The sequence below is a fragment of the Dromiciops gliroides genome, chromosome 3 (genome assembly GCF_019393635.1).
Source record: "Dromiciops gliroides isolate mDroGli1 chromosome 3, mDroGli1.pri, whole genome shotgun sequence".
Taxonomy (NCBI): domain Eukaryota; kingdom Metazoa; phylum Chordata; class Mammalia; order Microbiotheria; family Microbiotheriidae; genus Dromiciops; species Dromiciops gliroides.
Window position 1 is genome coordinate 220,835,979 of NC_057863.1, and position 72,089 is coordinate 220,908,067.

Here is a 72,089-nt window from a genome sequence, read left to right on the forward strand (position 1 = left end):
TTACCCTACCAAAAAAAATAGTATAGGGAAACATTCATGCTTTTTAAATAGTATGGGGAAACATTCAGATTTTTTTCAATAGTATGGGGAAACATTGAGATTTTTTTCTATAGTATGGGGAAACATTCAGAAATGGAAGCATCTTGGTCTCAAGTCACAGGTCATACCTTACTCTGCCACAACACGGACCCTGACTGTGATCTTTACCTATGGGGATAGTGTCAGAGAGCACGGATTCTTTAGGAAAAAGAATATTGGATGCCGGCCAGATTGAGCACCATGTGAAGCAGCAGCAGAAGATACCTTATTTGCCCTATAGTAGTTGGGTACTGCAGAGAACTTCAGAGAATGAAGGGAGACCCATGATGGTAGAAAAGACCTCCATGATAGGGAGAATCAAACCAGTGGCATCTGATAAAAGCTACAAAGAACAAGAACAGTGAGCTTTGGATCTCCATTCCATACTGTTTGTCTGCTTTTTTAAAGGATAAAATAAAATAAATTCTATACATTGCTTGTCTGTGCTTCCATCTGAACTTCCTTCTGTTCTCTTCTGTGCATTTTTTAAAGTGTTTTAATGGATCTCTTTTATTTATCATCCCTATTGCTAATCCCCTTCACCTGAAATGAAGCAGGACTGACACAGGTAGAGAAATGCTGCACTGTCAGAAGGGTCATCTTGGGGAAAGAAGACTAACTAGAGGGTGATTCTACATTCCCTATTGGATCCCTGCTATTGTAAACTGGTTACATTACATATTTTTCCCCAGAAGAATGAGCATATAGATAGAATCTCCTAAAATTATGTCTTTATTAATTGGATCTAGTGAAATCTATTAAGGGTGACAGATCTCAAACCCATTTGTGAGTAAAAGGGATGTCTAATCCAAGCATGTGAAGACTTCCCCTAGCGAAATGAGTGGATGACAATAATTTGTTCCAATGGACATGAAGGCAGCTGAAGCACGCACTGTGGAACCCTTACAGCTTGGTCAGATGTGGAAGACACCACTGCATCCTGGACTATCATCAGTCATCCTTACATCAGTCGTCCTTACTTTTGTCTTTCCACTGGATTTTGAAGACTCTCAAAGGGAGAGTGAGACTGATGCCTTTGTGCAACTCTGCCTCACTTGAATCCAATTCACGTGGAAATCTAGACATCACTCCATGATGTCACTGGCCCTCTTTGAAAATGAAGGATGGGGGCAGCTAGGTGGCGCAGTGGATAAAGCACTGGCCTTTATTTAGAAGGACCTGAGTTCAAATCCATCCTCAGACACCTGACACTTACTAGCTGTATGATCCTGGGCAAGTCACTTAACTCTCATTGCCCTGCAAAAAAGGAAAGAAAGAAAGAAAGAAAGAAAGAAAGAAAGAAAGAAAGAAAGAAAGAAAGAAAGAAAGAAAGAAAGAAAGAAAGAAAGAAAGAAAGAAAGAAAGAAAATGAAGGATAAAGATCAATAATATTCATACTTATGTAACCATAGTCATGATTGGCATATTCAGAAGTGGCCTTTATTTGTTTAACTTTAGGTTGTTCCTTTTGTAAAAGACTCCAGCTGAGTCATTAAGAATCAACCTACATCCCACCCCCCCCCAAAAAAAAAAATAAACCAACAATGCCTCTTAAAACTGAATTGCTCCTTACTGGATTGTGGTAGTAAAATCTTATACTCTCAGGATGGCAAAGGGAGCTGGAACCTTCAAACCATCTTCAAATACACCAGCTGCGAGTAGGGTAGATAAGACTTCTCTTTCAGAACCAGAAACACTACTGAGACCCTACTGGCAATGAGGTGATCAGCATACATGCTACCCTGATATCTTTTGTACCCTAGATCAGTTTGTATGTTAACAATAAACTCTACAGTTAGATCATCTGAGTTTGAGGTACTAACTGACTTTAAATCCTGGATTGGACTGACAGACCACCCAGAGGCAGGCCTCAAGTCTCGATGATGATGATGGCAATAATTAATACATAGAACTTTGGGGTTCTCAAAATATTTATACCTAATATCTCATTTGAGCAGTATCATCCTATAAAGGAAGCACTATGGGTTATTATCCCCATTATTATGAATGCAGGGACTCAAGCTCAGAGAAGGTAATGGATTTGATTTTTATTCTTCCATCTGCAAATAATTCTATTCAATACTTGAGCCTTGTGAACTATATTCTTCCAAGGGGGTGTTGATGGCAACACATTGAGTGATGTTGTAAAGGAAACTCTCAGTCTGGATGAGGGCAATAAACCATAAAAATGAGGAATTCCTCAGGGTATATGCAAACCCTTCAGATTCAGAAAAAGCTTCAGATACAAGGATTATAAATGTAACCTTAAACATTATATATATATACACCCACAGAAGTCAATTTCCAAGTTGACTAGATCCTTTGATTTAACTTAAAAGCCATGTCTTTTGAAAGAAATTTTTTTTCACTATTTGACAGTGTTGCACAAATTACAAGCCAACCAGATGTCTTCCTTTCTATATCTCATACCATATTGAACAATTATGAGATAAAATATTTGTTATGTGGGTATTTTGGTTAGTGATACAAATTGATTATATTTCAATTAAAGCCCCTCAAATACATCATTGCATTGACTACAAAATCTCAAAGGGACATTCAGGGTTCTCTTTTGAGTATGGTCCAGAGATCTGATATTTTGACCTCCTTCATTCTTCTTTGCCAATAGAATTCAGATGGACTCAAAGTAAAGCACTGGGATTTGTAACCAGTGGAAATGGGTTCAAATCTCTAGCTTTAAAAAGCCACATGTTACAGGGTATGACATTGAACTATTTTCTTAAGCTCCCTGACCCTCAGTTTCCTCATTCCTAAAATGATGAAGTTGATCTAAGATCCTTTCCATCCCTTGATCTAAGATCCCGTGATAAAATGCCAAATAATTAGAAGGGAATGAGAGCTTGGTCTGTGGGATACTGTGAAAGGAGTTTCCTTTCTCCCCGACTAAGATTCTCAGTTTGTACAGAAACAAACAAACAAAAACAAGCCCTTGGCTCATTTTCTCGATGGTATTTGCAAGTCATAAGGTAACATGCCAGTTGTTGCAGTAATTACTCTTTTGGGCTCCAACAGAGCACAATTCCTCTGGAGAAACAGACGTCACTCCTGGGCTGCTCATAAATGAAAATTCTTTGGGGGAGAGGGAAGAAGAAAAACCTTTGGTCTGACCTTCTCTTCCTTTGAACTTGGAGTTCAAAAATCAAGCAAGGGAAATACTAGGTAACATATCAAAATCCCCCCAAAACCATGAGGCTGTGTCTGGGGTTGGGGAATGGAAGAAGTTAGCAGGGAAGGAATAGAAGGGGAGAGGAGCAGGATAATAATCAGTCCTTCGATTTAAGAAGCAGTGGAAAATGTGGCCTGAAGACCCTTAAATGAGTTCTACTGAAAAAAGTAATTTGATATCCATTTGAAAATTTCTCATAGCTTTTAAAGCTAGCATTAAAAAAGAGAAAGAAAATAGGAATGAAATAGCATCTCATCTTGGTTTCTTTACATTTGAATTACCTAAATGGCCATTTGAGAGCTGCCTTTTAATGGAAACAATATGGGGGGGGGCGGACAACTCACTGAATCTGAAGACAGAGAAGCTACCTTCAAATCCTGGTTCTGCTACTACTTGCATTACCTTGGGCAAGTCACTTAATCCACCTAAGCCTCAATTTCCTATGAAATGAGGACATTGGGCAAGATTGCTTCCAGGTCTAGATATATGATCCTGAGATGGGTAAGAAAAGTTGGTGGTGGTGGTGATGGTGGTAATGTGTCATGTCTAACTCTTTGTGACCCCACGGTTTTCTTTGCAAAAATACTGGAGTGATTTGCCATTTCCTTTTCCAGCTCATTTTACAGGTGAGGAAACTGAGCCAAACAGGGTTAAGTGACTTACCCAGGGTAACACAGCTAGTAATTGTCTGAGGCAATATTTGAACTTAGGAAGATGAGTTTTCCTGACTCCAAGTCTGGTGATCTATCCCCTACACTACCTGGCTGCCCCTAAAGAAAACTTATATTTGTTTCATAATTTATGGCCTACCAATCATGTTACATATTTTATTTCATTTGATAATTGCAAACACCCTGTGAGATAAGTAATAATGATAGCCAGCATATGTAAGTATACATATGTCCATATATGTGTGTATATGTATATACATATACACACATTTGGTAGTGGTGTTACTGTTTAGTCACATCCAACTCTTCGTGTCATGACCCCATGGACCATACCATGCCAATACTATCCATGGGATTTTCTTGGCAAAGATGCCAAAGGGGCTTGCCATTCTCTTCTTCAGTAGATTATGGTAAACAGAAATTAAGTGACTTCCCCAGGGTCACATAGATAATGTCTTAGGTGAGATTTGAATTAAAGTCTTTTTTTGTTTGTTTGTTTTTTGTTTGTTTTTTTAGTGAGGCAATTGGGGTTAAGTGACTTGCCCAGGGTCACACAGCTAGTAAGTGTTAAGTGTCTGAGGCCAGATTTGAACTCAGGTACTCCTGACTCCAGGGCCGGTGCTCTATCCACTGCACCATCTAGCTGCCCCTGAATTAAAGTCTTTTTGATTCCAGACCTCTATCCACTGATCCACCTAGCTGCTTCTATAGACATACATCCATATGTGTGTGTGTGTGTGTGTATATATATATATATATATATATATATATATATATATGTGTGTGTGTGTGTGTGTGTGTGTGTGTGTTTGTTCATGTATGTGTGCATATTAGTTCTTTTAGTTTTACAAAGGAATTTACAATTTTTTTTTCTCATTTTTATCCTTACAATAACCCTGGAAGATAGGTGTTATTATCTCCATTTCACAGATCAGGGAAACTGAGGCAAGCATAGGTTAAGTGACTTGCCCAGTATCACAAAGTTAGTAAATGTCTGAGGCTGGATTTGGATTTAGGCCTTCCTGACTAGGTCTAGCACTCTATCCACAGTATCACCTAACTACTTCATAAATGCCAAAGTATAATACAAATATGCATACTTATCAAATATTTATGGGTCCTCATTTTATAGATAAGACAACTGAGGTTTTTAAATGGAAAGCAGATAGGGACAAATATTACTGGTTCCTTACTAGGGTAATTGGATGAGATCTAGAAAAAGCAGGCAGCATACAAAAGTCCTGAAGGTATTTGTTGTCTATCTATGAATGTTATTAGGAGCTAGGTGGCACAGTGGATAAGTGCTGGACTTGAAGTCAGGAAAACATCTTTCTCAGTTCAAATCTGGACTCAGACACAACAGCTGTGAGATCCTGAGCAAGACACTTAACTCTGTTTGCTTCATTTTTCTCATCTGTAAAATGATGTGAAGGAAATGAAAAACCATACCAGTAATAGGGTCACAAAGAGTCAGACATGACTGAAATGACTGAACAACAAAATGAATGTTTTTTTAATTTTTTTTAAATGAGGCAATTGGGGTTAAGTGACTTGCCCAGGATCACACAGCTAGTAAGTGTTAAGTGTCTGAGGCTGGATTTGAACTCAGGTCCTCCTGACTCCAGGGCCGGTGCTCTATCCACTGCACCACCTAGCTGCCCCAAAATGAATGTTATTATAGCCTTAGTTATGTGGTGGATGTTAGAGTTCGGTACACAAGAAGTTAAATGACCATAGCATGGTGTAGTAGAAGAAAATAAAATGTTCTGGCTTGAGTGTCAAAGACATGGGTTCAAATCCCTGTTCAGTCATTTATCCCTGTGTGATCTTGGGCAAGTCACCTGCTTTGGGCTATATATAGTTCCTTCAACTATAAAAATAATGAGGTTAGACTAGATAACCTCTAAGGTTCCTAGTGTTCCCTGAACACAGACCCATCATCACACATCTCCTCTCTTGGAGCCCATTTATAGCCCCCTTCTCTCACCCCAAGCACTGAAATCCCAGCGGGCTTATACATGAGAAAACCTGACACTTTTGAAAGACACCTTGGCATTCCTCTCATAATGCAGTCTCAAAGAACAGAATTCAGAAAACCTTCAAAATATGGGTGATTTAAATGATTTCCCCCTAAAAATAGCTACTTACACATGCCAAGTGAAAACTAAATGTACCTGTTTTTCCAACTAGGATATATATTGCATGTAAACATTTAAAGATGCACACCCTACATTAATTAAAGTTCCCGTGAAAATACCTACCAGCTGGAGATACTAAGTATTTTATAGAGTTGCTGGCATTATGATGAGAAAATAAAAATGTTCCTAAGTCAGCATGAGGCTATAGTGGTTATCCTAAGAAGGAAACAGAAATTTGAAAGCAGCAGGAATATGCAGGTGTGGAGACTGCATGCATACATCAACTTATGGGGATGCAAGTGAAATTGGTTAAATGTAGTTTTCTTGGCAGGGGGTAGAAGGGGGCAGGGTGGGAAGGGCTCCAAAATAAATCAATAAAAATTCTAGAAGAAAGATATTGTGTTCTAAAATTCCATTTGAAATGGACATTGTTATCTTCACTTGTACTAATGGCTAAAGGACACATGTATTTATGTCTATTGTCTATATAAGCATTATGCAAGGCAGCTAGGTGGTGCAGTGGATAAAACAATGGCCCTGGATTCAGGAGGACTTGAGTTCTAACTCGGCCTCAAACACTTGGTACTTACTAGCTGTGTGACCCTGGGCAAGGCATTTAACCCTCATTGCCCTGCAAAAATAAATAAATAAAAATAAAAATAAGCATTACACAATATAGAACATTTTTGGCAAAGGTGCATTTTCTAATGGCATCTATTAGAACACTGTGTAAAATGCAGATAGGAAATGAAAATTATATTAAAAGTCTAAATAGAACTCCCCTTCCCCTTAAGAAGAGGTGACTTTTTAACAGGATCCTAGAACTGGTTAATATTTCAGTAAAAGTCCTATATTCTGCCTTACTTATAGCTCCCATTTCATAGCTTCCATGATACTGCATTGAGGTGGTTCTCTTCTTAGCTCTCTGACCTCTCCTTTAAGTCTCCTTTGCTGCCTCTTCACTCTCTTCCTTCCCTCCCACCCTCACCAAGTATGGCTATCCAACATATTTTTATTTCAGTCATCTCTCCTCTAACCTCCCTTCCCTTCCCTTCCCTCTCTCTCCCCTCTCCTATGTGGCCCTGGACAAATCACTTTCTGTCTGCCTCAGTTTCCTTAACTGAAAAATCAAAATAATTTTAGCACCCACAATTGCTGTGAGGATAAGAGGAGATAATCATTGTAAAGCCATTAGCATTGTACCTGGCACACAGTAGGTACCACATAAATTCAGCTATTATTATTTGGAGTTGGAGAACTTGGGTTTAGACTATGGATCTGCCACTACTGTGTGATGTTGGGTGAGTAATTTAACCTCTCTAGACCTCAGTTCTCACCTATACAATAAAAGAATTAAGCTAGATGACCTCTGATGTCTTTCTCTGTCTCTACATCTATGATCTTATGATCAATATGAACAATACTTTACGACTATGTTGTAAGACACTGATACTCTTTGGAGCAAGGAGGTACAAAGTGCCATTTTCCTATACACTAAATATCCCCAAGCTACTATAATTTTGAAGTCTCATATTTGGTGTTCATGAGTTTTCCTTCTTCTCCCTCTCTGTTAGGTTGTCCATATCATCACTTTTTTGCTCCTGACAATGTGTTTGCCTGGAGCAGTGCTGCGATGCCTCTCTCCTTCTTTCCATTTTCTCACCTTTCACTTAATTTATTTCTGTGAGCTGAGAAAGTAGATAACCAAGCTTGTTAGATTTGATTCTAGAATAAAGAGCATATATAGGCTCTGAAAGGCTCTCCTATCAGATCGACTCGGTTCTATCTATTTTGGTAGCTCGGATCCTTTTTCAGGTTACTTATTTGTTCTTTGTGTTCCCCAAAGGGATAGCCAGTGGATCATCCATTCTCACTATGGGTAATTTTCTGATATTGAGGGAAAAATAAGTGAGTCTCCTAGAACATTGGGCAGCTGGGTGAAGCAGTGGACAAAACACTGGGCCTAGAGTGAAAGACTCATCTTCCTGAGTTCAAATCTGGCCTCATACGCTTACTAGCTGTGTGATCCTGGGTAAGTCACTTAACCCTGTCTGTCTCAGTTTCTTCATCTGTAAAATGAGTTGGAGAAGGAAATGGTAAACCACTCCAGTATCTTTGCCAAGAAAATCCCAAATAGGGTCATGAAGAGTCAGACAAAACTGAAACTACTCAACAACAATAACAACCTAGCACAAGGGTGTGTTAGGGCCAATATACTTTAAAAATCAGCAGACACGAAAAACCAGGACTTAATTTGTTTTGTTTTGTTTTTTGGTGTGTGTGTGTGTGTGTGTGTGTGTGTGTGTGTATGTTAATTTTTCAGATTTGAGAAAGTGATGGGAAATATCTAATAATGCAGAAGAAACATTAAAATGTGCCATGTATTCTCCTCCTCCTTCTTCTTTTTCTTCATCAGAAAACTGTTTGTTAAACATTTACCAACATACCCCTGGGTGGATCCCTATGGCAAACTTGTGGGAAAATACAGATAAGAGAGAAACAAAAAAGACAGGCATAGAGACTTTGCAAACTGCATCATTGCAACAAACATTCGAGTCAATGAATTCATTGATCCATTTGAATAGTTGAGTCTTTGTTCTTGGACATGTTCCAAATAGATGAAGTGATTGGAGAAGCAATACTATGATAAATGAGGGGTCTCTGTACTCTGTTTAGGCCTTATTCAGAGCAAATCATTTCTCATTTTCTTCTGCCAATAATATATCTTTTTAAAACAACAAATAATAAAATATGTCACATAACCAACCAGTGCCCAAAATGAGGAGGAATATTGTCATACCTTTTCAAGTGGCCAGAAATCATTCTACTACTTTTTAGCAATAAAGGCATATTCTATGGATAAGTTACCTGACTTCCTTATTTCTCCAATTGAAATGACATAAAAAACATTTAGTTTCTTTTTCCTCTTGCTTTAAGCACCAACCATGTGACCTCTTTTCTACCTTGTGCTAGAAAGGAAAAGAAATGGGTACCAAGGAACATATAAATCTGTTTGCAAATAATAGAAGCAATTCTTGTGCATAAGATCTACAAGTAATAATATGGCTAGCATATAGCATATGAAAGTGATTTGGCCTGATGTCAGTGATAGGTCCTGTCCCAGATGGCAGCAAACAGATATTAAAAAACCTTGCAGAGTGTTATTTCCATGTAACACCAATATCTAATCAGCTTCACAGACAATGTTAGGGAAAAGATAAATATGCCTGAGTGTTTGCCCCTATTATTTGTTCCTATCAATCTGGCTAACTGTAATTTCTTCTCGATTATTAGTTTGGCTATATCCTCTTTGGAAAAATACAGACTCACTCAAATTAATGCAGTTATTTGTTCTTGTACAACCTGACCATGAAAAATTTCCAGGAACAATATACACTAAAGAACGATGTACAAGCAGTATTTTTCTCTTCTCTCACTCCTTCACCCCAAATAAGGGTTTTATCTTTTGGCTTTTCTCTAGGCCAGGGGTGAACAACCCACAGGCTAAATCTGGCCATCACTTGTTTTGTTTTTACTGCCTGCAAGCTAAGAATGTCCTTTACATTTTAAAATACAACCAAATTTTATTTTAAAACGTAAAAACCAGTATTAGTTCACAAAGTTCCAGAAACAGGAAACAGGTAAACTGGATTTGACTCACAGGCTGTAGATTAAGGGTTCCTAATCTAGGCTTTACCCCAGGTCTTGTTAACTTGAGGTCTGTGAACACACACATCACACACATTCACACATGTATGTGCTTATGCGTATGTGTATGTGGCTTTGTATGAGTACATACATATATATCCATGTGTATTTATATATACATATATACTATACATTATATAGTATGAATTTATGAATTTAGATAATGAGATCACAGATTATATATATATATGTGTGTGTCTGTGTGTCTGTGTGTACATATAAATATGCGAATGAGTAAATTGATTTCCTTTAAAATCCAATGTATTTTATTGTATGGGCAGCTAGGTGGCACAGTGGATGGAGTGCTGCACCTGGAGTCAGGAGGACCTGAGTCATATCAGGCCTCCCACACTTACTGGATGTGTGAACCTGGGCAAGTCACTTAACTGTTTGCCTCATTTTCCTCACCTGTAAAAGGAGCTGGAGAAGTGGCAAACCACTTCAGCATCTTTGCCAAGAAAACCCCAAAAGAGGTCATGAAAAATTGGACACAACTAAACAACAATATTTTATTTCATGCATTTAAAAACATTATTCTGAGAAGGGGACCATAGGCTTCATCAGTCCACTAGAAGGATCCAGGACAAAAAAACACACAACACATTAATATCTCTGATTATACCTTTTCCAGATGTTCTAAGCAGACCTCATATTTTCTGAGAGCTTTAATACCTAAAGCAAGAACATGGCTTGGGCTCTTTAAGCCTGCTTCAACTTTAATTGGCATAGGCCATTTGGCCAGGACAGAATAGGTATTCCAAAAGGTCTTTTGACTAGCTAAAGTGGCCTATAGATCATAAATAATGTGAAAGTAATTCTTCTATTTGTTTTCTGGACTGAGCCTGTGGTTTCATTAATGTAGGTAACTTCCAGTGAAGAAACTCCTTCCACCAATTCAGCACCTGCTCTATAACTTTTGGTCTTAGAGAGTATCTGGGGACCCTGAAAGGTTAAATTACTTACTCAGAATGACACAGCCAGTTTCTCTCAGAAACAAGACTGGTATCCAGGTCTTTCTGACTCTGAGCTGCCTCTCCATGCTGCCTCCCTTTCTATGCTGCTGCTGTCCCTGCAAACTCCAAAATAACCTCGGTATAATAGCTACCTAACATTTATATAGAGCTTACTCTGTGCCAGGTACTGCGCTAAGCACTTTATTAATATTATCTCATTTGACCCTCACAACTACCCTGTGAGGTAGGTACTATTATTATCCCCATTTCTTTCTTCCTTCCTTCCTTCCTTCCTTCCTTCCTTCCTTCCTTCCTTCCTTCCTTCCTTCCTTCCTTCCTTCCTTCCTTCCTTCCTTCCTTCCTTCCTTCCTTCCTTCCTTCTTTCTTTCTTTCTTTCTTTCTTTCTTTCTTCTTTCTTTCTTTCTTTCTTTCTTTCTTTCTTTCTTTCTTTGCAGGTCAATGAGGGTTAAGTGACTTGCCCAGGGTCACACAGCTAGGAAGTATCAACTGTCTGAGGTTGGATTTGAACTCAGGTCCTCCTGAATCCAGGGCCAGTGCTTTTATCCACTGCACCATATAGCTGCCCCTATCCCCATTTTTCAGATGAAGAAACTGAGGCAAACAGAGATTTAGTGATTTACCTAAAGCCACATAGCTAATAAGTATCTGAGCACAGATCTGAATTCAGGTCTTCCTAACTCTAGTCATCGAACATCATCATTGTCATTGTTATCAACAACACCATCACCATCACCACCATGTTTAAATAACACTTTCAGTGGTCATTCCCTCTTTTTTTTTATTTTTTGCAGGGCAATGGGGGTTAAGTGACTTGCCCAGGGTCACACAGCTAGTAAATGTCAAGTGTCTGAGGCCAGATTTGAACTCAGGTCCTCCTGAATTCAGGGCTGGTGCTTTATCCACTGCGCCACCTAGCTGCCCCTGGTCATTCCCTCTTGATGGAGAATCTTCCATAAAAGATCTCCTGGATCATAGCAAAGCTCTTCTAATTCCCTATCTTTCCATGGGTCCATGAACTTGTCCACATGGGCATTCATTCCATGAGTGCATATTGCAAACTTCCCGTCCCTTCCACAAATCCACCACAGAAAATCTAGCTAACATGCCAGAGGCTTGTTTCTGAATCACTTAACATTTCATAAATACCAGGACAACACCCATGTTTGAACCATGGTCTTACTATATGTAGTTATCCATCTGGCACCGTCTTTCATGAAGTTTCTCTTACATGGTTCATCAATGATCATTTGTTGCACTTCTACTCACAACAATAATTATAAGAACCACAACAATAAAAACATTCATATAGCACTTTAAGATTTTCAAAGTGCTTTTAAAATGTTTTCTGGTTTGATCTTTATTATTATCCTCATTTTACAGATGAGGAAACTGAGGCAGGCAGAGGCTAAGTGACTTTCCCAGGTTCACATAGCTGAAATTGTGTGAGGCAGGACTTGAACTTACGTTTTCCCAACTCTGGTTCTAATGGACCATATGTCTTTCCCTTGCCTTTTTGGCGATCATAGTGCTCCATGATTCACAGATGTGAATGACTAGAAGAATATTAGAATTCACAGCCATCTGGGCAGTTTGTTGAATAGAATGCTGGGCCTAGAGTCAGGAAGACTCATTTTCCTGAGTTCAAATATGTCCTCAGACATTTACTAACTATATGACCTTAGGCCAGTCACTAAATCCTGTTTGCTTCAGTTTCCGTATCTGTAAAATGAGCTGGAAAAGAAATAGCAAACCACTACAGTATCTCTGTCAAGAAAACCCCAAAAGGGGTTACAAAGAATTGGACATGACTGAAAAACAACTGAACAAGAACAAAATTAGAATTCATTAGGTAGACCTAGGTAGCAAAGTGGATTGAGCCTTGAACTCACACCTGGGAAACCTGGAGTTCAAATTCTGCCTCAGAGTTACTAGCTGGAGTGATGGTAGACAAGTCAGCCTGGTAGATAGTACACAGTGGGTAGAACATAGGAGTCAAGAAGACCTGAGTTCAAATCTGGACCAGAGGGCAAATCACTTTTCATTTGTTTCAGTTTCCTCAACTTTTTAAAATGAGTATAATAATAGTACCCACTTTACAAGATTGTTATGAGGTGCAAATTGCTTAACACAATGCCTGGAACATAGTAGGTGCTTAGTGAATGCTTTTTCTTTTTCCCCTCTCTCAGCCTCAGTTTCTTCATCTGAAAAATAATTACATTGGGCTTGATTACTTTTAAGTTTTCTTCACTAAGTATGTGATTATTAAAAGTGCTAAATAAATTCTAAAATGTAATCCAACCACTTCTCCTTTTAAATTCTGGGTTGGCTATCAACAATGTCTATTTAAGTTATATACCACTACTTGGTCTGTTTCCAAAGATAATTAGAGGAAAAAGAAAAGAACTTACATATTTTAAAATGTTTATAGCATCTATCTTTGTGGTGGCAAAGAACTGGAATTTGCAGGGTTGCCCATCAATTGGGGAATGGCTGAACAAATTGTGATATATAATTTTGATGGAATACTACTCTGCTATAAGAAATGATGAGCCCAATGATTTTAGAAAAACATGGAAAGACTTGCAAGAAATAATGAAGAACTAAATGAGCAAAACCAAGGGAACATTATATACAATAGCAGCAATATTGTTTTAAGAATAACTTTGGGGGGCAGCTAGGTGGCACAGTGGATAAAGCACTGGCCCTGGATTCAGGAGGACCTGAGTTCAAATACGACCTCAGACACTTGACACTTACTAGCTGTGTGACCCTGGGCAAGTCACTTAAACCTCATTGCCCTGCAAAAAAAAAAAAAAAAAGAATAACTTTGAGTGGATGTCATTTTGACTATTATGAATACCCAAATTAACTATAAAATTCATATGAAAGAAAGATGCTATCTGTATCCAGAGAAAGAACTGAGAAATAGATGTATAGATTATTTTACATTTATATGTATGTGTATTTATATATTATCTGTATCTACATCTGCATCTGCACCTGCACCTGAATTTAAAACTACATCTATATCTATATCTATCTATCTATTTGATACCTATTTGTGTCTATCTAATGGTAACCATTTCTAGGGCAGGGATGAGGGGGAAAAAAAGAAATTTACATGAAAAGTTTGTTGTACATTTGAAAGGAATAGCAAGTTGTACATAGTAGATTTACAGCTTCATATGCAATTATCTTTTTTACTGTACTATGCTATGTGTAACGATTGGAGTGACGCCACCTGCTGGAGAGTTACTGTAGGAAAGCTCCGCCATAAGGAGAAGGCATCTGAGGGCAAGCCATGTGGTCAGTTCCTTGGCGTCAGGAAGTGAAGTTTGCTCGTGGGTACTATCTATCAAAGTTGCTAACCAATTAGCTTAGAGCTGTGTGTGCATGTGGACAGGATGTTCCCAGTTTCACAGGAGGCTTCTGTGAAGAAGAAGGAAGCGTTGGGCCCTTTTGATTCGTGACCTCACCATGGCAGGTCAGATGATGGGGTCTCTTAGAAATAGTTAGATTTTTACCTTTCTCTCTGATCATTAGATCCTACTGCTCTTTAATAAATGCTTAAAAGTCTAAACTCTTGCTAAAACTTATAATTTATTGGCGACCACTCATTAGATATTTTAGATAGTATAGCTAGAATTTTAGCAACTTTACGTATGGAAAGGTTTGTCTTATTCCACAAATTAAAAAAATTTTTAATTTTAAGTTAAATAGGCTAATGGACCATCTTTTCAAATGCACATATGAGCCCATAGGGACTCTTCATCTGTAGAAAAAAATATTATTCCCTTTTTTACTTTTTAGCTTTCATGACAGTGAAAGACATTTAATTGGCACATGTCTCTCTGTTTTATGCCTCACTTACTCAGGAGATTAAAGGGGGAAAAGTCCTCTAGATACAATTGCATTGATTAAGGAACTTTATAGGATCTTAGCCAATGCCTAGGAATCATCCTTACAGATGTGGTCACCTTCACTGACATAATTAACCGAAGGGCACAGAGGATGCCAAGATGCTACTACTGATTTCTCATTTATAAAAAAGCATTAGCCCTGGTAGAGCACCATCATTCCTTATATTAAGGTAAAATCATTGCCCCTAATTCTGTCCTCTGGAGGAAAGCAAACATTCCACAATCTTTTCATCTCTTCCATATGACATTCCATTGAAAGCCAAAGGGCTACATGCTTTATATACATTTCAAAGCCTAAATCTGAAACATGACCATCAACCATGATCTGCTTGAGTCAGTCTTACTTGTGGTAGCTAGCTGTTAGTCTTGGGTAACTGCTTCCAGAAAACCTGAGGGTTAAGTAAGATGATGCTGCAACCAGCTACAAGAAACTGAAAGCCAGGAACAAACCATCCATTTAATTAGGATACCAGCTAACTGAAGGACAGTTGATTAATAGAAAGAAAAATGCCAGGTTTACTACAGATTGTGAAAGGGAAAAAGACAGCATGAGGATGGGGGAGAGTTAACACGCGGAGAAAGAGTAACTCCAGGAAGAAGGCAAATAAAGAGAGGAAACAGTCTGAGTCGGCTTCCAAATACAAAACTCATAAAATGCCTATCAGGGAGTCTGAAATCAAAGCCAGAACAGATGTTGCTTATTCTGAGGATAGGGTTTGAAAGCTAGAGTCAAGAAGAGCCCATACTGTAGAGGCAGTTTAACAACCAAGGTCAAATCAAAAAACAAAACACAAAGCACAACTTGGATGGTAGAGCCAGTTCATAGAAGTGGGTCAATCAGATGCAGCATGTTTTGGTGGGGTTCTAGGTCTATACAGTTTGCTTCTCAACCTTTCAAAGTGGCAGGGTCACCTCTATTGTCTGAGTTTCATTGGGATTTAAGTGACTTTTTACTGAGGGGAGTTCCTTAGGATTTACACACACACACTTACACACGCATGCATAAGTGTGTGTTTATATGTGTACATGTATGTGAGTGCATGTGTATAGATTTTTTTCCAGACACACAGATACGGATCAACAATAGTAGCAACACTTTATAAGAGAGGTGAATATACCTCCCTTAGTCACTGAATCTAGAGCTGGAATTTACCAGTGTCCAACCCCTTCACTGTACAGAGAAGAAAAATGAAGCAAATTATTAGAGTGACTGTGATATAGTTAATTAGTGGCAGAAACGGGAATAGAACCAAGTTCCCGCTGTCATTTAAGTTAAATCATGTATCCTTCCTTTCTGTTAACAATTGATGGAAAATATAAAAATAGAAAATGGCATTTCCTATCAGCCATGCTCAAGCCATTAGGCATTTTTGCTTAATTATTTCCAGGGAATATATTCAGCAGGCAAGTATGTTTGGGTGTTTCTCTGGAAGTATCTGTTGTATGGAAATAAAAATGTATAATACTTTGAATTCTTCATTTTATTTTATTTTTCAATTAAAAAGCATTCATTTTCTCTCTTCCTGCCAATTATAACATATCCTTTAAAAAATCTAATCTTTCTTTTATCATACCACTATAATTATATAACGTTTTCATGGAAAATATATTACATATATTATATATTGATATTATGCATATACACACATATATATACATATTCTACATGCATACATATATGTGGGTATATATCTCTATCTCTATCTTTATCTCTATATATGGATGAGGCAGTTCTCCCTATGAATGAGGAAATTCTCCATATGAATGAAATCACAAGTTTACACCAACCTCCAAAGTACTCAAGAAGAACGTCTGGCTAGAATAATATCAATTTGCCACACTTTCAGTAGTTCTGGTCTAGGGGTAGGATAGGTGCCTTTGTATGTAAACAGACCGCATGTATAAATTAAGTGCTTCCATACTGAAGAATTTGTGTTTCCATAGATACTCTGTAGCTATCATGAATTCATCACTACCTATCCTCTTTTATTTACATTTTAACTTGTGCTTTCCACCACATAAAACCAGTTTAAAAATGTAATCTTTCTGCAATCAGGTTGAGTGGATGCTGAGAAGTTATCACGAGATTTTTGACAATGAAATTCATAGACCTAATGAAATTGACCATAGACTGTGTGGCCCAAAGGATGACAATCGTTAATTATCATTACATTTCTCATTTGTACATACAACAGGGAAGGAAATTCAGGACTAATTCAGACATTTAAAATAAGTTGAATAAAAATAATAGACTCCACCCCTAATGTTTTGTCGATAAAATCAGAAAGTTACTGGAAAGAGTGTTGAATTAGGAAGTGATGACATTGAAAAGTAGATTATTCCAGAAATACAAACTATTTCTTAGTTGTACTTAAATTCACCTCAGTATAATAAACACATTCATCCCTCATTAATTCAGAACCCACTAATTTGAAATTTATGATAATTATGACAGGGAATGACTTGACATTTTCATTCCTAACTGGAAAAAGGACTTTCTAAACCAATTAATCATGAAAAAAAAAAAGATTGCTTGGGAGATGTCTCATGATAACAAACTATTTGAGAAATTTAGAAGTAACAATTTACATATAAACCATTAATATGCTAATTACAGAGATTTCTTATCTAAACTTACAAAATGTTGCCTGAGTCAGATTCACTTCCTGAAGCATAATGTCATAAAACTGTATTTCTTTTTAAACTATTACATAATTCCTGCATATTTCTATTTCAGCACTTCAAAGGATATGTGATTTTGTGATATGAGTACTCTTTTCAACAATGTAGATCACCACCCCTCTACACTGGCCTATTATATAGGACCCTTGTTCCTATTTCACCATAAATCTCCCTTGGGGATCACTACAACTTTCTGTTAATCTTGATATTGCACGAATACTAAAGAAGCCTAGAGATTATCTATCTGTTAGCTATTCTCGTGTTGACATGTGACCAGCCTTTTTTTTTTTTTCCTGGCCATACATTTCTCTGATAAAATCCCTTGTGCTGCCTCTCTTGAACAATTCCTCATTTCTAATGCTCTTATTTCTTATTTGAACTCACAGTCACACAAGATTACTAGAAGAATTCAGGAGAGATCTGGTGGTAGGATAATTGTGTGGGAGTTGTCTAAATATAATGATATAGCTCTTGGGCAACATGAATAGATATGAGCTGAGGTCTGACCACACATTAATTGTAGTAGGACCATGCCTAAATCATCTCTAGCTTGCTATCTAGAGGGAGGGGGAGGCAAGGTCTGGCTAAAATTATATCTATTCATTACCTTTTCAATATCTCTGGTCTTTGTTGTTCTTCAGGTCATCTCAGTCATGTCTAACTCTTCATGACCCCATTTTTGAGTTTTCTTGTCAAAGGTACTGAAATGGTTTTCTGTTTCCTTCTCCACTGAGTCAAACTGAGGCAAGCAGCCTTGCCCAGGTTCACACAGCTGGTAAGTATGTGAGGCTGGATTTGAACTCAGAAAAATGAGTCTTCTTGATTCCAAGCCCAGCACTCTATCCACTGTGCCACCTAACTGTCAACCTCTAGTCTAGGACTATAGCAGATTCAGAACAAAAGCCACTTCCCTGATTACTCTAAAAAGAGAAGTAGTCTTTACTTTACATGTATGCCAACTTAGCCCCTTCCTATCAAAAATTAGTTACACAAAAGACCATCACAAATTGAGTAGCAAGTAAACCCACTTATCCAAGCAATGCAGCAAACATTAATTGGAGAAGTACTTCCGATTAAAAAACAGCAGAAAACGAACAAGAATAAATGAGTTCTTCAGCTGGGAACAAGATAAGATCTCAACTCAAAGCAAAGAAGAGGACATGATTTCATCAGGGGAGGTCTTCTTTTAGCAGTTTCTAGAAGAGTAGACCCTAGAGATCTACACTACATATACATGGTCAGTTCTCATATAGTTTGACATTCAAAATTTTTTTTTCTCTCCAACACTTTCTTGGAGCCCCCTTTTCCACATATCTTTCAAAAAAATGTCTGGAACCAACCCAAGTTCTTGATGTAAACACATATAGGATCACACTCAGAGTCGTCTCCACCATCAGGGGTCACATTTCCTTCCCTATAAGCAGCTGTACATAAGGCTTGGGTAGAAATGGGGTTACATTGGGGTCAGTAAAAAAATTAGTACTTTCCCAAAGGTAGTACACCCCTCATTTCTCCTCTTATTTCATTCTGGTCCCAGCTTATCATCTATTTGCAGTTTTTGTCTGAAATTTGTATACGAATGGTCTATTGGCTGTTCGTCCAACTATGTATCTTAAAATGCACAAACATTTTTCCTGTGTAGATAGATCAAACTCTTTTGAGGGATAATGCAATTTATTTAGGGGGCTATACAATTATCAGCAAAATATCTACTGTTACAATTATTTGGCTCCGTGTGACCAAATCCCTGTTGGTGTTGCCATATAGTATAGCTGTATGCATGTGATTCTGCTTTCTGTGAAACATAGCGATACTTGTATTAGCTTATGGAGTACCAATTTTCTGTAAATCTTCAAACCTTGATCCTTGCCCTAACCAAAGCCATGAGGTCAAATAAAGCAAGCAGTAAGTATATATTTCAAATAATTCATACACTCTCCAGTGTTGCAGACTGTGCTATCACAGAATTAAGCTGAATTGCTCGGGTTTTACTTGATCAGAGATGTTGCCTATGTATTTGACAAGATTAGCCTTCTCCTAAGGAGATGACTAAAAAAGATCTGAGTTCACCTTAAATGCACAAGACTGGTATGAGCTTTGCCCTTGTCCATAGGCCAAACCATCCCAGTGATATTTTGTATGTAAGAAAAGAATTTCATTGTGACTAACTCCCTGCCATGAAATGATACCTACAGTTTTTTTGCCAATAAGTTTTTTAACCAAAGTTAGGAATATAGGAAGTATTTGATTGTGTTTGACACTTTAGGCATTAGTCTCTCTGGGAATTGATTAAAATTCATAACTGTTATTGTGATATGCTCTAGAATAAGATTGATGTGTGAATTCAGGAACTCCTCTTAATTTATAACTATTGTCATTATGGCGAGTGATTAAATACCCTTAGGTGCTTCAAAATAAGCGGGAAGATTTAGAATTGCATCAATATCATGATGAATTTGAAATAAATCATTTATTTCCAACTGATAAGTGTGGAAAAGGCTTCTAAAATAATATATTATCACTTATTTTCCATCATTCATACATTCATTCAGCAAAAATATTTATTGAAAATCTATAATTTTCTGGCAGTGAGGTGGTATAGTGGATAATGCTAGGCCTGGAGTCAAGAAACTTCATAGTCATAAGTTCAAACCTGGCCTCAGACATTTACTAGCTGTGTCACCCTGAACAAGTCACTTAATCTTGTTTGCTTCAGTTTCTTCATCTGTAAAATAATCTGGAGAAGGAAAAATCGAGCCACTCCAGTATCATTGCCAAGAAAACCCCAAATGGGGTCAAAGAGAGTCTGACATGGCTGAAATGACTGAACAACAAAAACTATATAGCATGGATACAATCTTGGGTGCTGTAGAAAACAGAGAATCTGCATAAAGAGTCTGTCTTCAAGGGACTTACAATCTACTTGAGGCAACAACACACACACACACACACACATACACACAATGCAAATCAAAACACAACATATCTGATTCCAGTCTACCTGAGTGATAAAGAAAACAAACACTGTAGATTTTCAGAGAAAAGAAACACAGTGGGATAGAATTTTCATGAAAGACTTCATGGAGATGGTGAAACTTAACTTAGGCCTTGAAAATATATGACTTGGGTATCATTTGCTTTTTTACATATATGGACACATACAGGGATAGTGTGGGAGATGTTGGAAAGGAGTAGAAATCAAGTGGAAAAGAAAGATGGTTCAGGGAGGGGGTCAGAGAGGAAAGTCCAACTGTCTATCTATCATCTAAATGGGTGATGCCTCAGGCAAACTGAGACCTGGGAAAGACCTTTGCTTAAAAAGGCCAAGGTCTCCCAGTGCATGCAGGGCCATCACTAGTTGTCCTGATATATATCTAGCACTGGACACTGATGACCCTGGAGGAGAAAGTGAGACTGGGGACTTTGTACAGCCCTGCATTACTTAAATCCAATTAACTTTCAGGGTTTTGGTTTTTGTTGTTGTCGTTGTTGTTGTTGTTGTTGTTTTGTTTTTGCAGGGCAATGGTGGTTAAGTGACTTGCCCAGGGTCACACAGCTAGTAAGTGTTAAGTGACTGAGGTCAGATTTGAACTCAGGTCCCCCTGAATTCAGGGCCAGTGCTTTATCCACTGCACCACCTAGGTGCTCCCCCAATTCATTTTCAAGTCAAAACATCACCACTGATATCATTGGTCCTCTTCCAGATGAAGGACAAACAACAACATCTATCCATGCATCCATTCACTTATTTATTGGTTTATTGATTGATTGGTTGATCTATTTATCTATTTTTTTATCCATTTTGTTTTTGATTATTTATTTATTTTTATGTATTCACTGATGTATTTAATGAACTAGTGGCTCACACATGACTTCTTTTGGGAAGAGAAGAATACTACTTCTTGACATTAATCAGCAGTGGCTGTGCAAGAGTTTAACAACTTTATCAACTCATGTGGAACACATTCTGACACTGGCAGACATAAAGCACAGTGCAGCCAGGGCCAGAATTTAAGCCCCTTTCGGGGTAGCCTACCTAGGCCGCAATGGCCATAAGTTTTTTCCTGTGTTTGTTCCTTCAACTCCAAATGCATTTTTGTTTGTTTTTTGTGAGGCAATGAGGGTTAAGTGACTTGCCCAGGGTCACACAGCTAGTAAGTGTCAAGTATCTGAGGCCGGATTTCAACTCAGGTCCTCCTGAATCCAGGGCTGGTGCTTTATCCACTGTGCTACCTGGCTGTCCCACTCCAAATGCATTTTTAAGTGTCTATTATGTTTGAGGCATTATTCTGGGCACTGGGGGAGGGGGTATAAAAAAAATGGGCCTTGCCTTCAAAGAGCTTACATTCCATGGGAGGAAGACATGTTTACAGATAATTAAATACAAAATATATACAACAATTATAGAGTAATAGTGGGGAGGGGAGGAATGAAGCTTTAATACCTGGAATGACTAGGAAAGGCTTCTTACAGGAGGTAACTTGAACTCAGCCTTGAGTAGAGTAATGTGTTCCAAGAGAAAGAAGTGAAGAGGGAAAGCATTCAAGGTATGGGAACAACACAGCCTGTGCCTTTGTGATCAAAGAATAATTGTAGGGGCAGCTAGGTGGCACAGTGAATAAAGCACCAGCCCTGGATTCAGAAGGACCTGAGTTCAAATCTGGCCTCAGACACTTGACACTAGCTGTGTGACCCTGGACAAGTCACTTGACCCTCAATTGCCCCGAAGCAAAAAAAAATAAAAAGAATAATTGTGTCAGTAACAACAGCATTATGTATTGATCAACTGTGATAGACTTGACTCTTCTCAGCAATACAATGGTCCAAGATAGTTCCAAAGGACTCATGATGGAAAATGCTCTCCAAATCCAAAAGAAAAGAACTATGGAATCTAGTTGCAGATTGAACAATACTATCTCTATTTTTTTTTTTGTTTTTCCTTTTTGCTCTGATTCTTCTTTCACAGAATGACTAATGCAGAAATATATTTAATGTGATTGTACCTATATCGGATTGCTTGCTGTCTTGGGGAGGGAGGGAGAAAAAATTGAAACTAGAAATCTTATAAAAACGAATGTTGCAAACTATCTCTACAGGCAACTGGAAAATAATACAATACTTTTATGGAATAAAAGAATAATTGTGTCCATTTTACCCCTATAGCCATGTTTGTTCACATGACAGGGGGAAATATATTTGTGTATATATGCATACAGATATATATGTATATGTGTATGTGTGTGCATGTGTATATATACACACATATATACAGAGAGAGAGAGAGAGAGAGAGAGAGAGAGAGAGAGAGATGAGGGTTTAACATACTAAGTCTGATAACTAGACTCCCAAATTAAACTATGGTTTCTAGGAAGGATACACAGCCTTATAATGGGAGATCATTAAGAGAAAAGGTTGGAAAAAAGAAAGGATATCTGAGTCAGAGAAGAAATATACCGTGTAACTGAAACCAACAAAAATGAAGGCACCGTGAGCCTCCTAGAGGAATGGGAGTTCCTTGAGAGCAAAACCTATTTTTGCCTTTCTTTGTAACCCCATCATTTAACACCCTGCCTGGCACATAGTAAGCACTTAATATATGCTTATTGGGTGACTGAGGACAAGGATGAGCAGCCTAAAGAAAACCTTCCCAAGAGGAGTTTAAGGGTAGTTTACAAAGTAGACAATGCTACCAGATAGTTTCCTTCAGGAATCACTCAATAAGAATTATTATCAATATAATCAATAACCTGAGGAAATTTTATCATATTATAATATGTAAATGGTAAGTCCAGCCAACTCACTGTGGAATTGGCCGGGAATGGGGGGTGGGGGAATTAAATTGTATGTAACTGTTTCTTACTCCCATGAATGGCTTAACCAAAGGACCTGACTATTCTTCCTTGTATGGCTTGGTTCATTAGTCTATCATAGTTCAGTGAGAATGCCCCTTAAGAACATCCAACTCTGTTTGCTCTATTGGTTCATACTGAGTAAGCAACCTTCTGATCATTGATCAAGGTTTCCATATAAAGGATATGATATATTAAGAAAAGTAGTTGAAATTTTAACTAAGAATGGTTGACAAGATATATGTTTTAGTCTTAGCTTCATCACTTTTTTAGCAGTATAACTTGAATCTTCAGCTTCTTCCTCTATAAATAAAGTCAAGATAAGGAGGTGGTAGCTATTGTTAAGCACCACCAGGTGCCTCTCTGTACTTGTGCATTCATCCTGGACAAAACATCATTCTGGGGCCATGAGGAGAGGCAAGAGAAGTGATGTAGACAGTCATGCTTGTCTGTCTCTTTCCTCTGCTTTCTTCAACTAGGAGATCATATGTTACACCCAAAGCTTATCTGATCCTTAAAATTTGATTCATATCTGTTTAATTAATATTGAATACTGACTAAGGAAAAAGTTTTGATTTATCATAGCAGCTTCTGATTTGTGTGACTAATTGTTACGAATGGAAATTTAGAGAGAAGGTCAATGACTAGTAGGATGTACAAAAGAGAGGAAGAAAGGACAATAACAACAACAAAAATCCACTAAAATTGTTCAGCTCTGGGCTCTGGGACTATATGACAGAAAGAAACTTATTGAGTTTTGAATATTTTATAACTCCCCCAAAAAAAGCAGGGGAAAAAGATCAAACCTTATGAATCTATATCTGCATCCCTAGGCAAGCCTGAGACATAAGCAAGCTGTTTTAAAGGGCGAAAAAAGAAGCTTGGTAAGCATGAGCTGCTTCCATCAGAGGCATTTAGCCACAGGCAATTCCATTTTTCCATTGTTCTCTCCCAGCAGGTTAAAACTGAAGCCCATTTGCTCCTGAGTGAGGGGAAAAGTGAAAGCATTGACTAAGGGAAAGTCAGCCCCTGGAATGGATGTAGGAAAAATTTGGGAAAGAATGGCTCCATCCAAGAGAAAATAACTCATTTTCCTGTTAAATCAAAACCTTCTGATCCCAGCCTCTGACACAAAAGTATTCCAGTTTTCATGGGAATACATCCCCTCTTCCACAGCATATGCATGAGTTATTCATTAATCAATTAGAAGTGGGACACAACTCATTTTCAGATGAGCTTGAATCCATTGAGATTTGAAATCTGCAGAAGTAGGAAATCAAACCTGAAAACTATGGTGATAAAGATTTACCACAGCCCCTAGGAAGCTCAGCCAGTCAAACTTTTCTTTCCCCACTATTACTACAACCATCAATTCTGCATTTTTCAAAGTTGCTGAAAAAGTGATTTGACAACATTCTTCAGAGGAAGACCTAGGCAGAATATTTGATATAGAATCATGCAATGGGGCAAGAACTTGGTTCAGTCACATAACCTTCTTTGCTTGTCAGATTACTATAAAGAACCAAGTAAATATGCTTTAGTACTTTCAGGCATACAATATTTCATTGATTGGGGTTCTTTCTTAGCTGAAGCATGTAGAAGACATTCACCCCTTTATAGATAATCGCTGGATCCACATTTGAAGCCCTTCCCATTTGGTAGATCCTAACAGAACTTTTGCCTGCATAGCCTTTCAAAACCCAGAACCAATTTTATGCTACAATGCAATATTGGCATATTACTTTAGTGGACGAATTTAATTATAAACATATAAATAAGTAGATTCAGGCTAGACCTGTGATTTCACAGGTAGGGAAAACTCTGAATCTAGAAAGGTCGGTAGATAAAGCACTGGACCTGGAGTCAGGAAGATCTGAATTCAAATCCTGCTTCAGATTCTTTCACTGTGTGACCCTGGGCAAGACACTTAACATCTGTCTGCCTCAGTTTCCTCTTCTCTGTAATAGAGAAGATTTCTATCTTTTTCCTCATTTGCAAAATGAGGTAGAGTAGGAAGTAGCAAAAAAACTCCATTATCTTTGCTAAAAAAAAAAAATACCAAAAAAGGTCATTAAGAGTTGGACATGACTGAAACAATTGAACAACAGACAATAACATAATAGATATAACTTTAATACATACCTCTCAGACTTGTGAAGATAAAACAAAATAATATATATAAAGAGCTTTGTAAATCTTAAAGCACCGCATAAATAGTATTGTTATCATTATTACTAACAGTGCAGAATGGCACCTTCTCTGCCAACTTACCGTCTTAGATAACAGTTATCCAGAGCACGAAGAGATAAAGTGATTTGCACAGTATCTCACAGCCAAGTATATGTTACAGATGAGAACTGAACTCAGGATTTCCTGGCTCTGAGGCCAGATTTCTAGCTACTATTGCCTTTCATATATGAATATATAAATTTAGGGGCAGCTAGGTGGCACAGTGGATAAAGCACTATCTCTGCACTGTCAGGAGGACCTGAATTCAAATCTCACCTCAGACATTTACTAACTGTGTGAACCTGAACAAGTCACTTAACCCCAATTAACCCTGAAGATCAGGGCCATTTCCAGTCATCTTGCCACTGGACCTAGATGGCTCTGGAGGAGAGAGTGAGGTTGGTGACAGCTCTCCTTCACTTAAATCTAATTCAGTGCTAGTCATGACATCAGCTCGATGTCATGGCCCTCTTCAAGAATGAAGGACAAACAACAAGAATATAAATATAGGGACAGCTAAGTGGTGCAGTGGATAGAGCACTGACCCTGTAGTCAGGAGTACCTGAGTTCAAATCCGACCTCAGACACTTAACACTTACTTAGCTGTGTGACCCTGGGCAAGTCACTTAACCCTAATTGCCTCACTAAAAAAAAAAAAAAGAAAAAAAAAGAAAGAACATAAATATAAATGTAACCCTTATGCCAAAGGCATTCTCATGACACAGCTACTTTGGAGGTTTTTTTTTTCCCCCCGCATTTTACTATCATATACAGGTCTGCCTAGGAACACTGGGAAAATTCATGTATAGTACTCATCGATATACTGGAACCCACCCCACAATTCATAATATTCATAGAAAATTGCATTATTTGTAGTGATACTGATCATAGGTAACATAGAAGTTTGATGTTTACCATGTATTTTACATTTATGATCTGAAAACGAAGTTCTTGAATGAAGAACCAAGAGACCTAAAGATTAAATAAATCCATAGAGTCACAAAGAGTATGATATTTGAGGATGTCTCTATTGAATTTCCCCCACACACAAAAATGTTCTATCACAATTCACTGTTTCCCAACCATGGCTGAGAAAAGGACAGGAGCAGTCTAGCATTTTTCTTTCTCTCTCTGTCTCTCTGTCTCTGGCTCTGGCTCTCTGGCTCTGGCTCTCTGGCTCTGGCTCTGGCTGTGGCTCTATCTCTGGCTCTATCTCTGGCTCTGGCTCTGGCTCTGGCTCTCTCTGCCTCTCTGTCTCTCTCTGTGTCTCTGTCTCTGTCTCTTTGTCTCTGTCTGCCTCCCTGTCTCTCTCTGCCTCTCTGTCTCTGTCTGTCTCTGTCTCTGTCTCTCTGTCTCTCTCTGTGTCTCTGTCTCTCTCTTTCTCTCTCTCTCTCTCCCCTCTAACTTCTAGCTATTTCTATTGACTCCACTTCATAGCTACTTGGATCATCAGTTTCTCAAGCTACATTAAGTTGAGTCTCTTTAGACTTCTCCAATTTTGTGATTCTCCCAAATGGAAGGTGAGGATAAAACCCCCATAGTCTTCCTTGTCTATCCTCTTTTTAAATCTACAGTTTTCCCTTTTCTTTTCTTACTTGTTATTATACCCAGTCATCATAATGCAGACCTTCAGGCAAAAAGACCATTCATCTGAGTGAGTGGAAATGAGAAAAAAGGTCCCAGAATATAAGATATAATTATTTGCATGGGTTGGGGTAGGGAGGGAGGAATAGATGATCTGTGACCAATTCATCTTACTAACTACCTTTGATTGAATTTTATCTACCAACTGACTGTGAGCTCCTAGAGGGTGGGGATGATCTTTTGCCTATTGTTGTATTCCTAGTGCTTAGCATTGTGCCTGGCACATAGCAGGGGTTTAATAAATATTCAAGGGAGTTTTAGGAATAGTTGAAGGGTCAGAGAAACATCTTCCAGTCAGGAATAGCTACAAACAGTCAATAACCCACAGGAGGAAGTAATTTCAAGGATTATGATCCCTGAACAGAGAAGAGAAACACTCATGGATTCTAGGGCAGCTACAAAAAGGAGCAGACCCAGGGAAGCCAGCTGAGCAACCTGCCCTGCAAAAGCACTGCAACCAGAGGAGAACCATGGAACACTCCATGAGGAGGGAAAAGACAGTGAGGAACGGAGGTACCAAAGGACCACCTTGCCTTGACCATGTGTATTCCCTATGTGGGTGCCTCACTACCATTATGTTCCAAATTTGTGCCTGCTCTTCTGGAGGATGTGTGTATTTATGGGAAAGCATGCCCAGGATTGAAGGGGTTTGTAGCTATTATTCTTTCTATGCTTACTGTGCATAATAATCCCTACCCCTGTGCAGTCTAGGCTAGTTTTGACTCAAAAGATATTGAGACATTCTTAGAGATTTGGTTGGCTCAGGGGACCAAGGGCTCGGACTGCTGACATCATTTGCTCTTCAACAAAACATTCCAGGAGGAATTGGAGGGGTTCTCAGATATTTGGCTAAGGAATTTTGATGAGTGCTTTGCTCAGCTGAATCAACCCAAAGTATTTTTGCTGCCTCTCCTTGTTGAATATACTATTATGGCTAAGTAAATTTTCTTTTGTTAACTATTGAATGACCTAAAAGTGTCTTATTTTGTTCCAGTATCAAACCTAAATTATCAGAGGACTGGTCCAGAGCATCATTTTACTAAATGCCTTTTCTTTGATTTAATTGTATCTACTAACTGATTGTAAACTCCTTGAGGTCAGGGACTGTGTTCTGCCTGTTTTTGTATTCCCAGTACTTAGCACTGTGCCTGTGTACAGTGCCTATGCACTGTGCACATAGTACGGATTAATAAATGTTTATTGATTGATTAACAGATAAGGGGAAAGCTTGCCAATGAATGCCTTTAGGCTAGAGTTTGGTGAGGTCCATACCAGAGACCACCCTTTGAGCCTAAGGGAAGCAACTGCAGTCCAGTGGACCAACTCAAGACTATTAGTGCAAAGTTGGGGAGTTAACTTAGCAAGGTAAGATATTTGTTTGATTTTGTTTTGATTTTCTTCTTTAATCTTCAAGAATGTAAGGTGTTCCAAATGTTTTAGTGCAATCAAAGCTTATATTTGAAATATGACCTTTTTTACACCCTATAGTGAGTAACACAGGGCACAAGGAGACATGCCAAATTATAACCTTTCTGTGTCGAATTACACTGCATCATCATGACATGGTTTATCTTTCAGTAAGATTTATAGGCAGCATACCCAAATACTCAGTCTTGAACTACTTGGGAATAACCTTATAATGATGATGACATCATTGCTGATAATTTGATAGCATTTTTAAGGTTTGTGAAGGACTTTCCATACATTATTTCATTTGAGTCTAGCAATAAGCCTGGAAAGTAGTTACTATAGATAGACATAGATATAGGTATAGATTATATATAGATATAGATGATATGGATAGAGATAGGGATAGGTGATAAAGTTGTAGATAGAGATGATATAGATATGAATATTGATATGGAGAGAGAGACAAAGAGACAGAGAGACAGAGAGAGATGTTACCCAGAATCACATACCTGATAAGTAGCAAAAGCTAGATTCAAATGTATGTCTTTTTGACTCCAAATTCAGTGCTCTTTCTTGTAAAGAATTAATTGTTATTTGAGGTTTTTATGACCCCACCTTTTGGCTAGAATTTTAAAAAAAAACCTCAGAGCACTCACTGGTCTGGAGCTCTGCAAACTGCACGGTGTTCCACCCACTGGTTGTAGCCGTCGCCATGACGCTGGCACCTCACATCATCACCACTTGCTGACACCTACATGGACCTGGCAAAATTATGATTGGAAGCCCAGTGAGGGCAGTCATGTGACTGTCAGAGTGGCCAGCCAATTGGCTGGAAGGTGACAGGACGCTGCTGTGTATTCTCAGCTGATTCCTGGGTGGTGGTGTTGTTCAGGTTGTATAATTTCCCTTTCCCCATTTTATTTACTTTCCCTTAATCCTACTGATCCTGTTTGTGTTTTTAAAAGTTCTTGTTAAATAAATCCTGCTCTATTTTGAGGGAGGCTGTCGGTCTCCTTCCTTGCCCCAATATTGCGGCGAGCCTCCTAGCTAACAGTCCCCAATTAAAAATTGGTCCCTACATTCTACTTTACTTTAGACATAGTAGATAGTGCATTGAACTTGAAATCAAGAAGACCCACAATCAAATCCTGCCTCAGACATTTACTAGCTGAGTAAGTCTCTTAACCTCTTAGCCACAGTTTTCTCATATATAAAACAGGAATGCTAATAGCACTCACCTCAAAGGATCATTTGAGGATCAAATGAGATAACAAATACGGAGCTCTTCTCAACCGTCAAAGCACTATATAAATATTAGTTGTTATTCTGCTGACATAAATATCTTGGTACCTCTGTCAAAATGATAATGTCTTTTTATATGATATTTTATTTTTCCCCTATTATATTTTAAAATAATTTTTAAGCATTTGTGTGTGTTTTTTAAATTTTGAATTCCAAATTTTATTTCACCCTCTCTTCCTTTCCTCCCCACTCCCTGACACAGTAAACAACCAGATACAGGTTATACATGTGCAATCATAAAACATTTCCATATAAGTCATTTTATAAAATGATAATCTCTTGATCAGACCTTATATAATGTCTTGGGTGTTTCATTTTAGGAAAGATATGAGCAAACTACAACCTATCAAGAAGAGGAAACCAAGATGCTGAAGGGCCTCTAATTTATCCAGAAGAAGGAGTGTCCAGGTCACCTGGGAATTTTTAAACCAGTAAAGAGAAAATTTAAGAAGAGAAAGAACAGTAACCATATTCCAAGGTTGGAAAGGCTGTGATTTAAAAAGAGCAATTTGGCTTGTTGGGAAGAGAAACAATGTCTTCAAAAGTAAAATGAGATGACTCTTCTAGTACTATCAATAGTAGTAATAATAATAGCATTTATATAGCACCTCCTATATGTCAAGCACTTTACAATTATTATCTCATTCAATGCTCACAACCACCTTGGGAAGGTGGTATATTTCCCCTCAAAAGAACTCTTCAGGCCACATCTACATGACTACTTGTTAGATATGTTTTAAAGGGGATTCTTGGTTAGATGGGAGTTGGACTACCAGGCCCCTGAGCTCCCTTTCAACCTTGACATTCAGTAATTCTGTATGTGGAAAAATGAATTTACTCATGAAATCAGGGCTTTTATGTCAATGGTGTTAAGGTTAGCTCTAGAGAGCACTAAATGATGAACCTAGTTTGCCAATGAAATAAAGTCCAGGTAAGTCTTGAATACTAATGATTCACCATCTTTTACAACATGCTATTACTCATTTTATACACACAGTATTTGAGGGTTAGGACGCAGAAAGTGGAGCAATAAGGGAACAAGCACTTTTTCATTTCCTTTTATAGGCTACTTCATGAATGAGAAAGTGTGTTTCTCTTTAAGAGCAGAATAGCCCTTTCGTCTCTGTCAAGATAATAAGGCAATAAGCAGGAGAATTGTTCTCAAAGGACTGAAAGCCCTTTTATTCCCAGTAAACTGCCATTACTTATATCTGATACCAACTCTGTCCCTTAGCATCAAAATATTCATAGTAGTCTATACAAATGCTGGTGCACATTTTGTTACAAAAACATGCTTGACAAACGGAATGAAAGAGCAATTGTCTGCAAGAAGAAAGGCTAACTGGCAGGGATAATGGAGAAAGAACAGAATCATCAGAAAGTGGAAACATGAAAGAGTAGGACTAAAGGTATGAACCTATTATTAAGCACCTATAAATTCCTATGAAGAAAAATCAGGTTAAAAACAGATTTAGATTGTCTAAGTGGCCCAATTCCCAACTATTTCACATAACTATATATGCCCTACCCTAGCACATTCTTTATTTTTAAACAAGAATCTGTTGAAATGTTAAGAAATGAAAAGCATACAGGAACCAATAGATAAACATTTTTAAGCACCAACTGTGTACCAGGCCCTGTGTTAGGCACTTGGGATACAAATACAAAGAATGGGGCAATCCCTAACTCACAAGGTGCTGACATTCTGCTGGGGAAGATAACATGTATACATGTACACAAATACGTATAAATATATACACATATACATGCATATCTATTAAGTGTATATGTATATATTTCATATATACATGTATGTATATGTGTATGTATGTATATGTATTTAATAAACAAGTACAAAGAGACCAAATATAAATGAATACAAAATACTTAAGAGCAAGTGAAGGCACAGCACCAGCAGTTGGGGGAGGGGTCAGAAAAGTCTCCATGTAAAAGGTGGTACTTGAGTTCATCTTGAATGAAGAAAGGAATTCTATGAAGTAGAGGTAAGAAAGGTGCAAATTCAGGGGGAGCTAGATGGTGCAGTGGTTAAAGCACTGGCCCTGGATTCAGGAGGACCTGAGTTCAAATCCGGCCTCAGACATTTGACCCTTACTAGCTGTATGACCATGGGCAAGTCACTTAACCCCCATTGCCCTGCAAAAAAAGGTGCAAATTCCAAGTATGGGGGACAGTCTGGGATGAGAGATAAAGTATCAAGTGGGAGGAACAGAGGGAAGGCCAATTTTTCTGCCCTCAGAGTTGGGAAAGGGAATAATATCCAATGAGTCTTGAAAAATAATAGGTTGGGGACCAAATTGTTAAGGGCTTTGAAAGACAAATAAGAATTCAAATTTTATCGTGGAGAGGGTTAGGAGCCACTAGAGGAAGCTAGGAAGTACAGTGGGTAGGGCACAGGACTTAGAGTCAACAGACATAAGTTCAAATCCAGCCTTAGACAATTATTATCTGTGACCTAGTGCAAGTCACTTAGCCTCTGTCTGCTTCATTTTCCTCATCTGTAAAATGGTGATAATAATAACACCTACCTTCCCCCCTACCCTGGGTTGTTGTGAGAATCAATGAGATAATATTTGTAAAATGCTCAGAAAACTTTAAGTGTAATATAAATGCTAGCTAGCTAGTATTAGAGTTTCTTCAGTAGGGGATGAAGCATGGTCAGATTCGAAATTAAGGAAAATCACTTTGGCAGCTGCATCTAGAATGCTAGAGTCATTGTTTTTGGTTGTCCTTCATTCTCAAAGAGGGCCATGACATCAGGAGGTGTTGTCATGACTTTCAGTGAATTGGTTTTAAGTGAGACTGGGGCTGTGCAAAGTCACCAGCCTCACTCTCTTCTTCAGAGCCATGTGGCTCCAGTGGCAAGTAATATACATCAGGATGACTGGAGATGGATGTTTGAGGTAATTAGGGTTAAGTGACTTGCTCAAGGTCACACAGCTAGTAAGTGTCAAGTGTCTGAGACTGTATTGAAAGGATACATAGAGACCAGTTCAGAAGCTGTTGCAGAAGTCCAGTAGCAGGTGAATAGGGTCTGAACCAAGCTGTAATTATATGCCAAGAAGACTAGTCCATGTTTGCATGCTCCTGCACAAAGCATATACATCTTTTTTTTTACCCTGCCGCCTTGTAATTAACCACTCACATCCTCATGACTAGTGGCCATTGCTAGGAATGAAGTCTGTGGCAAGGAAACAATTTTCCCACATAGCATCATCTGCTCTTTATGGGGATTGAACTCACATGCTTGTTCTTATTAGCTCTGTGGTTTAAGATTACCCAGTATAGAAAGCTTCCAAAAATGCCTTAAATATAGGCACAAGAACAGGCTTTCTTTTGGGCTCATTTGACCAAATTGTTTTTTTTTTCTTTTTTTCCTTTTAAATGGATTTGGCTTGGAGATCCATCAAAATAGTCAAGATAATATATTGGCATCCAAGCCAACTACAGTCTCCCAATTTTGAGCCAATCAGAATGATGTTGATTAGCCTGCTGTGTTGAGCTTCTTGATTTCTAGAACTGAATTTGTCTTTCTAGTATTACTGAACAATAAGAAGGTTAGATATTAATAACATTCCTGATCTTATTATAATTATAGACATGTGATCCTCAATGAATTTTAAAGGCTCGGGAGTTTACTGATGTTAATTACAAGAAACATTTTGACAGCTACCATCTGGAGCCCTGCTTAACCGAATAAAAGCTGCTAAAAATGAGTTTAATGGGATAACCAGTTTATTAGGCAGGTTACAGAAATATCACTCGGCAAACTACTCATCGGGGATTGGAATAATTTGCTTAACTTCTCTAACATTTCCCTCCCAGTTCGAAGGGGGAAAATGCATTTACCAAAGGCCCCAGACTAAATGAGTTATAGATTTAAGACTAATTGATGGTTGATTAAAGCTATTCAACCATAGCTGTGTTGTAAAGTAGACGCTTCGAGGCTGCAGTGCCAGGAAAACCCTTAATTGCCATGATCAAGAAGCAACAGTTTCAGGGCTACAATGAAAAATGAAAATTGTTGCATGTGCAGAAGGAGGAGATGGCTCCGGTATCTGCATTTCATATTTGTAATTTGTGAAACAGTTATTAAATATTAAATTTAATATTGGACAAAAGTCTGTGCATTGCTTACACCCACGCAAAGGCAAATTACCCATTAATTAAATAATTTACAAGTTTCAGAAGTAATAAATTGGTATGTCATCAATGCAATTCCAGCTCAAAATGCCAAAATTGAATGTGAATCCTTTTCATGCGCCTGCTGTGTTTTCTATACATCTCGTGGTAAACATCACTCTATAAACTACTTCATAAAATAGAAAGGGCATTTGATGTCATCTAGTCCAAGCCCTACCTGAAATAAACATTTAAAACATTCAAACAAGTGCATATTTTGACTTTCGTGGTTTGTGGTAATGAGGGTATATATTGGGATAGTGGCAATGAGAAAAAAAAAGAGGAAAGAAAAAATGAAAGAAATATTGTGTAGGTAGACTGTAGAGTTGATAACTGATCAGATACTGCTCTGTGGAGAAAGAGTCAAAGATAAGTCCAAGATCTAGAACGCAATGGGAAGAGTGGATAGTAGCATCACAAACTGCAGTTAGAAGAAAGGAAAAAACAAAATCTGTTTGGGACCTGTTAAATTAGAAGTATCAATAAGACATCTGGGTAGAGATGCCTTTTGGATGACTCCAAATGGGGGGTGAGCTCTCAGAAGAGAGGTCATAGAACTCTAAGATTTTCAGATGGAAAGAAGTTTAGAGATTATCTTGTCCAGGGCCCTTATTTTACAAATGAGAAAACTGAGGTCCAAAGAGGCCATTTGACAAGAGCCCTCAGTTCTGCCTGGAAACTGAAAACTCCTTGAGAAAGCAAAATACACTTAAATGCCTTCACTTCTCTCCTCTTGCTCTTATCTAATCTCTCCGAAATCTGGTTTGTAATCTCATCATTCAACTGAAATTGCTCTCTCTAAAGTTGCAAATGATCTCTTCATTGCAACATCAAATGGTCTTTTCTCAATATTCATTCTTCTTGACCTCTCTGTACCTCTGGTGGGAGGGCTTTGTCAAGTCCTTTTCAGGGCTGCTCATCCACCATTGGTGTCCACTTGATTCACCCATTTCTCATCTGTGGCTCCAAGAAGCTGTAGCATGTGCAGCAGTCATACCCTAGTAAATTGTCTTGATGCATGGGTTAAACCAGGTTAAGAGTAACAGATGAAGGGGCAGCTAGGTGGCTCAGTGGATAGAGCACCGGCCCTGGAGTCAGGAGTACCTGAGTTCAAATCTGGCCTCAGACACTTAACACTTACTAGCTGTGTGACCCTGGGCAAGTCACTTAACCCCAATTGCCTCACTAAAAAATAAAAAAAAAAAAAGAGTAACAGATGGGCCTCAAACCCATCAGGGAGTTAGATAGGGTGTCTACTCTAAGCATGTGAAGACTTCCCCCAGTGGAATGGGTGAATGAGAACAATTTGTTCCAACAGCCATGGAGGCAGCTGAAGCAGGTGCTGTGAAACACTTAGAGCTTGGTCAGACATGGAAGACACCATGGTCGTCCACTACGTCCCAGGACATCATCAGTGGTCTTGACTTTTGTCTTGCCACTGCTTCACTGATTCTGGAAGAGAGAGTGAGGTTGATGCCTTGTGCGACTCTGCCTCACTTAAATCCAATTGACACACAAGTCAAGATAACACCCCGTGATGTCAGTGATCCTCTTCAAAAATGAAGGACGGGGCAGCTAGGTGGTGCAGTGGATGGAGCGCCAGCCGTGGAGTCAGGAGGACCTGAGTTAGGATCCGGCCTCAGACACTTGACACTTACTGGCTGTGTGACCCTGGGCAAGTCACTTGACCCCAATTGCCTCACTAAAAAAAAAAAAAAAATGAAGGACAAACAACAACTGTTTACCAATTTCTCCTCTTATTTTCTCCTCCCCAGGTTTTTTGACACTTCTTTCCTGGTTCTCTTTCTCTCTATTTGACCAATCCTTTCTTAGTCCCCTCTTTCCCTATATATAACAAGTTCTGGCCCTCAGTACTTCAAATCTGGACCACTACAATAGCCTTCTAAATTACCTCCTGTTTTAATTATCTCCGACTTCTTTGTTTTTTCTCTTTAGTTGCCAAAGTGATTTTCCTCAAGTGTGGGTCTGACCATGTTGTTCCCCTGCATTGGCTCCCTCTTATCTCCAGAATATAATGTTTGATATTTGATATTTAAATTTCTTCATTACCTTGCCTCTTCCTACATTTCCATTCTTCTTAAACCTTACTCTCCACCATATATTCTATGATTTGGTGATTTTTCTCATTACTATTTCTTTAACAACAATTCGTCTTTTGACACCAGGAATTTTCCTTGGCTGTACCTAATTCCTGGAATTTCCTCCCTCCTTATGTCAAGCTCTTATCCCTGACTTCCTTCAAGTTGAAACTCAAAACCTACTTTCTGAAGCAAGAGGCCTGTCCTGGTCCCCTTATATGTTACTCAGTCAGTCAACCAACATTCATTAGATTTTTACCACATGCCAGGTGATTACCTCCCATTTGCTCTGTACATATGGAATATGTGCCTAGTTATTTACATATTATCTCCCTCATTCAACATAAGCTCCTTTGGGGCAGGGTCCGGACCTTTCTTTCTATCCCAAGAACTTAGCAAGTACCAGGAACATAGCACCAAAAAGGTCCCTTTAAAATTTTGATTTTATTTCATATGAAAGGACTAAAATAATTTGTCAAAGCTCAGACAGATAGTGAGTAGCAAGACCAGAGCTTTTTCCACTGTACCATGCTGGGAGAAAAGGAAGGCAGATAAGTGGAGGTTGGAAAGCCAGACATAAAAGTCTAGACTTAATAGGAAATATAGATACTTGGTAGGAAAAAGGAAGCCATCTTTGAAAGTGAAGGCCCATCTCTTCATTGCATTGCAAATGTGACTGTATTTTGGGAACTGATATTCCTGAAAAAATATTTGTCTAGTGATGAAAAATCGGTTCTGGGAATAGCCACTCTTTCTTTCAGTATTTAATAACAAAAGCTACAAATCCAACATTTAAATTTCAGACACATTATAATTGCATATCAGTGATTACTCACAATCCAGTAATGTTTCCTTTCCATTCCATTCATGGTGGTCCAGCTCTGACAATAGCTTTGGAAACTGAGCATACATTAAATATATATGCATAAATATGTATGTGTATTTGTTGTTCAGTCATGTCTGACACTTTGTGACCCCATTTGTAGTTTTCTTGGAAAAGATACTGGAAAGGTTTGTCATTTCCCTTCTCCAGCCCATTTTACAGATAAGGAAACTGAGGCAAACGGGGTAAAATGATTTGCCCAGGGTCAAACAGTAAGTGGCCGACATCAGATTTAAACTCAGATCTTCCTGACTCCAGGCTTGGCCCTCTATCCACTGTGCCTCTGTCCAGATATATGTATATATTTGTGGAGGGACATGTTTATAGCTAATATGTATGGCCTGGATAACATGTAGAAAACAACTCACGCTACAGCTTAGAACCAACAACTTCTCCTGATGAAGTTATCACATTGCTCTCTATTGGACCTGCTACCCCCTCTCTCTCTCTCTCTCTCTCTCTCTCTCTCTCTCTCTCTCTCTCTCTCTCTCTCTCTCTCTCTCTCTCTCTCTCTCTTTCTCTCTCTCCCTATATCTATTTCTGTCTTTCTGTCTGTTTATCTGAAAGAAGGAATAGCTCTTCTCTCTCAGCCCAAGGACTATTCCTTTGAGGGGCCCTCACACAACTCAGTGTTGGACTAGAGAAAAGAAACTTTTTCTACATAAAGTCTGTCAACTGGCAGAATCTTACCTCCAAGGAGTTAAGTTGTCTGCAACAGAGATCACTCAGTAAGTTAATTAGACCTCAGATATTTAATGTTTTGTTTTGTTTTGTTTTGTTTTGTTTTTGGTGCAGGGCAATGAGGGTTAAGTGACTTGCCCAGGGTCACACAGCTAGCAAGTGTCAAGTATGTGAGTCCGTATTTGAATTCAGGTCCTCCTGAATCCAGGGCCGGTGTTTATCCACTGCGCCACCTAGCTGCCCCTGATACATAATGTTTTTAAACTTACTTCCTCCTGCTAAAAGGATCCACATCTTTGCTACCAATCTGCATTCCTACTCAAACCATTTTGCCGCTGCTTTCCAACAAACAGCAAAATGCTTTATGTTTTAAGTGCACAGTGGTTTTCATCACACATAACCCCAACCCCCACATCATATGAAACTCTCTTGAAAATGAATATATGGGGGAAAGAGAAAAAAAAAGTCTAAGTTGGACAACTATGAATAGGACCTTAATTCCTTTGTTTCTAAATTCTTGTCTTCTACATTCAAGTAGACAGGAACAAGTCTTCCAGACCTTGAAGTGCCCTACATTTTTTTTTAAATCTGTTTTCTATCCATTATTCTTCTTATTTCACAGTAAAACTGATAAAGTAGAGAACAAAGTATAGCCACATTAAATTAACACCAAGATTTTTTTTTTGACAGAGAAGACATTTGAGCTCTTCTGATCTTAAGGGACAAGAAAATCTTTTTAGAGTAATTTTTTCCCCAGAAGAATACTAATTTTATTCAATCAGCTCAAATGCATTCATATTTCAAATCAAAGCAAGTTACTTTAAAAGGTTGGTTAATTTTGTCTGTTTGAAAATAAAATTTCACTTTCCAAAAATAATCAGCATGGCCATGCCTACACAGAGTTGTTGATTAATCTAATTTTGAGTAGAAACAGTTATTCAAACTGTTGTTGCTGCTGAGCAGAAGATAATGGATTAGCCACTTGAATGGCCAATCTGTTTGAAAAATAAAAATAAGATGTGGTTAAAATGACCAAATAGGACTGACCATTTACAATCACAGGGGTTTCCTTAGAATAATCTTGAAAGCATTGGTCTGGGCCATTGTGTGTCTCTCTTTAATCTTTTCACTTTAATCTTTTCAGAAAAGGTTTGTTCTTAAAGGCGTTTTTGGTTACTCATATTTCTTTATTCCTTTAAGATATAGGAAGCACTCTGCTTTCCTGAATCCTGTGAGGTACATAGTACAATATCTAGCCCCATTTAACAGGTGAGAAGATTTGAAATTCTGAGGGAAGATCATGTCAGCTCATGTCAGAGTCCAAGACTTGAACCCAGGCCTTCAAGTTATAGTTCCAGGGCTTGCTTTTCTGTTAAATTTTTAATGCTTTGATTTCTAGTTAAATAGGTTTTGAAAACCGCTTGCCCAAATCTCTAACAGCAGTAAACTCTATGGCATCCCTTAATCCCATTAGTTCTTTGTGCTGTACCTCACTGTGCTGCAATTACCTCACAGGGAAGAGGTTTGACTTATGATTATTATAATTGTTTATTTAACATTTGGTACCTGGATCCAAGAAAATCTGAGACATTCAAGAAATACCAAGCTGCTGCTAGAGTCCCTAGAATTTAGACTATAGCTAAATGCTATATTTAAAAAGAAATATATCAACTCATGATATTCAGTATATTTGATGCATCATCCTTTAAAAAATAGCCCCCAATCTGAGTACAAAGGAACAAAGGTCTTTGAGATAGTGTTGTACAGAGGATAGAGATGGAATACTTGTCAGAAGACCCTTGTCCTATTTCTACTAGGGCCTCGTGCTTATAGTGTTCTTAGACAGGTCTCTGAAATTACCAAGCCTCAGTCTCATCTGGAAAATGGGATTAGCCATGACAACCTTTCCTACTTCCCAAGATAATGTAGGTGAAAGTTTTTAAACTTTTTAAACTGTAAAGCTTGTGGTCTCAGTAATGAATTGCAACATGTGATCTCCCTCTTTTGTTCCAACAACAAATAAGGTCTTGGCTTACTGGATCATTCTTCTAAATTCCAGAATGCCGTTATTTTTCTTTCCTGGTTTGGGGTTTAAATTAGAATGAAATAAGAGAATATATGTAAAGTGTTCAAAGCTCTTCAAACTTTAAAGCACTATACTAATGTCAGTTATCAGTGGATAGAGCACCAGGCCTGGAGTCAGGAGGACCTGAGTTCAAATCTGGCCTCAGCCACTTAGTAGTTATGTGACTGTGGGCAAGTCACTTAACCCTGTTTTGCCTCAATTTCCTCATCTGTAAAATGAGATAGAGAAGGAAATGGCAAACCACTATAGTATTTTTGTCAAACAAAACAAAACAAGGTCATGGAGAGTCAGACATGACTGAAATGACTAAACAACAAAAACAATAATCTCAAAGGAAAAAGGCACTGAAGAATTGGAAGGGGAAGGAATTACCAGGAATGACCTCTCATAGAAATTAAGATTTGAGGTTAGCTCCTCAGGGAAGCCAAGAGTTAAGGCATTCCAGGCATGGGGTATGGAGTGTGGTATATGAAAGATAGATAGATAGATAGATAGATAGATAGATAGATAGATAGATAGATAGATAGATAGATAGATAGATAGATAGATAGATAGATAGACAGAGAAGAAGGATAGATGATGGATGGATGAATGAATGAATGAATGAATGAATGAATGAATGAATGAATGAATGAATGAAAAAGCCTGTATCATTGGGTCATAGAGTATCTACAGGACAGTAAAATGTAAGAAGACTGGAAACATAAGAAGGGACCAGATTGTTTGAAAAGTCAAACAGAGAATGCTGTGTTTGGTCCTAGAACTAATAAGAAGCCACTAGAGTTTATTGGGTAGTGAGGTGAGGAGAAGAGGAGTGATTGGCATGGTTAGAATTGTGCTTTAGGAAGATCATGTTGAGAGGAAGACATGAGGTGATTAAAAACCTGAGCCGGGGGGGCAGCTAGGTGGTGCAGTGGATAAAGCACTGGCCTTGGATTCAGGAAGACCTGAGTTCAAATCTGACCTCAGACACTTGACACTTACTGGCTGTGTGACCCTGGGCAAGTCACTTAACCTCCATTGCCCTGCAAAAAACAAACAAAGAAACAAAATAACCCTGAACCAAGATGGTGGCAGTGTGAGTGGAGAAAAGGTATCCTATACAAATGATAAAGACTGCCTGCTGAAGTATAGAGGGCTCAAAAATTCTGCATCAGGATAGAGAATACCTGTATAAATGAAATAATAGATCTTTTGAGGTAGTGGAGTAAGCTCTTGTTATTCCTCAATCATTTCAGTCATTATCTGACTCTTTGTGACAGAACTGAGTAACTTGCCCAGGGTCACACAGGTAGAAAACATCTGAGACCAGATTTCAACGCAAGAATATGAGTCTTCTTGACTCCAGGCCTAGCCCTCTATCCATTGTACCACCTAGCACCTCTATTAGAATAAGTACAGAGGTCTTAGTATTTGAATCCCATGTTTATAAGCAACTACACCAGAAATTTCACCCCTTTCTATCTTAGCTCATTCTCTTTGAACTGACGGTCCCTTTTTCTACTCAACTCCTTTTAACACTATTCCTGGTTTCTACTGGACCACCCACGATTTACAAAGGAAAATGGAATCCAAGCCCCATCCTAGCTCTCAGATAATTGTGCCATGACTTGGCTCCCACTTCCCCAATTTCTATACAGCTTATTACTGTTCAAATGTTTTGAAATTATATAAAAAAAACAACAACAAGTTTGACCCTAAATAAGAAATATAAAAAGATGCCTCTTTCAGCTCCTTTGCAGAAGTGGGGATCCATGGATGTCAAGCATTACATATAATGTCAGATTTTTTTTTTATGTATTGATTGATTTTGTAGACTTTTTTCCCCTTCCGCTTTTAAAAAAATCTGTTATTTTTTAAATAAAGGACAGTTTGGGGGGGGGGATGAAAAGGGATACAAGGGGAAATATTGACTATGTAAAAACCAAAGTTATCAAAGAAAATATATTTTTAAAAACAAAATGCCTCAATAATCAGCATATATTGATAAATCTTTCCCCTACCCCACACCCCATTGTCAATAAGGATAAGTAAGGGCTCACAAAAACATTACCCAAATGGCAAATATTATTACTGTAGACTCCCCTCAAAAAACACCTGGGCTGCATAACTAGAGGCACCAAACTTAAGTGGTTTAGTGTCTGGTGGATCAAGCCTCTAACAAAACTCTAACAAGAAGAAGCATCTATTAAGAACCTACTATGGGCAGTTGCCGCCTGGGAGTTTCTCTTGCTTTATCTCTAGTTCCCCATTGCCTCGCAGAACCGCGACCCGGCTGCTGCTAGTGCCGCCGCAGCGTCCCGTAAGGGGGCCGAGCCTGGGGTGGGCGCGGCCCGCAGATCCGTGGGCAAGAGGTTACAGCAGGAATTGATGACCCTAATGATGTCTGGACACAAAGGAATTTCCGCCTTCCCAGAGTCTGACAATTTCTTCAAATGCGCTGGGACCATCCATGGGGCTGCTGGGACAATATATGAATACCTGAGGTACAAGCTCTCCCTGGAATTTCCCAGTGGCTACCCATATAATGCTCCCACTGTGAAATTTGTCACACTTTGTTACCATCCTAATGTGAATACCCAAGGCAATATCTGTTTGGACATCCTCAAGGACAAGTGGTCAGCTCTGTATGATGTCAGGACCATTCTACTATCTATCCAGAGCCTGCTGGGAGAACCCAACACTGACAGCCCATTGAACATACATGCTGCTGAACTTTGGACAAACCCCACAGCCTTTAAAAAGTACCTGCTGGAAACCTACATGAAGCAGGTGACTACCCAGGAGCCCTGACCCCAGCTGCCCAGCCTATCTTCCCTTCATCTTGTTTGTATGTGTATGTGTGTGCATCCATCTTTCCCCTTCCTCATAATCTGTCTTTTCTCTTCTGTACAGTACTGTATCATACTGTTTTCCTTTTTTCTTAAACTCTAGTCCAGCCCTCAACATTAATGTATAAATAAATTTGTTTTTGTTTAAAAACAAAAACAAAAAACTATGTACTAAGTACGTTGCTAAGTGCTGGGAATACAAAGAAAGGTTTAAAAAAGTAGTCCTTACTCTCAAGCTCACAGTCTAATGGTAGAGAAAACATGTAAAAAAACCTATGTACAAACAATATTTTGTTGTTGTTTAGTCATTTTCAGTCATGTTCAACTCTTCATGACCCCATTTGGGGTTTTCTTAGCAAAGATACTAGAGTAATTTGACGTGTCCTTTTCCAGCTCATTTTATACATGAGGTAAACAGGGTTAAATGACTTGCCTAGGGTCATACAGCTAGTGTCTGAGGCCAGATTTAACTCAAGGAGGTGAGTCTTTCTGACTCTAAGCCTAGCACTCTATTCATTGTACCACCTAGCTGCCCTCTCAAACAAGAAATACACAGAATAAATTGGAGGGGAATTAGAGAAGCTTTATTGTAGAAGGTGGGATTTTAGTTGGGACTTGGAAAAAATCAGGGAAGCCAAGAGGTGGAAATTTGGAGGAAAAGACTTCCAGTCATGGGCAACAGTCAGTGAAGATGCCCAGAAGGAGGAGATGAAGCATTTTGTGAAAGAAAGAGCAAGGAGGACAGAGTCACTGGCTATGTCACAAAATATGTGGAGATGTCTAAGGTGGAAGAAGATTGGAAGGATAGTAGTGGGCTAGGTTAGAAAGGTCTCTGAAGGCTCAAGAGAATATTTTATATCTGGTCCCAGAAGTGATTCAGAGCCACTGGAGTTTATTGAATTGCAGATAAGGGGGCAGTAAATGGTCACACTTGTATTTTAGGAAATCCCATTTGATAGCTAAGTGGAGGATGTACTCAAGTTGGGGGAGACAGGAAAGTATGCCTGGGTCCTACATAAATATGGCCAATTGGATTCTCACTGAATAATTAATTCCTCTTCTATTTAGTAATGATTCCATTACTCTTCATGTAGCAAATTCCTGGGGAAAGCCTTCAGCTGGGAGAGAAAGAGATAAAAAGCTCTCCACCGAAGTCACTGTGTTCTTTCTAATTCCTTAACGAAAGAAATTGAATGAAATCTCTAAAAGAGAAAGCAGAAAAGGTCAGTAAGCTGAAAAAAAAAACAGCAGAAGACTCTTTTTCTAAGGTAATTGAAACAAATATCCTTTGGCCTGATAATGTCATAACTGCAAGATTGGAACTAAAACACTTCTCATTTCATTTCCCTAAGTTAGCTCCAGACCGTTCATTGATAGCACACATCCCATCATTAGTCCCATTTTAACATCTTTATTTCTCAAAGAAGATACCAATAGATGAATCAGCAGCAGTCTAAAACCCTGCTAATTAAACACTAACCCATCTGTCTTCTGCTCTCACATTATCAAGAGACAGATTAATTTAGGTTTTCTGCCCATTTTCAAGGCAAGTTAGTATTTAAAGCAGGACAAGTGAATGTGCTCTTGTCTAATTCAAGCCTACCTTAAAAAAACACCCCAGATCAAGCAAAATACAAGGTAGCTGTTGTTATTGGTGATGATGATTTTTCATTGTTCATTGTTCATTTTCAAAGAAGACTGATAACACCATAGGGTAATGTCTTGACTTACATGTGAATTAGATTTAAGTGAGGCCAAACTACACGAAGTCATCAGCATCACTCTCTCTTCCAAAGTCACTGAAGTCCAGTGTCAAGACAAAAATCAGGACAACTGGTGATGGTCTAGGATGCAGCGGTTGACCATGGCGTCTTCAATGACTGACCAAGCTCTAAGTGCTGCACAACACCTACTCTAGCTGCCTTTATGGACATTGGAACAAATTATTCTCAAGAGAGATACCAATCTAACACGTGGACGTTACCATTAAAAGGCCATTAAAGCTTATCCCTAGCCAAGGCTATGACTTTTGTTTACAAATATGTGTGTATTTGCATTTTTTCAACCCTTAAACTATATTTCTTCTGCTTCTCAAAGTATTCTCCTTTTGGAAAAGAAGAATAGGTAGTATTTATATAGAACTTTAATATTTACAAAGCACTTTACAAATATTTCATTTTCTCTTCATGACAATCCTGGAGGATAAGTACTGTAATTATCACCATTTTATGTGTGGGGATACTGAGATTAAGTGACCTGCCCAGGGTCATATAGCTAGTAAAGGTCAGAAGCTAGATCTGAACTCAGGTCTTCCTGATACCAGGTCTAGCACCTTATCCACTGTACCACCTAACTACCAAGAAATAACTTAAGAGTGCCCACACCTCTACTATGAACATTACACAGGAAATCTAGTTGTTTTGTTAATCATTCAGGATTGGAGGATTGGAGACCTCACACAAGCTGATAAGTGCCATGCCTTTTATCAGAGGTTAAAAGCGAATGCTGGCTACCCATTTACCTCAGCAAGCACTTCAAGAACCAGGAGATTCAACTGAGCAGTGCAAATCAACAGATATTTATAAGGCACCTACTATATGCAGAGTATGCTTAGTGCTGAAGGAAGATGCAAAATTTTGACGAGATATGGTACCTTTCTATAGGGAGCTTACAATGAAATGGGGGTGGGTGAAGTGGAAAAGCACTGGTTCTAGAGTTAAAAGACCTGTGTTCAAATCCTGCCTCTGACAATTATGACCTTTATTTCTTTGGACAAGTTATTTAACTTTTCTGGGCCTCAGTTCCCTCAGCTGTAAAATAAAAAGGTTGAACTAGATGGCTTCTGTAGTTCCCTTTTAGCTCCAGATTTGTGATGCTTTCACTTAAACTAAATATTCGTTGCTGCTTGCCAATCCTTATGACTCTCAGGGACTTCCTAATCTTATCCCTCGCAAGGATGTTTCACTCCTTTTCTTCTCTTCCCCTTGCCAACAACAGATATCCCCAAACATCACATGGACTATAGTTATTCTAGGTACCTATATCCCTGAGAAGACTTAAGCTCTTTCTTTAAAAAAGCCCTCAGCTCTCTTCTTCTCTTCCTTAAACCTTCTAAGCATCATCACCTTGCCTTTCCTCTTCCTTCCAGCCATGAAACATAAACCCTCCACATATACCCTTGATCCCAAACCTTCTTACCTACTCCAAGACCTGTGTCCAGAAACCACTTCCTTTACCCTCATGTATCTTCAATCTCTCCTTCTCTCTTGGGCTCCTCCCCACCTGGCCACAAACATGTGCAGATTCAGTTCACACTGAATTATCCACTGTTACCTGCTGCCCTTTGAAACTTATTCATATCTTTTTTTTTTGTATTGAAATTTTATTTTTGAAATAAAGGTTTATTTTGCTGTGGAATTCAGTAAGTAATGCTGTGGTCTAAGGGAGTGACAGCTTTTAAAAGTTGACTCTGCACACTTGGAGGTTTTTGTCACCTACCTTACCAAGCTATTTAAGGAAAGTCCAATTTGTAAACTGTCAAGTGTACTATGTCATTATTATTGATAATAATTTCATAGTTATTAGCTAAAAAGCCCTTTGACATTGAAACACTGCCCACTAACGTCATTTTTTCTTTAAAATATTAGGGAGACCTCCTTCTACAGTGTCTGAAGGTTATTCAGTAAAAATAATTCAGCCTTTCTAAGTTGGACCTAGCTGGGGAAGTGGGCCAGGAGTCTTTTTTAAAAAACAAATAGACCATACTTAGCCTTCACCTGCATTATGTATATGTGTACACATAGAAGTGCATATGTGTATATTTTTGTGTAGTATACATGTATATATAAGTGTTGTTCCTCCTTCATTGTCAAAGAAGACCAATGGCATCACAGGATGATGTCTTGACTTGTGCCTGAATCATAGATTTAAGGAAGAGTTGCACAAAATCATCAGATTCACTCTCTCTTTCAGAGTCATTGAAGTCCAGTGGCAAGACAAAAGTCAAGAAGACTAGTGATGGTCTGGAATGCAGTGGATGATCTTGGTGTCTCCCATGTCTGCCCAAGCTCTAAGCACTCCACAACACCTGCTTCAGCTGCCTTCATGGTTACTACAACAAAATTTTTTCTTCCACCCATTCCACCAGGGAAAGTCGTCAAATATATGGGATAGACATCCCCCTGATTCACTGATGGGTTTGAGGAATATCAGTTACACAGTTTGGCCCATCTTCCAAGACAGTTTTATTGCAATGTGGTCCCTGAGAATGCTACAGTTTCTTGGAGCCACAGTGGTAGTTCTGTTTGTTTTTTAGTCAGGCTTAAAGATTTGGGAGTTCTAATGGTTCATGGTGGGTCTTTTGGGCAGGTCAGCCTTGGCACCTAGATGGCTTCAAAAATACCAACAGCCTTGGATGTAGTTTTCTGTTATTTGCAGATAAACCTAGGATGGGCAGTTTCTCATAATTATTTAAGGATGGTCAGTGATGTCATTTCAGTATTAGTCTATCTAGGTCTGCTCTAATAATTATCCTGACAATAACTTTAGGAGAAATGTATATAGAAAGAGGAGAAGGAGAAGATGAAGGAATATAGGAATTCTCAATTTTTGAAAAACTATGAGATTATAAGTAACTATGCTCCAAAGAAAACCTCTTTTAACATAGAAGCAAGAAGAGATAACTAAAAATCATATTAATGCAAACATTTCTTCGGATTAGGAAAAGAATCTCTCAGAACAGGGATTTTACTTGCATTTGCAGCATACAGTAAGTAATAAATGCAAGATTTGATCCAGCACTTAGATTCACTTCTATAGGTAGAAAGAAATTCATGCTTCAAATTCTGATGAATCACAGTAGTCAAAATAAGTCATTGACTAATAAAAAAAAGTAAAACCAGTTAGACTCCCTGGAGCTTGCCTCAGGATAGATACTTAGAAAGACTCACCACATAGGGCAGCTAGGTGGCACAGTAGATAGAGCACCAGCCCTGGAGTTAGGAGTACCTGGGTTCAAATCTGGCCTCAGACACTTAACACTTACTAGCTGTTTGACCTTGGGCAAGTCACTTAACCCCAATTGCCTCACCAAAAAAAAAAAAGAAAGAAAAAAGAAAGACTCACCACAGAGGGAGGGGCATTTTGTTAATTATTCAGAGGATACTGTGAGTCTTTCATGCATTTTTCATTTTCTATGGAGTGGAATAAAATAGTGGAATTATCTAATATCAGATGTATGCATTGTTACTTAAAATGTCTGCACAAAGAGGATCCCTTTACCCACATCTGGGGAGGATTGAACATGAGAAATATAAAAAGACTTTTGCAGAGTAAACTAAGTAGAAGCTGAATGAGCCAAAGAAAGAGTGATATTTGGAGGCAAGCCTCTAAGATTGGACCCAGCCCATGTAAAGCCAGAGCCTGGAGCCCTGGGCCACAGTTAACACACATACATCATAAAGTCAGCTTGACCTACAGACTAGCTCTATGATCTTAGGTAAATTACTTAATCCCTATATTCCTTAATTGTCCCATCTGTAAAATGGAAATAACAGTAATGCTTGTACTACCTACTTGATAGGGTTGTTGTGATCAAAGAGCTTTGTAAACTATAACACACTATATGAATATGAGCTGTGATCACCATCATCATATGAGGAAGGGCAATTATCTTATGAAGTGCCCTATAAAGTACTAGATTAAATAAAATGTGTTGTTGCTTTTTATGTGTTTTAACAGGTCTTAAACTGAGGAATTTTAAACTAACTCTTATCACAGTACCTGACACATAGTAAAAACTTAATAAATACTTGTTGGCTGTTGACTAACTAAATACAAACATGGTTACCAGGGGCCATGTTTCAGTGTCTGTGTTTGTGAAGGAAGAAATGAGAAAACTCAGAGCCAACTGATGGAGTCTTAATACAGATTGATGCATACTATTTTCCACTTTATTTTTTTCTTGTGTTTATTTCCTTTGGGTTCTTTTGATGGTGTTTGCAACAGGCAGAACTTTGCATCATCCAAGCTAAGTAGTGGGAGTTGATGGAAATGAATAGGTAAAACATGTTTTAGTGGTTTTCAGGAAATATTTGCAAGTGTCAGGGGAAAAGACTCAGCCTTTCTTGGTGGGCCATTATGGCTGGATTAATTGGAGTCAAAGTCTAAGGTCAAAACCAAACAATTAAGCAAAGGAAGTCAATAGAAGTCAATCAAGTTCTCAAGGTGGAGGTTGGCGGAGGGGTTAGGGGGAGAGAAACAGAGAAGAGGGGCTAGGGAACAAGCAAACAGGAAAGCCCAGAAGATCCTATATCATGAGGTGAAGAAGAGCCACCGTATTTCAGATGCTATTGTGGACACAGCCTAAATTTTGCTTAGTCTGGAAGATGTACAGTTGTTTTGTTTTGTTAAAAGTGCAGTAGACACTCATGAATAATAAACATCGCATTTAAATGAATAATTGTAGCTTAAAAACACAATAAAAGAATCAAAATTGTACACAAGATATAACCTCCCTTTCCATGCTACTTTCTTACAAAGAAGGACAAAAGAGTAAGATCTTCAAACTGTGTACATACAAGATACTTGTAGTGGGGCAGCTAGGTGGAGCAGTGGATAGAGCACCGGCCCTGGAGTCAGGAGGACCTGAGTTCAAATCCGACCTCAGACACTTAACACTTACTAGCTGTGTGACCCTAAGTAAGTGACTTAACCCCAATTGCCTCACAAAAAAACCCAAAAAACAGATACACATAGGGCATATTGGATTCCCAGAGAGGAAGGCACCGGCAGTGATAAGAGGAACAGGAGTTCTGAAAAACCTCTTGCAGAAGGTAGGATTTTAATTGAATCTCAAACGAAGCCAGGAGACAGAGTTGTGGATAGCCAGTAAAAAGATAGAGTCAAGCCATGGTATACCATATAGACAAGGAAGAGCAAGAAAGCCATTATTACTGGATCCTAGAATCCTAGACTAGCAGCTAGGTGGCTCAGTGGATAGAGCATAGGAGTCAGGAAGACCTGAGTTCAAATCTGGCCTCAGACATTTCCTAGCTGTGTGAACCTGGGGGAGTCACTTAACCCTGTTTTATTGTTTCCTCTTCTGTAAAATGAGCTGGAGAAGGAAATGGCAAACCTCTGCAGGATCTTTGCCAAGGAAAACCCCAATGGGGTCAAAAGAGTCAGACACACCGAAACTACTGAACAGTGAAGAGTCCTAGAAGGAGAATGAAGTATAAGAAGATGGGAAAGGTAGGAAGAGGGCAAGTCATGAAGTCAAACAGATAATTTTTTATTTGAACCTAGAAGTAATAGGGAACCATGGGAGTTTATAGTAAGGGGAGGGAGGTAAAGGATTTGGCATGGTCAAAACTAAACTTTAGAAAGATCACTTTAGCAACTTAGAGGAGAGCAGAGTGGAGACTTGAAACATGGAGATGAACCATTGCAATAGTCCAGGTGTGAGGTGATAGTCTGTCTAAATCAGGAATACAGGTGTGTGAGTAGGAAAAAAGGAAATGTTTGTGAAGGAAGAAATGAGAAAACTCAGAGCCAACTGATGGAGTCTTAATACAGATTGATGCATACTATTTTTCACTTTATTTTTTTCTTGTTTTTATTTCCTTTGGGTCCATGTCTTCTTTCACAATATAACTAATATGGAAGCATATTTTTCATGATTTCACATGTAGAACCTATATAAAATTGCTTACCATCTTAAGGACAGGGGAGGTGAGGAAGGGAGGGAGAAAGTTTGGAACTCAAAAAAGTTTTTAAATGAATGTTAAAAATTGTCCTTATATGTAATTAAAATATTATTTTTAAAGATTTTTTAAAATAGGAGAAAAAAAGAAAACTCAGTCAGCTCCACCTATAGATTCTCAGAGTCAGATGAAGACAAAGGTACCTCTGAGCCTTAAAAGTCCAGATACATCTGACATTGTTTCTTCTTCCACCCAATCCTGGTTCCTAGGTTAATAATCCCAGGGTGTTCAGCCCAATTTTTTACCCACTAAGGAGACTGTTTTACAGAATAATAAGATGAAATCAATATAATTGCAGTTATTTCCAATTGGCTTCGAATTCTCTTAGCCAATAAAATTCTACTGTAGAATTCTTCAGCTTACAGGCTCTGTACCTGGGGAGTGCAGAGAGTACAATTTAAAGAAGCCCTCAGCTAGAAGATTTATTAAACTCGACCTATGGAAGTTTCAGCTGTTGCCTGGTTGCTTGTTTCTTGAAAACAACACAATGTAAGGCAAAACTTTCTAACAATTAGGGCTGCCCAAAAATGGAATGGGGAGCCTCAGGGAATAACGAATTTTCTATCGCTGGAGATCATGATGCTAAGGTTAAACAACCTCTTGTCAGGTTGGTGTATCATATAAGCAGGCTTAACAATTTAGGTTGTATGTGGACTAAATGCCTCTGGAAGTCCCATCCAACTGTATGATACTTTGAGGTCCATGCCCAAGCTCACAAAGCATTTCAGTGACTTACGTAAAATTACTGTGCGGTTGTACCTACAACAATAACCAGACTTTAGACTTGCCCCCTAGTATCTTCTGTACTTTCTCAATGAGAGTGTTTTTCTTTTCCCTAAAAAGCATCTTCTAGTACTCTAAAGAAAAAGAAATTCAGCACCACACTCCCCTTTCATTCATCTCAGCTTCATTCTGTATCTTTACTTCCTAGTAGGTTCTATTGCACCTGATTGTCTAGTGTTCCCTCCCCTCAGGAGACTGGCTATACATGTATATACACCAGCAGATGTGTTACCTTTGATATGTTTGCCTTTGTTCAATTATTTACTAGAGTGAGTGTGTATCTCTTGCAAAGGGAACTGCTTTCAACCCTACCTCCTGATTTTCTGTATATTAAAAACACGTATGATTTGTAAACAAAATTCTGGCATGAAAGTCTCACCGAAAAAATGTCTTTGTAAAATTCAAAGTCCCCAAGTGACTTATTCTGCTGAAGTCTGAATTCTAAAATATTCACGTAGAGAACTTTATTTTGTTGCATCTATGATTTCAGCAATGTGGGTCCACCTTCTCCCAATGCTTTTAACAATTCAATGTTTCTCCATCCTATCTTTCTCTTATCTTTCCTAAATCTTGCATAGAGTATCCCTTCAGTGTACTAGACACCTTTTTCTATTTATTTGAATATCTTGAGGGTACCAATGTAGCATTTATATATTTTTATTGTCTTTCATTCTTTCTACATGATTAGCTCCCTTCCTTTATACACCCAATATTGTATTTTATTTGCCCTATTTGACATGACTGACAATGTGCTACAGACTATAATCACATGGGCTATCTTATAATTATAAGATTGTCTGGAGTATTTAGTGCCCTAATATTCATAGTCATATAGTAACAACAAGAGAATTGTTAAAGAGATGGATTTTTATATCAACAGGGTTCTTGGGATCAGTATTGTGGTATAATCCAGCATTCAGCACAGTGTAGCTCAAACCATTCCTTTCCATTCTGTTTCATATTTCACCCTCTCATACTCTCTACTTTCTTTTATTTTCAGGGCAATGAGGGTTATGTGACTTGCCCAAGGTCACACATCTAGTAAGTATCAAGTGTCTGAGGCCGGATTTTAACTCAGGTCCTCCTGAATCTAGGGCCCATGTTTTATCCACTGTGCCGCCTAACTGCCCCCATCATACTCTCTACTTTTTAACCAACTTGGCCTAGTAGCTATTCCCATTATAAAATATTTCATCTACAGCCTCCATGCCTTTTTTCCCAGGCTACCCTACCTCCATAACCAGGGTATGTTCTCTCCTCACCTTTACCTTTTAGGATCACCTGCTTCTTGAAAGGCTCAGCTCAAGTGCCTTCTACATGAGGTTTTTCAAGATTATTCTGATTGTTAATACCCTCTTCTCATTACCTTTGAAAACACTTTGCATTTTGTTCTGCTTAAATTTGATATTAATTTAGAACTTAGCATCATATTTAGAGCTAGAAAAGGCTTCCAAGGTTGTCCAGTCCAATCTATTCACTTTATGAGTGATGTAGCTAAGGTCCACTACTCTGAGTACAATTTGTATCCTACCAGTAGCCTACAAGCTTCTTGAAGGAAAGAACTGTTTCATTTCTGTCTTTGCATCTCTAATACCTAACACAATTCCTGGCACTCGGTAGGAGGTTAACAAATGTCGCTTAAGTGAATGGATATCATTTTAAAATTTTTATTATTATCTTTCCCTACCAATCCCCACCCCCGCACTCTCTCTCTCTCTCTCTCTCTCTCTCTCTCTCTCTCTCTCTCTCTCTCTCTCTCTCTCACACACACACACACACACACACACACACACACACACTCACATACTCACATACATACACACACACATGGAACGATTTAAGATAAATAAAGATCTCATGACAAATATGAATAGTCAATAAAACAAAAAAATTCTCATACTGGCCACATGTCTTACTCTATGTTTTAAGTCCACCATCTCTAGCAGAAGGTGAGTAGTGCACTTCATAGTCAGTCCTCAGGAATTTTGAATTAACACTGCATTGATCAGTTAGTGATTCTGAAAATGAAAAACCTTTCCAATAAAGTCTTTTAAAGTTGTTTTGCTTTATAATGTTGTACTTGCATAAATTGCTGTCCTAGTTCTGCTCGCTTCCTCTTCATCTGCTCATCGTGGTCTTCCTACTTTCCTCTTGAGATGGTCCATTTTGTCATTTTTATAGCACAATAAAATTCTATTGTCATATTCTATTACAATATAATATGGGCAGCTAGGTGGTATATGGATACAGTGCCAGCTCTGGAGTCAGGAGGACTTGAGTTCAAATCTGGCCTCAGACACTCACTATCTGGGGAAGTCACAACTCTAATTGCCTCAGTTCTTCATCTGTAAAATGAACTGGAGAAGGAAATGGCCAAAAAAACTCCAGCATTTTCACCAAGAAAACCCCCGTTGGGGTCATAGAGGGTTGGGCATAACTGAAACAACAAATAGAGATAGAGATAGAGATAGAGATGATATAAATAGATGGATATGTATGCATGTATATATGTGTGTATATGTATGTGTGTATATGAAGACATATAGATAATATTTATATATTTATTATATTACATCCACATACCGTAATTTATCCAGACATTCCCCAATAGATGAGCAACCCCTCAGTTTCTAGTTTGGGCTACTATAAAAAGGAGTTACTAAAAATATTTTTTGTACAAATGAATCCTTTTCTTCTTGCTTTGAAGTGATAGGTTTAGTAGCAGTATTGATAGGAAAAAGGTATGAGCAGTTTAAAGGTTCTGGAGGGATAGTTGAAAATTGTTTCAAGAAGAGTTGAACCAATTCACAGTTTTACTAACATTTGTCATTTTCATTTCATCAGCTTTGCCCATCTAATAATGTTGAGGTGAAACTTAAGAGCTGCTTCATTTTGAATTCCTTTAATTATTAGTGATTGGATCATTTTCATATGGTTGTTGATATTTTAGATTTCTTCCATCTTGTTTATATCCTTTGATATTTATCCAAATGTTTATATCCAAATTATTTATCAAATTATTGTTGTTCAGTTATTTCAGTTGTGTCTGACTCTTTGTGACCTATTTGTTGGTTTGGTTTTGTTTGTTTTGGTTTGTTTTTTTGGCAAAGATACTGTGGTGGTATTCCATGTCCTTCTGTCACTCATTTTTTTTTTTAGTGAGGCAATTGGGGTTAAGTGACTTGCCCAGGGTCACACAGCTAGTAAGTGTTAAGTGTCTGAGGCTGGATTTGAACTCAGGTACTCCTGACTCCAGGGCCGGTGCTCTATCCACTGCACCATCTAGCTGCCCCTCTGTCACTCATTTTAATGATGAGGAACTGAGGCAAACAGGATAAAGTGAATTGCCAGTGTCACAGAACGAGTAAATGTCTAAGGCCAGATTTGAAGTCAGGAAAATGAGTCTTCATGACTCAGCACATTATCAACTGACCCACATAGCTTCCCCATTTTATCCAGTATTTGGCATTTATTTATCTCGTGGAGATGGCTCTTGGTCTTATAAATTTCTATTAGGTCCTTATGTGGCTTGAATATGACGCTTTTATCAAACAAATTTGCTGAAAAAGCTCTTTCATGGTTACCCGTTTCCCTTATAATTTTAACTATATTAGTTCTATTTTTTGCAAAGCCTTTTTAATTTATATAATCAAATTGTCTGTTTTATCTTCTGTGATCTTTTCTGTCCCTTGCTTGGTCAAGAACTTTTCCCATTTCCATGGTTCTAAAAGGAAATTGCTTCCTTGCTCCTTCCTCTGATTTGTTTATGATTTCACCCTTTTATGTATAATTTATGTATCCAACTGGAATTTAACTTGGTATACTAGGTGAGATTTTGGACTAAGTCTAAGTTCTACCATACAACTTTCCAGTTTTCCCAGTAGTTTTTGCCAAATGATGAGTTTTTACTCTAGTCATTGGGGTCTTTAGGTTTATCAAATATTATGCCACTATGTTCATTGATTATGGATAATATCATCTTCAAATATTTCAGTGTTTTAAAAAAAGCATCATCAATAAGGAGTCATTCCTTTGTTTGAACTCTGCCCAGGACATCTTCCATTATGCTGCTGAACACTTTAGGTAAATTATAATAGAGACTCAGTGCAATGTGGCCCAGAAGAGACATCTGAACTCCTACTATCTGCCCCTTAGGTTGTATCCAGATCCACTATGGGAACATCCACAAGGAACCACTGTGACAACCAATAATAGGGGCTGACTTTAACACCAACCCCCACCTCATAGCTTTCCTAGGTGCTAGTACCCATGATTTTAAGCACCCATGGAAGCAATCCAAGGCACTACTCAGAATTTCCAGCATAAATAGCTTCTGTGTACTTCCCAAAGGAGTTCATTGGATCTAACAGTGGAAGAGGTTCTAGAAGCAGGCCCAGCCCTGGAAGAGAAAAAAAAATATGATTTTCTCTTAATCCCCATACTTTCTACCATGTCACCTTCATCCATGAACCTATGGCCCTTCTGACCTGATGCTAAAAGAAAAATCAAAGGCCATTTCATAACTTGAAAGCAAGGACCATATCTTATAGTTTTTGCATCCCCAGCATCTAACTTAATGTCCTTCACAAACAATTAAGTCCTCTCCCTAACACATACATATACATGTATGTATACATCCTACACCTCCGTTGGGAAAAATGGAAAGTACAATCTTCCCCCACTGCCACATGTCTCCCTTGGTTAGAATGGGGTCCTTTAGTGACTTTTTATTTCCTAGGCAGCTCTTGGTGTCTTCTTCTAACTTTATTTTGCTCATATAAAAATGGGACAAGGAGGCTGGGGAAATAACACAAGGATTTTCTCCAGGCCCTACACCCTTCTAGGAACAGTCCTGATTCTCATATATCCCTTAGGGACAAACAGGCTCCTATCCAAGGACTATGAAACCACATATGACAGACTATTGACCCCAAGGTCTGAGCACATTTTCTGAATTGTCCATCCAGACATACATTATTAGCTATTAATGTATATTATCTGTATTAGTTGGGGATATGATTGACTCCCCCTCAAAAATGATATTAACAGATGGTATTTTACCTGAGTTCCATGAAATGAACATTTGAAGAATCATCAACTAATTTCACTGCTATTAACCTTTGAGATGACCAGTCCAGGTAGTGTTAATGATCTGAATTCATATCTGTATATGCAGGGGCCAGGGTGGGGGGAGGAGTGGGTTCTGTTGATTATCCCACCATACTTAAAAATAATTACCTTTGCTAGGTAAGAACAAGTCCTGATTGAATCAATCAGAAGTAGGTGTGAATAGGGTCTGAACACCATCTTGAATCAAAAGCTTTTCCATTAGATGAAACAAGTCTATTCTGATTAACGGAGGGACTTGGTAGGAGCTCCTTCAGAATCAGGAAGTCATTTTAAGAGTCTGGCAATGAAGGGGAAGAAGTAGAGGCATCAAAGTTTGAGCCTTGGGTGGGGGAGGGGGTACCGCTGGAAAAAAGGGAGAAAGAGAAAGTAGGTGACAGTTGTTGGGAGAGTGAATGTGGTCATGAACCCAACAGGTACCAACTCAGCAGAAGACTGGAGGGGATACAACTAGCTTTACCCATCTCCTCAAGATCTGAGGAAGATTCCAAGAAAAAAAATCTGCCCATCTTCCCTTCCCAGTGCCTGTATTTTAACAGATGCCATAATATACTCTGCTATATAATCAAATATTTCTGGTAACCTGAATCTTACTGTAACCACAAACAGGACAAGGGAGCTTAGATACAGGTAACAATATAAATTAATTTGGGGAATTTCAGGGCAGCTAGGTGGCACAGTGGATAAAACACTAGCTCTGGAGTCAGGAGGACCTGAGTTCAAATTTGACCTCAGACACTTAACACTTACTAGCTGTGTGACCCTGGGGAAGTCACTTAACCCTCAAAAAAACTGGAGAATTTCCCTAACCAGGGGCTCAGGGTAACTGTGAACTAATTCCTAACTTTTCATTTAATATAAACTGCTCAAAGCAGCAGAAAAGAGAAACAAAAGGACCTGAGAAATTATATTTCCTATATAATTAAGAGTCTTATACATGCCTGTAAAACATGTTTCCATCAAATTGGGATCTTTGACCATTCATTCAACAATCATTTATTAAGTCCCTACTACGAACCAGGCACTGTGCTAGGTACTGGAGAGACAAAGACAAAAGCAAAGCAAATCATCCCATTTTTATCCTTTATTTTATGTTCACATATATGTATGTATGTCTATATAATTATATTTTATTTATAACATATCAATGATGATCACAATGATCTCTTATGATCCTTACTGACATAAGCGGATATGCTATCCAGGGAAAACAAAATATATACAGAAAAGCAAATCCCAAATATAGGGCAGTTAGGTAGTGTAGTGGATAGAGCACCAAGCCTGGCATCAGGAAAACTCATCTTCCTGGGTTCAAATCTAGCCTCGAACACTTCCTAGCTGTGAGACCCCAGGCATCACTTAACCCTGTTTGCCTCAGTTTGTCTTAGTAGAGACAGAAATGGCAAACCACTCCAGTATCTCTGCCAAGAAAACTTCAAATGAGGACACGATTGATCTAATACAAATAATAAAAATATAATTTCTGGGGGAAGGACATTAGTATCTGGGGGGGGTGGTATCAGACCTCATTTAGGAGCTCTGATTTTGGAAGCACTTAAGATGAACCTTGAAATGAACTAATGCTTTTAGAGGTGGTGGTGAGGAGGGTATATTACAGATATGAGGGGCAGCCTATGAAAAGACTCTGAGGGAGAAACAGAATGGAATGTAGCAGGAACATCAAATATACCAACTTGGTTGTAACATAGCGTGCCTGACAAAGAAAAGTTATTATCATTGTTAAATAAGAATATTAACAATAGCAGTAACTTACATTTATATGTAACAACAATTTTCAAAAACCACTTTACATACACTGTCTCATTTAATCCTCACAAATAACACAGTGAGATAGATATTATTATTATTCTCATCTTGTAGATGAGGAAACTAAATTCAAAAAGGTTGTTACTTGCTGCAGGTTCATACACTTAGTAAACATACGAGAAAGTATTTGATCCAGATCTTCCTGACTTCTGATCTGAAGTCAGATCTTGTTGTTTTGTTGTTGTTGAGCCATTTTTCAATCATGTCTGACTCTTTATGGCCCCAGTTGGGGTTTTCTTAGCAGAGATACAGAAGTATCTCTCCAGCTCATTTTACAGATGAGGACACTGAGGCAAACAGGGTTAAGTGACTTGTCCAGAGTCACACAGGTAATAAGTGTCTGAGGATAAATTTGAACTAAGGAAGATGAGTCTTCCTGAGTCCAGGCTGGATACTCTATCCACTCTACCTCCTAGCTGCCTGAAACCAATTAATGAAGTACTTTAAATGTTAAAATTTAACATTAAATGTTGACAGAAGAGTTTGTTTTTTATCCTAGGGGTAAGAGAGTGCCACATTAGGTTTTTGAGTAGGAAAGGGACATGGTAAGATATTTGCATTTACATATAGATACAATAAGGGTACAATTCAATCTGTAATAAGGCTCCAAAACATCCAATTACCAATTGATCAATCAATTAAGCAATAAATATTTATTAAGCATCTATTACATGCCAGGCACTGTGCTAAGCTCAAAGGATACAAAAGGAAGCAAAAGGCAGTGTCTTCCCTCAAGGAATTTACAATCTAATTAAACAGTTTCAACCATTTTTTACCTATGCCTTACCTGGGAAAATCTGTAAGAATACACTGAGATTTGTAGAGAGCAATATTTGTGTACAGCAAATATAGCAGGATCTAAATTTTGGAATTTTGTTTGATTTTAACTGTTTCATGAATTTACCAACAGTAATGCCAAGATAATTTTTTCCTTTTATTCTGCCCCCAAAAAGGCCAACTTGCTAAGTTTTGATTTGATATTTCTCAAACAGCAGATAAAATTAAGATATAAACCCATTGTATTTTGGCAAATAAAATTGGTCTCTCCTGTCAGTTGTATTATTCAAAAGGTCACTTTTATTTATAATGAATAAATTCAAGAAAGGTGTTGATAATTGAGAGCTACAGAAAAGAACAGATCCAATTATTGAAAGCATTTAGAACCCTTCCTGCCCTCCCTCTCAACAAACAACCAAATTCTCCTTGACTCTCTTCCCCTTTGTCTTTTTTAAGGGACGAGATTTTAATGCAGGAAAAATAAATAAACATCAAATTCTATAATATCCAATTTGCCCTGAGAAACATTTTTGTTGTTGTTATTCAGTCATGTCCAACTCTTTGAGATCCCATTGAGGATTTTCTTGGCAAAGATACTGGAGTGATTTGCCATTTCGTTCTTTAGCTCATTTTACAGGTGAGGCTGGGCCATTACCTTTCATCTTGACTTAGGTCTTGCCACTGGATTCTTGTGACTCTTGAGGAGCAGCAAGTTTAATGACCTTGAGCAACTCTGCCTCACTTAAATTCAATTCACATGCAAGGCAAGACATCACCCTCACATCATTGGTCCTCTTTGGGAATGAAGGACAAGCAATAACAACAAATGAGGAAACTGAAGTAAACAGGGTTAAGTGACTTGCCCAGGGTCACACAGCTAATAAATGTCTGAGGCTAGATTTGAACTCAGGTCTTCTTGACTCCAGGCCCAGTACTGTATCCACTGCACCACCTAGCTGGAATAGTAAATGTGGCACTAGACTCAGAGTTAAGGAGACTTGGGTCCAATGCACCCAAAAGACTCCTAGATCTTGCCATTTGCTTTAAAATGAAATTATCCTATTCACTCTCTCAATTAGTGTGAGTTCCTTGGGAGCAAGGACTATCTTACATTTGATATTTTTATTCCCAGGGCTTAACATAAAAGTGCTTGGCAGAAAATTAGCAGTTTAAAATACTTTTTCCCCCCAGTTATTATTATGTGTTCTACCCTGGACAAGTCACTTCACCTCTCTGGGTCTCTGTTTCCTTATTTGTAAAGTGATGGAGATATTTGACCCCTAAGGCCTCTTCCAGCTCTAGGTCTAAAATCATGTGATATTTAGCTGGTGGTAGATTTTATTCTTTTAGAATAGACCCTCCTGTAGTGCTCTTCCTTGGCCCCACATTTCTATTGTTCTCTTCATTTTGAACTGGTAAGAAGAAAAGATGATTGTATTATGAGGCAATTCTGTGTTTTATAGCAGCACTTTTGAAGAAGAAAATACAATACTCCAAGCACACACGCTTTTTTTTGGAGCTCATTTTATATAATGTAAGGATTCCCCTCAAATGGTATGTAAACTGAATGACTATAAATCACATACATTTATAAAAATATACATATATATTAATGCAATGGATCTTTTTATAAAAAGAAGAATCATAACTCTAGCTTGTCTTTTTCATTGCAAGATTTTTCTAGGTCTTCTTGACACGCAGTATTGTCAAGTGGGATGAGCTCTAGATTTTGGAGTCAGCAGAACTGGATTTGAATACTAGTTTTAAAATCCATGAGCTTTGCAATCATGTGCAAAGCACTTACCCTATCTGAGTCTCAGGTACAGAGTCTGTGTGCAGAAAGGGCCTTTTATGTTACTTTCTTTCTTTCTTTCTTTGTTTTGTTTTTTTGTTTTGTTTTGTTTTGTGGGGCAATGAGGGTTAAGTGACTTGCCCAGGGTCACACAGCTAGTGTCAAGTGTCTGATGCTGAATTTGAACTCAGGTCCTCCTGAATCCAAGTGCTTTATCCACTGCGCCACCTAGCTGCCCCCAGAAAGGACCTTTTAAATCTGCAGTATCCATATGGGAAAACTGAGGACCAGAGAGGGGAAAGGAACCCATGAAGCTGATTCCCTGGAAACTTTTCATGGAATAGTCAACTATCCAGCTTACCCTCAATGGTAAACAAATGGTAACCAAAAACAATGATCTACAAATCCTTTGGGAATTGAGGGTGAAAATCCCAATCCTTTTCCAGTTGGCAAATAATTGACTATTTGGGACTATTCTGGGAAGAAGAATTTGGTGTTGTAGTTGTAAAATACCTTAAAACAAAGAATGTCAGTGCCAGGAAGGTATTTAACATTCCATATTGGCCAAATTGCTGTTCCCCTACATACAGTGCTTCATCTCTGGTCTCTGAGCTATCCCCCATACATCAAATTCCCATCCCCTCTCTTTCCTCACCTTGCCCTTTTGAAGTCCTTAGCTAGGGCAGCTAGGTGGCACAGTGGATAAAGCATCGGCCCTGGATTCAGGAGGACCTGAGTTCAAATCTGGCCTCAGACACTTGACACTCACTAGCTGTGTGACCCTGGGCAAGTCACTTAACCCTCATTACCCCACAAAAACAAAAAATAAAAATGAAGTCCTTAGCTCTTTTCACGGCTCAGCTCAGCTTCCACCAACAACATATATTTTTCATTATCCAACCTTCCCCATCCACACACATGCTTGCACAGTTCTTAGTAACCCACCCTACTAAGAAATTATTTTGCACTTACTTAATTATTTGTGTATGTTAGATATATCCCACCCCACCCTCACCCCACCCCTGAATGAGAGCTTCTTGAAGGCAGAGATTGTTCTTTTTGTCTTTGTATTTCTAGTCCTTAATACCTTACTAATGATAAATGCTTCATAAATGCTTACCAGATGGATGAATAAGGAACCCATACATACAATTTCTCCCTTCCACAAGAGAGTGACTTCTGGTAAAGAGTAGGATGGTGCTATGAGAGGGAATATTTTATTTCATTGTGAAATTAACTAATTTTCACCTATAAGAAATGTTGACCATTTATTGAGAAAATATTCTCATCAACTTCCATATTCACCAGTCTGTAAAAAGTGGAACCTTTACATAACATGCAGAGGCTATTTAATTTTCAATTTTTATGTTTATTACATTTCTACTGCCTAATTCAAAATGTAATGATATGATAATATAATTCTCAGTAGGCTACAAGACTGGTAAAAATCATGCCACTGGTCAAAGAAGTCTTTTATTTTTCCTTCTGTTTGTTTTGATTTTTTAAAAATGGAACTAATTTGCAAGTGTAATTAAACCACTGGGTAGATTGTCTATCTGACATCATTTTAAATTCCCTCCTGAAAGGGTGTCATTAATTGCCCATATCCTTTTCTCTGCCTGAGTTTGGTTTATTGCAAGCCTGTCCTTGATATGAACCACTGAGACTGCCTTCTTCGAGGATTAAGAAGATTTCAATTCTTCACTGGTCAATACCTTATGGACTGTTTTATGATCTGACAATTAAGGCTGAAAGACATTAGCTCTTTAACCCTGGGAGTTTATCCAGAGTGTCAGAAAGATCAACCAGACAGAGATCACTCAGTTGGATCAAGTTCTAAGGAGCTGTGGCTGTTGATGTGATAATTTTAGGAATTAATGTGACTTTACAGCCTAATGTATGACCTCTTGCAGGTCTCAGGTGACCCAATGGACCATATGCCTGATACATACCTGCACTTCCCACATGAGGAAAAGGTTGTTCAGAGGCACCTGAAGTAACAAAATCTCCTAGAGACCCAGAAAATTTTACTTTCTCCCTATCACCAAGCTGCTTTCAAGTAGTCAATAGATATTTGATTATAGAATCATAAATACATAGCCCAAAAGACATCTATTCCAACTTCCTCAGTTTACAGATAAGGAAATGGAGTTGTCACTTCCTCCTCCTTTCCAAACATTCGAACACTTCCACCTAAACAACTACAATAATCCCTTCCACATTGTGGGGGTTAAGGGGACAGCACCCCCACAATCTGGAAAATCTGCATAAAATTGTTTGGTTCTTTCTTCATATCAGAGAAGAAACCTGAATTATTTTGATTTCAAAAGACAAAATATGTTGACATTATACAATACTATCCATATATTTTATACATTTCTGAGTTTCTAAACCTTTTCTGTGTCATCTGCGGCTTCTGCAAAACTCCCCCCAAATTCCCATTTAATTTCTTATGCCAACCCACAATATATCAAAAGTTGTAATATAGAAGGGATAACTATAGTTTCTTCTTATTGATTCAGGGCAGTAGTTTTTCTAGTCTCTTCCTCAACCTTGTAAAGAATGAATTATCATTCTTCAAAAGGAAAACAATTATTTGTCAATTGCTTTGCTTTTAAGAGAAAGTGCTCTCCAATAGGTGTCTGGATAACTGAAGTCCCCCACCATCACTATTTAATAACTATGCCACGTCACTTTCCCATGTCCCTCATCTATTTCCTCCTTATGTTCAGGTGGCCTTTAATGTGCCACATGACAAGTCATTTCTTTTTTTTTTCTTTATTGACCCTCAAATTAATGTCCTTATCCATTATTCCCTTCATGTCCACCTCCCTGATTTGTGGATTTTTTCACATAAACATATCGTGTATACACACACGTGTTTCTATTTCTACTCAGTCCCACCTGTTCTTTTCTTTTTTAAATATAGGGTGTTGTATGCGATATGTTGCCCATGTAGGTTATGTATCCTCATATGGGTCTGTCTAGATGTGGTTTATCAGGAGATACAAACAGATAAATATAGATATAGATATATGGATATGGATATGGATATGAATGTAGTTATATAGAGATATGAATGCAGATAGAGATATTGATGTAGATAGAGATATGGATAGCAATGAAGATGGAGATGGGGATAGAGATAGGAAGAGAGAGAGAAAGAGATAGGGATAGAGGCAGAGGTAGAGGTAGAGGTAGAGATAGAGATAGAAATAGAGATAGAGATAGAGATAGAGACAGAGATAGAGATAGAGATAGACATCTACTGTCTCCTCCACAGACCTGTCTCCAAGTAAACTTTGATCCTTGCCAAAAGGGAAAGCAGGAATTTAGAGTCAGAGGTTGGCACGTCTCCTCATCTCAGAGAGAGCAAGTACCAAGCTAGAATTATATCTATCTGACTCCCACCACTGAATATTGCTTGACTCCCTCTGCATGAAATGTCAGTTGCACATTTAACAAATAACAAGAAATCTCACTTATCCAAGAAAATAGCAAACAAAAAAACTAGAGAAAGTGTACAAATGAGAATATATATATGCATATATATGTCTATATATGAGAATATATATGCATATATATGTCTATATATGAGAATATATATGCATATATATATATATACACATACATATGTATCACAGACAGTTCATAGAGTGAATGAGCTCTCTCATATCAGCTCAAGCAAGAAAGAGTCCCAAATTTCATCGAAGGAGAAATTCCCTGAAGTCTCTAGTATACTAAGATGGGGATGGGGACATGATGAAGGTATCAACTCCTCTACTAGTTTCTTTCCAGAGTCTATCCCTTCACAGCTACATATCTTCTCCCTTGAAGCTAAAAGCCAGAAGACCAGGATATGTAGATCCAGAATCTCTTCAGTTCACTGAAGGGATTAAAAAAAAACCTGTGGGAAGAAGACAACCACATACCTATCCCTTTCTCCTTAGGCACCTCCTAAATGCAAATTACAGAAAAGATATATAGAAAACTAAAATGTTCTCTTGCCCTTAAAAAACTACAATTTTATTGGAGAAATGGCACACAATTATAACTCAAAAAACAATATGATAATCTATATTATAAAACTACATTCTGCATACAGTAATACTTCAGTGATTAGAGCCAATGGATTTAAGTGCACATATCCTGATCTTGCTGCTTCCTGTTCTCTCTGTGACTTGAACACTGGATCACATTCTCTGGTTAAAATTCCTAGATTTACTTTTTCTTGACTCTTCTCATTTCTCCATTATAGATAGCTATGATACTACGCTGGATTTGAATTTGACTCAACCCTAGCTCTATTCCACATGGCAATTCTGCCTGAGACTCCAAGCTGCACTAGCCCATACCAACAATAAAGCAGAAAGACAATAGAAATACTTCTCCCCAAACCTTCCTGTTCATGTACCCTTTCCCCTATCCCTTCCTGGCTAGACACAGACCCCACGAGCCCCACCCCTGAAGAGGAATTCCCAATCAACTTGGACCTTCAGCCCTACTTTCTGTGTTCCAGTAGTGATAAGCCCCTCCAAGCTCTGCCAGCAAAACAATAATTTCTGCTAAAAATACTGAGGTAAGTTGGTAATCACCAACTATAATCTTTAGAAGACCTACATGCTTTATCATCTGTTCTGCCTCCAGAGCCCCAGGCACTGCTATCTGACATACTGATGTACACTAAGGCTTCTGCTGTACCCTTGGGACTTCCTGACCTTTCCATCTGCCCTTCAGCTCAACTCTCTCAAGTATATGTTGTGCACCCCAAATAAAAATGTTAGTTTCTTGAAAGCAGTGACTGTCTCGCATTTCCATTTTTCTTCACAGGGTTTATCACCATGGTAGGCACATGGCAAACCCTTAATAAATGCATTTCATTTCATTCATATAATAGTCCTTTTCTAGCTAAGAAAAGCCAAATGATAGCTCTCATTCACAGGATAAATTATATGCCTAGATATTATAGAAAAGAGAGATAATAGATAAACAATATCATATCTATTACACATGCATGTATTATGTAAATATATATATATATATATATTTATATATATATATACTAAAGCAAAGGATACAAGGGGAGATACATGCCCATCTGTGACAGAGTGAATGGGGTTACATTTGTGTTGCTCTGGAATAAGACACAGCATATATGAGGTCCATCCAACTGACCAAAAGCCCTGTCAAGACTGCAGCCAGACTGAAATGGATCCTAAATTCCAGGGCTTACAATGTTTTATATTCATATGGGCTAAGGTAGACTAAATAAATGTGCCCAACTAATGTTTGTTGCTATTGAACCTAGTAATCAGATCCTAGGCACTTCTGAATACACCAATTCGGTATGTGTTAATATTATCTTTGGTATCAGGGTCTGCACTTATAATCCCACTGCCCCCTCTAGCCTTTTCTGTCTATATGCCACCCCTCCCCCCTCTTGGGGAAGGAGCATAGTCTAGCTAGGAATTTGGAGTCCTGGGTTCTAGTCTCACAACTCTTCCTGAAATGGTTCTTTAACTAAGCCACTTATTTAACATCTATTTCTCTGTCTACAAAATACAGAAGGAAAATACTTGAAACAACAAAATACATAAGTTCTCTTACTTCTAATATACATGATATTTCTGGCAACACACCAGGTTCTGCAGTTAGCCATCTACCTATTCCATTCAGTGGAGCTGAACAGAATGTACAAATATCAACACTCATATTCTCATCAGACTCCTGTGAAGAAGCAGGTGGCAAGCAAAATTTCCCATTTTTGCAGATGGGAAAATTGATGATGGAAACTCTTATTTCTAAAGATTTCTATCAGAAAACTCAACAACAACATCTCTCCATCTGCTGTATTCTTGTCAAATTTCATGAGCTAAGAGCTGTCATGTCAATATGTGTAGTTCTTGCTATGACTATCCAAACTTGAAAACCAAGACAGAAAAATGAACCATAGATGACTGAGAGAATAATGATGCCTTTTGAAAGGTCATGACACCTGGATCATATTATCTGTAGTCTACTTAAGTACAAATACAAAAGTTTAAATACAAAAGTTTCATGTCAATAGAAGAGAGGGTTTTCAGGAGCAGGGGGTGTATCAATGAAAATTACTATAAAGATTAGTGATTTTTAAAATGTTGTTGGAGAATGGGGTCCCTCAGAACCTTTTGAAGGATCCTCAAGGTCAAAATTATTTTCATAATAATTAAGATTTTAATTTGTAATAGAGTAAATATCAATAGATGTTCAGTCATTTCAGTCATGTCTGACTCTTCATGACCCCAGTGGGGGTTTTCTGGGCAAAAATATTGGAGTGAGCTGCCATTTCCTACTCCAGCTCATTTTATAGGTAAGGAAACTAAGGCAAACAGGGTGACTTGCCCAAAGTCACACAGTTAGTGTCTGAGGCCAGATTGGAACTCGGGTCCTCTGACACCAAGAACAGTGCTCAATACATTGTACCACCTAGCTTCCCATATTTATGTACATGCATATACATATATGTGTATATATGTATATAGCTTTTGTATATAAAAGTCACATATAGCTTAAAATATATGTATATATACATGTATGAAAGCTTATAGAAAATAAGCTTATCTAATTTTTATAGAGACATATCTACACACATATAATTTTTTTATACAAATATATGTGGTGCATGTCTTTTCTTGTGAATTCTCTTTATGGTAGTATAAAGGTAAAATTCAGTCATTCTTTCAAGAAATAAGTTCTTTTTGTCTTTTATGTCTATACTTAGTCTCACTCCAGACTGATGGGTAACACTCCAGGATGACAGTTGATAGCCAAATCTACTAACAGACTCCTCACAGATGACAGTTAAGCTCCCTAAATTTCATTCCCTCTTAAAGATACAGTAACTGTAGCCATTGTCTCTATGGAAGGGTAGGTATTAAACCTGTGGTAGCATTCGCAAAATGGAAAGTACTACATTTGGACCCTATTGCTTACCATTTCCAATCTGAATTCTTGCCTGACAACTTGAATAAATCCAAAATAATATGGAAGTAAGACATTCCCTTTTCCATTTGTCTATTATATTTTTAATGTTAATGCTTCTGATCAAATGTATCCAGTGTCATTTTTCACAAATTGCCAACATTTGGATTTAAAATAGTTTTTAAAAGCCAATTTAAAATAGTTCTATCACATTTGATAGGAGAGATAAAAAATTTTAATTGTTTGAATACATACCAGTGAAAACAGGAAGCATTTGGAGAAAAAGTGATTTTCGGAAACAGAGACAGCAATATTTGCTAAGTTAATGAATTTTCATATGCCACACACACAATCCTAAGTCCCATGTTAAATAAAAAGCCTTTTCCCCCTCAGATCCTCAATTTCCATATTAAATAGCTTTATCTCTGGAATTGGACATAGTTGAGGGTTTAACAGATATTGGTGTAGGGCTTCCATGGTCATAAGTTTTTTGGAAAGGGAGAGGGAGAGAAACAGAGAGAGACAGAGAGACAGACAGAGAGAGAGAGACAGAGAGACAGACAGAGAGACAGAGACAGAAAAACACAGAAAGACAGAGACAGAGACACAGAGACAGACAGAGACACAGAGACAGACAAAGAGATACAAAGAAAGACAGACTCAGATATAGACACAGAGACAAACACAGAGACAGAGAAGACCAAGAACAAGAAGAAAAGAGGGAGAAAAGAGCTACAGAGAAAGAAAGAAATGGAGAGAGAATAAAGAGAGACAGAGACACAGAGATTGGATAAATTCATTTGATTTCAGTTTATAAAACAAACTATTCATTTAAAAATGATCATGATATAATCATTACAGAATAATGTAATCATTCCTTTAGAGAATGATTGAATCATTTGCCTACTGGGGATTTCAAGAATCATTTAGAGTAGCCCTTTTCATTAAGGAAAACCTATATTTAAAGATATTGAGAAAGTCTGGTTTCTCAGCTATCTTTTGTGGTTGCAGTATCATATAACCCTTAGGTCCTAGGAAGTTCAATCAATAATCCCTTATAAATCACCCAATATGTGCCAGAAATTCTGCTAGTTGCAGAGGATCCAAAAACATGAATGAAAGGGACTTATCCTCAATGATTACATCTATAGTGGGAGAAAACATACACACATATAGAAAATTATAGACCAAATTAATAGGTCATTTAGAGTGGAAGGCACTAGCAAATAGGGAAAAGTTTCAAGTAGAAGATTGCATTTATCCTAAGTTTTAAGGACAGTAGGAATTATAAGTAGTGAAAGAGATGAGTGCATTTTAAGCATGGAGGACAGCAAAGATACCAAGATGGAAAGTTACAGGTGAGGAATAATGAGAAGGCCAGATTGGCTGGACTGAAGAATGCATGGAAAGGATCAATTAATAAGTCCAGAAAAGTAGATTGGGACTGAGTTGTAAAAGACTTGAAATAACCAAACAGCAGGACTTGCATTTGTTCCTCAAGGTAATAGGTAGCCATGGGAGTATATTGAGCAGGACAACTACAAGGCTTTAGGAGTTCTCACTTCTGCAGCTGAGTGGATAGCCTAGCTCTCTCTAGTTATAATTTAAACCCATCTGCTCATCCTATCCTTAGGAAAAATGAAAGACAAAGGCCTTGCAAAAGCTTTATGTTATCCCTGCATATACAAAAGCATATCTTTTCTTGGCTTTTTCTCCACCAGTGAAATTGAGCTATACTCTGCTAGGATCCCTAAAAATAAATGCCCTACTTGGAGAGCAACCCAGACAGTTCTCCATGCACACAGTGGAGCAGATGCAGTGGAATGATTTGATTGCCCATTGTGGACAATTTTCACAACAGGGCAGGTGGCAGGTGCCCCCCAAATACCACATATAGATATTGCTTCAGACATTAGAGTTTAACTTTGCAAACCATTGCTGTCATAGTCACAGAGTTGAACAGCAAGCAATTTATTCTGGATCTCTGGGGCTCCTCATAAACTCTAGGTCTGCTGAAAAATAACTTTTTATAGAAAGGCTATGGAAATAAACAAAATTCTGCTCTAGGACAAACCTGTGAGAGACTAAGTTTCAAGACCAAAGCATATATGCAACAGAGATTGATTTGCAAATTAATTAGGGTACCACTTACATTTCTGTCATTTTCCCCCCGTTTATCTCTAGTCTCACTTCTCCCCAAGGAATCCTCCTACTTTCCTTGGAGTCACTGGTGCATGTCATGGAAAAAGAGATTTGGACTTTAGGAGTAAGTGTGGAATTGAGACTTTTCTTCTCTACCTGGGACCCATCATTGGCCAATATTTTCACTTGATGAAACTGTGGTCATAGGGACCTTACCAATGTCAACAAGTGCTCTTCTGGCATAAATTCATTGAAGTGCAAGCAACCTGAAGGAAAATATTTTTCTATTTGACTTATAAAATGTCTCCTAGATGGGAAGGAAGTAAACAAACAATTATTAAGCACCTACTATGTACTAGGCATTGTGCTGAGTACTCTACAAATATTGTCTCATTTTATCCTCATAACAACCCTTGGATGTAGGCGCTATTATTAACTCCATTTTGTAGATGAAAAAATGGAAGCAGACAGAGGCTAAGTGTTTTGCCCAAGGTTACACAGCTGGTAAATGTCTGAGGCTGGATTTGAATCTCAGTTTTCCTGACTCCAGACCTGGCATTTTATCCCCTAGGCCACCTAGATGCCTAGACAGGGTCCAAATGTTACAATTTGCCATCCTGTTTAATTTCATACTCCACTCTCCAGTATGGAAGAGAATTTAGGTTCACCAATAATTCTGGTTTATAATATATAGATGTTGGGACAGCTAGATGGCGCAGTGGATAGAGCACCGGCCCTGGAGTCAGGAGTACCTGAGTTCAAATCTGGCCTCAGACACTCAACACTTATTAGCTGTGTGACCCTGGGCAAGTCACTTAGCCTCAATTGCCTCACTAAAAAAAATAATAAAAAATAATAATATATAGATGTCAATTAGCACATAATCACAATACCACAAAATATAAATGGAAGAAGTAGAGACAGTCTCAGAAAAAAAAGACTTGTGTTGAAGTTCAACTCATACTGATGTTGTAACCATCATACTGTTGTTGTGACCCTCAACAAGTCTCCTACTTCTTCCATTTCAATTCCCTTCTCTTTACTCACAGAGTCACCACCCTAGTTTAGGAACCAATCACCTTTCACCTTAAAAGACTTCAAAATCCCTCCTATTGTTCTCCCTACCAGAGTTCTCACCTCTCCCCAAACCATCCTTCAAACAGCTACCAAACCGATTTCCCTAAAGTATAAATATGAACATACCTCTCTCTTACGTCAGAGAATGCTATTAGCATATAATAAAATATATTATATTATGTATAATATATAATAACTACATTAATAATTATTAGGGGGCTATTGCCAACAGGACCAAATAAAAACTCCCCTGGCATTCAAACCCCTTCACAAACTGGCTCCAACCTACCTTTCCATCTTTATTGCGCATTACTCTCTTCCATACACACTGAGGTATAGCCACATCTACCTTCTTGTTGCTCTTTATTCATGGAACTCCATCTTCTAATTCTGTGTGTTTGTATCACCTATCTCCCATTCCTGGAATACATTTCTTCCTCACTTCCATCTCTCCAAATCCTTGGTTTACTTTGAGACTCAGTTCAAGTGCCATGGTCTACATAATGCTTTTCCTGATGCCTTCAACTGCTCATAACTTTCCCTCAAAATCACCTTCTATCTATTTTGGACATATCTACAGTATTTATGCACTTGTTTTCTCCTCTAGCAAAACTGTAAAACTCCTTAATGGAAGTGACTAATTTTGTCTTTCTTCAGTGCCTAGCAGTGCCTTTTTTGTTTCAATGAAATTTTACTTTGCATATCAAGCTCAATATTTTTTAAACATTTGGCAAAATTCATCCCCATCTCCAGTGTTGCATTATCTAGCAAAAAACAATTAATAAGGTAAAATGGACAATTTTGAATACATAAAATTTAAGTTTTGGCACAACCAGTGCAGATACAATTAGAAGAGAAGTAAATAACTGGGAAATTTTTGCAGCAACTTTTTCCAATAAGAAGACACATAGGGAATTGATTTAGATTAATAAGACCAAGAGTCAAAAGAAATCCAGGCTATTAACACACACATGAAAACCACTCAAAATCACTAATAATTAGAGAAATGTGAATTGTGCCTCGAAGTACTTAGTAAATATTTGTTAACTGATAGTCTAAACTCTTAGTATACAGAGGGAACTCTCTAAACTGCAGAGCACGGAGGTTCAGATCTGCATTGTTAGAGAGAATGTTCTTGTTGATAATTCCCTAGACCAATGAAATTATAGGTCAGATGCAAAAGAAAATGCAATCGGCACCCAAAATATGGTGAATGTAATTTAATCTTTGATAATTTAGAAGGGATTTCAAGATTTTATAGTTCATGGT

The 72,089-nt window shown here is 38.1% G+C and overlaps 1 protein-coding gene across 1 annotated transcript; it reads left to right on the plus strand.

The window, feature by feature from the left end:
- The first annotated feature begins 948 nt into the window (after positions 1 to 948).
- Positions 949 to 42,534, plus strand: LOC122747374 (ubiquitin-conjugating enzyme E2 C-like). Its single transcript, XM_043993438.1, has 3 exons — positions 949 to 1,099; positions 3,112 to 3,200; positions 41,986 to 42,534. Exons 1-3 carry the CDS (start codon positions 949 to 951, stop codon positions 42,532 to 42,534), a joined length of 789 nt encoding a protein of 262 aa, XP_043849373.1.
- Positions 42,535 to 72,089: the final 29,555 nt, after the last annotated feature.

Excerpts from the sequence above, each read along its gene's own strand:
- LOC122747374 (XM_043993438.1), top strand. The coding sequence starts at position 949 with ATGAAGGCAGCTGAAGCACGCACTGTGGAACCCTTACAGCTTGGTCAG. Across the intron at positions 1,100-3,111 it reads TGAAGACTCTCAAAGGGAGA|AGCACAATTCCTCTGGAGAA; the intron begins GTGAGACTGATG and ends GGGCTCCAACAG. Across the intron at positions 3,201-41,985 it reads GGGAAGAAGAAAAACCTTTG|TTCCCCATTGCCTCGCAGAA; the intron begins GTCTGACCTTCT and ends CTTTATCTCTAG.